Source organism: Pan troglodytes, chromosome 13, assembly GCF_028858775.2.
Source record: "Pan troglodytes isolate AG18354 chromosome 13, NHGRI_mPanTro3-v2.0_pri, whole genome shotgun sequence".
In the NCBI taxonomy this organism is placed as follows: Eukaryota; Metazoa; Chordata; class Mammalia; order Primates; family Hominidae; genus Pan; species Pan troglodytes.
In genome coordinates this window covers 6,962,555-7,034,643 of record NC_072411.2, presented here as the reverse complement: position 1 = coordinate 7,034,643, position 72,089 = coordinate 6,962,555, and positions in this window count along the sequence as shown.

Below are 72,089 nucleotides of genomic sequence, written 5' to 3'. Positions count from 1 at the left end.
TGCCAAGGATCCTCAGTCTATAGAAGCTCAGAGAAGGCTGAAAGGCTACTCTAGGCTATCAGGGCTACCATTCATTGTGACCCATGCTACAGAGAAGATTTGAGCTCAGTGCAAAGGAGTGACCAGCCCTTGAGAATCAGGAAAATTTATTTATTCCTGACCTAGTCCACTGAGGACATACAAGGAATGGGGCAGGAGAGTGTCACCAGCTATGGTTACAAGCTAGTCTGATTCTCTTTCATTAAGAAAACTGGTCCCTGTGAGTTTAGATTGGGAAGCACCAGGTTAAAAAAAATTTTAGGCCAGGAGTGGTGGCCACTGTACTCCAGCCTGGGTGACAGAGTGAGAATCTGTCTTAAAAAAAAAAAAAAAGTTAAGTGATGTCTTCTGTTGAGGACCTCTCAGAACTTTTAATATGAAAGTGTGCATTGTGAAGAATGGGAGTAGAGTGTACAGGAGTTTTAAAAGCTACTTGGTCATGAACCTCTTGCTTTGTGCAGGATTCGAGGGGCACTAACATTCTGAGGAAAATATTTTGGGAAACATTGATCTAATCCAAACTTCTCATTTTACCAGCAAACAACTGTGGGGCCCTCTAAGTTTCCTTTCTCCATCATTGTGACAAATTCATTGGAATTAATTCAATTAAACCTGGGGTCAGCTTTGAAGAGATTTATTTAGCAGGTAAATCTGTTTTGTACATTTTGAGGGAGTTCTGAGTTTCCATAGTCAAAAACCACAGATCAATTTAACCAACCTTTATGGAATATCACCTATGGCCCAAAGACCCTTTAGCTACAGTGATGGTCTACAAAAATATAAACTGTAATTCTTGCAATACAGGAGATTAGTAATAATGGTAAATATAATGATGATGACACCATGAATAGCTAACATTTATTGAATGCCTTTCTATTAGTCAGGCACTTTACTAAGTATTTTAATCCTCCCAACAATTTATGAGGTAGGGATTATAATAATTCCCATCTTATAGTGAGGACACTGAGGTTAGGAAATTATCCTAGCCTAAATGTTAAGTGTAAGCATGAATAGAAAGGTGTTATCAGCCTATAAGACATTCCTTTATGAGTGATACAAAGTCCTATATAAATTCAGAGAAAAGAAAAGTGGTTTTAGAAATCCTTGATCAGTGAGTGTGAAGCATGTGGTGGCCCGGTTACTGTTTGGTTGCCCATCTGTCCTCCCTCTGGGGATCAGCACTCCCTTACTTTGGAAGAATTGTTCTCCTTTTCACTGTAAGGTTCTTTCTGGCTATGCGATGGGGCACATTGCCTCAAACTAGCCCTGCTCCAGTCTTTGAGAACCTTGAAATTGGAACCAAGGGAAGAGGATTGCCTCTTGAATGGTAATTCTCTAAAATCTAGTCTGAGGTGCTGGTGCCTAATCCCTGGCTCTGTGGACGGAGCTGGGCTGTGAGAGGGGAGAATGATGTTGATGTCAAGAGAGAGGCAGGTGCTAGGAGCAGAGAGATGGAGGCCTGGAGGGTTTCTGGGCTTCTCTGAGGCTTAGGGTTTAGATCATTGTCTTCATTACTGGAACAAAGGATTTACCATACCTGCTCTTCTGGGAATGAAACTGTCCTGCTTTGCAAAATAAAGTGTCATTAGAAAGAGATCTTAAAAACCCCACACCATAGACAGGTGCACAGATCCGTAGAAGTGTTAAAGTTCTGTGTGTTGGATGCTAAGCCAAGACTCTTAAGTATGTTCTAAAGAGAAACTGGTGTGTGTAGGCTGTGCACTCCCAGGGAGATAAAAAGTTAGGAACTTCATGGGTTGGGCTTGGTGGCTCCCACCTGTAATCCCAGCACTGTGGGAGGCTAAAGTGGGCAGATTGATTGAGCTGAGGAGTTCGAGACCAGCCTAGGCAACATGGTGAAACCCCATGTCTACAAAAACTACAAAAATTAGCTGGGCGTGGTGGCATGTACCTGTAGGCGGGAGGATCGCTTGAGCCCAAGAGGGAGAGGGTGCAGTGAGCTATGATTGTGCCACTGCACTCCACCTGGGTGACAGGAACTTTATGGGGAATGGGATCTTGGAGACTGAGTAGAGACTAGAGGAAAAAAGAAAAAACTACCTCCCCAACTGGCCACACTATTCTTTTAAAAAAATGTTAATTGACAAATTAAAATTGTATGTATTTACGGAGGTATAATGTGATGTTATGATATATGTATACATTGTGGAATAATTAAATCCAGAGAATTAATAGATTCATCACCTCAAAACCTATCTTTTTTGTGGTGAGAACATTTGAAATTTATTGTCTTAGCAATTTTGAAATACACAATACTTCATTGTTAACTACAGTCACCATGCTGTGCTGTAGATCTCAACAAAATGTATTCTTCCTGTCTCAACTAAAACATTGTACTCTTTGACAACATTTCCCCATTCCTCTCACCCCCTCCAAAACACCCATTCTTTATGTTGAAGAGAATGGCTAAAAAGTCCCAGCAGGTTTCAACTGACGGCTTCTGTGGTTGTCCCATCACACTTCAATGTTATTAATAGAAAGGAGAGGGGCAATACATAATTCGGACAGACGGAATGTACCATTGTAACCACTTTCCTGACTTCACAGAAAAAGTCCTCTTGTTTTCATCTGTAAAATGGGAACTGCGTGAATACCATTCTTCTTTTCTTCAGCCTCCAAAGAAAAAACAGATGCAAAGCCTTTTATCAATTGCAAAACAGTATACAATGTGTGTTATTACTCACAGTTGTCTTACTGTGACCAAACACTTTATAAGCCTGTGGCAAGTCAGCCTTACTCTCAGGAAGTGGACAATATTTGGGGAAGGAGAAGCAGCAGGATCTTTCAGGACAGTAGCCTTGGTGGGTCCAAAAATTCCTTGAGCGAAATGGGAGACAAAACTTTCTTCCTGCTTTGGGGTTTATCCTGTTAGTCTTTTCTCTCTTCACTCCTATTTTCTATGGAGAATTTCCTGGTTTTGGAGTTTGGGTGCGTTTTATGGAGAGGAGGCAGAACATCTTTAGCTCCAGCAGAATGAAAGGATACATGCAAAGGAACCTAGCACAGTATGTGGTACCCAGTTCCCCTTTAACTTGGCTTTATTCATTCACTCCTGGTAGGGCATTAATAAGGGATTTAGCCCCCTCCTATTGAAAACGATTAATTCAGGGAAGAGTTCAGGCAGTGTGGACAGATACAGTGTAGGCCAAGCCTGTTTCTAAGGCAGGAGCTGGGTAGGGAGGGTGAGAAGGGCGAGAAGAATAGGGAAATATGTGTCGTCTGTGTTGCTGCTGTTGCAACCACCACAACAAACAAACAAGTGAAAAAAAAAAAAAAAAAAAAGAATTGTCCATACCGGAAAGTGTGCTGTTTTGGAGGAGGCTGGGGAAAGTGTGGATGGCTCGAGTGGGTCCTGTTGGATTGAAGTCTGACAGTGGTGATTCCCTTCAACAAATGGTCGGGGTGGGAGGGTACACACACACACACACACACACACACCCCACACGCAGCGCCCAGCCTCCGATTTCAGCGCTGGCAGGAGATAACCATTCTTAGCTCGCCTTTCCAGGGTTATTTTTGGCTGAGGCTGTTCGCTGATGGCAAAAGGTTTCAGCCCCCTCCCAAATCCCTCCCCGTGCTTGTTCTAAAGAGAAACTGTTGCGAGTAGGCAGCACACTCCTAGGGAGACAGGGAGACGGGCCTGGCGCCGGAGAGGAACCCGGACTCTGCCCAAAGTCTCGCCACCCGCCGGCTGTTTTCTGGCGGAGGGTGTGCCCCGGAGGGCGGCGATCGCGCGTGAAGGCTGGGGCCAGGCGCGGGTGCAGGCGTCACCGGGGTCGGGCTAGCAGGCCCTGGAATCAGGCTTTTGGGACACCCCGAAAGTGAGTCCAACTTGGGGAGAAACTGAGGGCACCTCGGGCGGTCTGGCAGCAGAGAAGGTGGGAGGGAGAAAACTTTACAGGAAGGCAGAAGCAATCTCCGCCGAGGGAGTCAGCGAGCGGCCGCGCGGAGAGGAGGGGCGGGCGGTCCCCAGGCGTGCGGGCGCAGGGCGCCGACCAGCCGGAGAGGGGGCCCGGGCGTGAGGCGGAGTCCTGGCGTGCGGCCAGGCTGGCGGAGGCCCCTGGCAGCCTGCAGATTCCCTCCGGCCCCGGGAGCCTCAGCAGGACCGGCCAGGAGGCGCCACGGAGGGGGGCCCCATCCCGGTGCTGACAGTGCCCACCGCGCCCTACGAGGACCGGCGGCCGGCCGGCGGCGGGGGTCTGTGGCGACCTACCGGCTTCTTCGAGGGCCAGTGCAACTACCTGCCCAAATTCATCCAGAGCGTGCTGTCGTCCATCGACCTGCGCGACCGTCGGTGCTGCACCACGGTGATGGGCAGCGACGGCAGGTACTTTAGCAGGACGGCCATCGAGATCGTGGTGCAGATGGCCGCGGCCAATGGGGTGAGTGTCCGGATGCCCCTCGCTTCCCACCATGCCGCCGCCATGCCCTCTCCTAGCCCTTGTCCCCATGCTGCCTCCGGGCCCAGCTGGGAGGCCCCTGCCCCGGCTTTGCTTCCTCACTCCCGCGTCCTCACCCTCCTGCGCCCCACTCCCGCCGTGCTCGCAGCCTCCCCGGCGCACCCCGGACACTGGGTTCTATTAGTACCCACCACCCCCAAAAGTCTTGAGTGGTGTCCGTCGTTCCTGGAGCCACTCCGGGCGCCCTGGACTCCTCTCCAACTCTGCACACATCCCGCACCTGCTCATTTTTCTTTCGGACATTCTCTTACCCGGCCCTGTAGATTCCAAGGCAGCTCCCAGTTTTCCATATTGTTCCCAACGCGTTCACTGCCCACAGTCCCCACACAAACTTCTTTCTCAGGCTCACAACATAGTCCCTCTGTCCTGTGCCCTTTTTGCAATAATCTGCCAGTCCCCTAAGTCTTAGCTCTGCCTATTTAACAGTAGTGGTGTCTCAGAACACACACACACACACACACACAAACACACACACACACACACACGATCCCTGACATATATGGCAAGAGTAGGCCCTGCAGGTTTTTAATATTTTGGTTCTTTAACCCAGTGGAATTACTGAATGATTTATTTAATTAGGGTAGGGATGGAGTGGATCCATTTGTTTAATGCTAAACAGCCTGAGCTCGCAGTTCCCAGGGGGCATATCTCTAAATGGTCTGAAACGAGGTTTGCAGTGGTTTTCTTAATGCAATTCCCAACTTCTCTCCAAATGCCTTTTGACATTTGACAACATTTCATGCCTCTTCCCCTTTCGCTTTTCATCCTTGTTTTCTCTCCCTTCTCCCATGACCTCGGTAGTCTTCTGCAATCCAGATTCTCAGACTTCGGGTTTTTCTCCCTCTGCCCCTTTCCTCTCTGTCCTATAACTAGAAGCACCTTTTGGCATAGACCCGTATCCCAGTTTCCTCTTTCCCGGGTCCAGCAGCATCTCAAGGACATCTACAAGAGGGATACCTAACTTCAGGGGTATCTGAATGATATGTGGGAAACATCGTCTAAAAAAGTAATTTTATCCTTATTCATGCAACCAGACCCACACTCATAGAACTTTTCTTTAAGGGGAGTGTCTTGCAGATGTATAAATGAGTGTTAACATCTTTAAAGGCGAAACTGAACAATTCCCTGGCATTTGAATTCCCTCCTTCCTTCCCAACCCTCTCCTTTTCATTTTCTCATTTATTATTAAAAACATTTTTAAAGGATCTCCATGCTTCATATTTATCTACTATAATTCCTCCTTCTCGGTGTTGCAGGGATGGGAAAAGAGGATTTTTTAAAAAACACAATAAAAAGCAATTGGGAGAAACAGGGCCAGTGGTGTTGGGGTGGGTAGTGGAATTGTGATTTTTGACTCCCTTAGACAATGATGCTGGATATATGGGGTTTGATTTCTCTCTGGCTCCTCACTTGAGATTGATGAAGTTTGGCTAGAATCAGGGAGTTGAAGAGAGGTTGACAAATGGTCTTTCACTCTTCTCTGACAGGCTGTTCCTGTGGAGTGATGGAGAATAATGAGCCTTGGGAGAGCTATGGGAGCTCTCACACTCCTTCCCGAGCCAATTTTTTAGGGAGTGAGAGAAACATGGCCTGTCCAATACTTGTTGTGGGTCAGGATATTTTTGAAGCTACGGTTGTTGATTTGCATGGGAAAATTATTATGTCTTATTATTTCTTGTCCCACTTTACCATAAGGGCTCCTCAGCTTCTTACTTCAATGGGTCTTCCATGACAAACACACTTTATTAACTCTAAGAGTGGAATTTATTTTAACAGATAATTAGCATAGGTCAATATATGCTTAAAATAGAGTCAAATTAAACCTACTAGCTGTTATAAAGGACAGATGACAAAATCCACATAGAAGCATCGACTCTTAAATAATCTGAAAGTACTACTTCTAAGAGGGGCGGGCATGGGTGAAGGGAATGGTGGACATGTTTCAGAATTTCAAACGCCAACTTTAACCAATCATTTCCTCATTTTGTTCACCTTCTTGGGGGCTTATGCTAAAGTGAAGTGAATAGCCATAAGGCTGGCTTCAGGAGAAAGGTGGTCTAAAAGAACTGGATAATTATAAGCAAAATTGGTCTCGAATGATTGAAAATTGATGAGAATGTGATTGTCTCCTGATTTGGCATCCTGAGTTAGACTCAGGAATACTGAACATGGATCCCAAAGGCTTTGGTATTTTTTGATATCCTATTGGATATTCATAAGCAGGCTAGAAAAATAGGAAACTAGAATTTATTCTCTTTGAACTGACAAATCTGACCAGTGGGCTGCATTCTCTATATCTGAAAAATCTCGGTTTTGATTGAAAAAGTTAATTTTACAAAGCAATTTTCTTTTTTTAAATTAAATTTCATTTTTTTGAGACAGGGTCTCACTTTGTTGCCCAGGCTGGAGTGCAATGGTACAGTCTTGGCTCACTGTAGCCTTGACCTCCCCAGATTCAGGTGATCTTCCCACCTCAGCCTCCTGAGTAGCTGGGGCTATAGGTGCACAACACTACGCACAGCTGATTTTTGTGTTTTTACTACTCATAGGGTTTCTCTGTGTTGCCCAGTCTAGTCTCAAACTCCTGATCTCAAGAGATCTGCCTGCCTTGGCCTCCTAAAGTGTCATGAACCACCATGCCCAGCCTACAAAGCAATGTTCTAGGAAAAACTACAGTTACTCTTTGATTATGTAATTGCTGGAGAAGAAAAGCATGGCATTTCTAAAATGATGAACTATATTACTTATATTTTAATATCTCATAAAGTTTGAAATAGACATTTCAAAAATAAACATGTGTAAAAATTTTTATAAATTAAAATATATAATCAAAAACATTTTACAATTATTTTATTATAAAATTATTATAGAATCAAAAACATTATAAATTTAAACAACTTTTTTAAAATTTTATTTTGGGATTTCCCATGGAGTGATGGAGAATAATGAGCCTTGGGAGAGCTATGGCAGCTCTCATACTCCTTCCTGGGCCAACTTTTTAGGAAATGGGAGAAATATACCCTGTTCAATGTTTATTGTGGGTCAGTATATTTTTGAAGCTATAGTTGTTGATTTGCTTCAAACTTTAAAAAAATTATTATAAAATTATGGGATGTAAAAAATTTATTATAAAACTTTGAAATGTTCAAACTTTCAGAAAAGCAGAGAGATGAGATTAATGACACTCACAGGCAAGCATAGAACATAGATTGTAAACATTTTGCTATATTTGTGTCATGACTATTTTGTGCTTGTGTTTGAAAGTATATTAAAGAAAATGATATTTTACCCCTAAATTCTTTAGTACAGATTTCTAAAAAAATAAGAACATTTTCCTGTATAGTTACAAAATCATCTTTTCAAACAAAATAAAAAATGGCTTTTTTATATCATTTATTACCCAGTCCACATTCAGATTTCCTCAATTATTATGAAATGTCCTTTTATTTTTTGAGACAAAGTCTTGCTCTTTCACACAGCCTGAAGTGCAGTGAAACAATCATAGCTCATTGCAGCCTCAAACTCCTGGGCTCAAGTGATCTTCCTGCCTCAGCTTCCTGAGTAGCTAGGACTAGAGGTGCACACCACCATGCCCAGCTAATTTATTGTTTTTGTAGAGATGGAGGTCTTACTACGTTGCCCAGGCTGGTCTCAAACTCCTGGCCTCAAGTGATCCTTCCAGCTTGGTCTCCCTGAAATATCTTTTGTGGCTGGTTTGTTCAAATTAGTTTCTTCTAATCAAGGGACACACATTGCATTTGATTATTTAGCTCAAGACTGTTTTAACCTGGAAAATACCCATACTCTTTGTTTATGTATTTATTGAGTGAAATTGACTTGTTGAAAAACTAGTCAGTTGTCCTGTAGAATATTTCCCCTTCTGGAATTTTCTGGTTGCTTTTTATGGTGTCATTTAACTTTTCACTCTGTTTTTTCCTGGTTAACTGGAAGTTAGTTCTAAAGGCTTTTAGGCCTGCTATAACAAAATACCAAAAACTGGATGACTTATAAAGAACAGAAATTTATTTCTCACAGTTCTAGAGACTAGCAAGTTTAAGATCAAGGAGCATGTGGTTTTGATATCTGGTTAGGACCAACTTTCTGGTTCATAGATTGGCCTTCTTGCTGGGCCCTCACATAGTGGGAGAGACTAGCTAGCTCTCTGGGGCCTCTTTTATAAGGGCACTAATTCCAATCATGAAGCCTCTGTCCTTATGATCTAATGACCCCCTAAAGGCCCCACCTTTTAATACCAGCACCTTTGGGGTTAGGATGTCAACATATTAATTTGGGGAAGACATACACGTTCAGCCCATTGCAAGGTTTAGTTAGATTCAGGTTCAACTTCTTTTTTTAAAGACTATTTCATAGGCAATAATGTGTATTCACATCCCATCATTAGTGATGGTGAGATGATCGCAAGGTTAGGGTGATCACTGCCTATCTCCTCTGCTATATTCCCCCTTGGGTCAAGCCAGTAGTCTGTGACGTGAACTTTGTACCATGTGTATATTCAGTTATATTCTGTATCAATAGTTACTTGATTGTTTTAGCATTTATTAATGATCCTTGCTTGAGTTGATTATTTCATTAGGGGTTTCAAAATGGTGAATTTCTAATTCTCTAATTCTGTCTACATGCTTTAGCTGGCATTTTTCTATAAGCAGACCATTTTCTTCACAACTGGGTTATTTGGCTACCCTGAAACATAGTTCCTTCCGGGAAGGCAGAACATATGTTTATTTCTGTCTTTTAAAAATTACTGGTGTTTGGAGTGAAGATTAGGTGAGCTAACTACCTCCACAGGTGACAAATGAATTTTGTTTTGTCTCACTTTTGCTTTTTTGAATATCACTGTGGCTGCTTGGATTTTTATATTTAATTTGAATGGATTAGGGAATAAATGAGAAGATAGGTTTTATCTGTTTCTGTAATTTTTATGTGGCTGTGTGAACTTACTTTTAAAAATTCCCAGAAATATTTTAATTCCCCTTTAAAGATATAAACTATGTCATACTATAAAGCAAAAGAAAAACCAATCATGTGAAGAGTAAATAGTACCGTTTAAACGAATTGTGGTTAAGCTTAGTTTGTAACTAATTCGTTTTTTATTTTCTTTCTACTTTTATCTGCTTCAGAGCCTCTTCAGTGGTTTAGATCTTCTATGTGTCAAATTATTCTAATCTCTTAAAAAGTTTAAGAGCTAGAATACAACACAATGACTACAAGAATGCCTTTGTCCTTTTCTGGGTAGGTACACCTAAGGCAACTTCTTTTTCTCTTCTTTGTTCTCTTCTTCTTTCTTATTCTTAAATCATCTTCAATATTGGACAGATGACAGCACTATGCCTGCCTCAAGATGTTTCTGACTTTCTCTTTTTCTTTTTCTTTTTTTTTTTTTTGAGATGGAGTCTTGCTCTGTCACCCAGGCTAGAGTGCAGTGGCACAATCTTGGCTCACTACAACTTCTGCCTCCTGGGTTCCAGTGATTCTCCCAACTCAGCCTCCTGAGTAGCTGGGGTTACAGGCATGCACCACCACGCCTTGCTAATTTTTTGTATATTTACTAGAGATGGGGTTTCACCATGTCGGCCAGGCTGGTCTTGAACTCCTGACCTCAAGGGATCTGCCTGCCTTGGCCTCCCAAAGTGCTGGGATTACACGTGTGAGCCACTGCACCCGGCCGTTTCTGACTTTTTCTAAAGTCTTCTTTCTCTGGAGATGACATTATATAATAGCACTGTTCAATAGAAGTTTCTTTGATGATGGAACTGTTCTATAATCTGCATTGTCCCAGCCACTAGCCATATGTGACTACTGTAACACTTGAAATGTGGCTAGAGCAACTGAAGAACTGAATTTTGCATTTTACTGAATTTTAATTAATTAAAATAGAAATGCAAATAACCATAAGTGGTTAGTAGCTACCATACTGGACAGCAAAGATCTATAATTCAGCATTTAAAATCGATTTTGTTTTGTTTTCAAAAATGGAGTCAGACTGTTACAACCCAAAAGAACTGTAGGTTAAATTAAGGTAAATCACCAAATACTACATACACATTTGGGAAATCCAAACCAGATTTTTTCATGTGATAACCACACCCTCTTTTGACTTTAGCCTTGGAGGTAATGGAGTATGGCAGGAAAAACCCTGTATCAGCAGCTGGAAGACTCACCTTCTTTTCCTAGCTCTGCCATATATTGACCTAAAGAGTCAAAGTCCATTCAGATTGTTGAGGGGCCTTGCAATTTTGTTTTTGGTTTTCACATACAAGTTGGAGGGCAGATGCGTTAGCCTCTTGAAATACCCTGAAACGACTTGTTTTCTCATCTAAAAATCAGGTATGACAGGATCATTTAATTATCCTGTAAATCAGATGAAGCACTGCATATGGAAGCACTTTGTAACATCGATAGCACTGGGAAATGTAAAGACCTTTTACTGAAATATAAAGGTGTATGGTCAACTGAATATATCTCAGATAGTTATGATTTGACTGTATATATTGAATATAACCTGTAGTGGGCCCCTTGGTAAACAGCTTACAGTTTTGTTGCAAGTTTTAGCCAAGAGAAAATTTATTTGTTGACTAGTCATGCCCTTTATTGGCCACATGATGAGCAGCCAAGATATTAACACACAGTGCACCTTGCAGAATTCAAGAATGTCTCAGTGTCTTGTGAACTAGGAAGCTGAAATGCAGTGGTATGCAGAAGGCTGGCTCAGTAGGAGCCTTGGGAGTGTCCTCCAGATAGATGTTTGTGCAGGTTGTATTTGATTCCAGTTGGCCATGAAAAGCTGGTTGCTCTAAAGAATGAGAATATACTTGGTTTTGCATTTACTAGAACTATCTGGGGAACAAATCTTGGCGTGGAAGAAAGAAGGGAGGGAGGGAAAGCTGTGCTTCAATACCTAGGGCTTCTTTCCTGGAATGGACCTGAGAATCTGGGTTTGGGTGGCTAATAGCTCATCTCTAGAAGGGAGAAAGAACTGGGTGGTGATGGCTTTGTATTTTCTATTGGAGTCCACTACAGAATAGGTGAATGGAATGGGCTGCTATGATCCAGACATTAGGGAGGACAGGTTTGTGATACATTAGAAAACTTGAATGAGCCCTTCTATGATTCTCTCTTCCCTCTTTCTGCTTCCCATTCTTAATCACCATCCGCAGGTTGTGGAATTAGCAAATCTATTATGTGAGCAATAGCAAACTTACAGGAGCCCTTGGCTCCATCTATCTCCCTGTTTGTGTCAGTTCCTTCTGGATGCTTTTAGTCTGTGTTCTTCATTCACTCTTTTTCTGGGGAAGTAAAAGGAGTGGGACAGATTATGAGAACAGCTGGGTCCTCCCAGTTGCTGGGGTGGTTATTTTAAGCTTTGTTTAATGTGTCCAGAGACCCAGATGGCATTTTTAACTAAGCTGCTTTATTAAATCTTGTGATAAAGCATAGTGATGTTTATTGAAAAGGCAGACACGCATCAGCAACATTATGCGTGAAACTTGCTCTAAGAATTTTCTATAAAACATCTGTTCTCTTTGAGCCTTTTGTGAACTCTGGAAGTTTGCTAGTTTCTATACAGACTTGAGGACAAGAAGTTGGAACCCACTTTTGGAGATGTCCAAGCATAGGTATTGGAATCATTAATCCTAACCCTCTCAGTTTTAAGGCCCCGGATACCCTTCTGTTAGACAACAGTAACATGAGCAAGCACTGTAATAAACTTTAAACAAGATTATTTGGAAATAATGGACAAGAAAAATTAGTATACATTGTTTGGGGATTTTAAAATTAAAGATAAAAAGCTAGGGCTTCAATGACCTGTGCCAGCCTATAGCCTTAAGAGTCAATTTGCAAACACTCAAGATTTGGCCAATATGCCTCTACTACTTCTACTTAACACAGTCAAAGGGAAATTTTTAGATTCTTTCATCTGATTTGACTCTCTTAGTTACGAATAAGAGGATATCTAGAATATATATGTGACTTGTTAAAATGAAAATCCACCTTCTCTGAGTCTTCAAATATCTTTCATATCTTACATTTTTTAGTCACATCAACTTTTGAAGTCATGTCCGTAGTTGTATGAAAAGAAAAATTTCAGGAACATTCAACCTCAAAAGTTCTTTTTCTTAGTCTGAAGTCATAGAAGCATTTGACTTTTACTTTCTCTTTTTAAGTTTGTACTAGTAGGTATTTTGTATAAATATAATATTTAATTATTGCCTTTGCATTCTTTTTCTCTAGTAAACATCCTGGTTTTTAGCTATCAATATGTAGTTTTACATTTAGGGATTTCTAATGGAAAGAGAAAGGAATCTGAAATCAGAGGACGAGAGTTTATTCTACTTGACCAAACACATACACAATACTGGAAGGAGAGTTTTACAACAAATATTTAATATCTATGACATGTAAACCGTTTTTTGAAATCAAGAAAATTCAAACATTTCAATACAAATATCATCAATAATAACACATGAACAGGTGGCCAACCTTATTAATAACCAGAGAAATATAAATTAAAACAATCCATCAACTTGTAAAAAAGATGAAATTACCCAGAGTTGGTGTAGGTGATGGAAAATTGTCATGTTTGTATACTGTTCATAGAAGTTAAATTGACATAACTTTTTGGTCAGGCAATTTGGAAGTATCTATCTAAATTAATAGAGTAGTTTTCTAATAACCTGGGAATCTCTTAATCTAAGAATCTTTACTGTAGATTTTTCTAGAACAAATGTACAAACATCTGTGTACAAGGGTACTCACTGCAGCATTTTGCTAAGGAAAAACTCAGAAAAAATCTATATGTTCAACAGAGAACAGGTACATAATTTATGACACAACTGCACAATATACACCACTAAAGTAAAGGATATAAATTTATATGTAGTATGAAAAAGATGTGAATGATAGCTTGTTGGTGAAAAACAGCAATGACTGGAATATTGTGTGTAACGTAATCCTGCTTTTCTGTGTATAATGTAGGCATAGAAAATAGGATTGAAAGGACATACTCTAGTCAACAGTGTATATAGCTTGGGTGGAGGGGGTGTATAATGGGGAAGGAGAGTCCCTTTTCCTATCTATTCCATATACATCTCTGGATTTAAAAGATCATACATGCATATGCATTACCTTCAAAATTAAAATGATAAAGACAAAAGGAGAAGCTTTGGATTTGAATCATGATACTACTGTTTGCAAATTCTATGACCGTGGGGAAGTCGCCTAGCCTCCTGGGGTTTATTTCCTCATTTATAAAAATAGGGAAAGTAATAATACTTGTCTACATATCTTCTAGGGTTGTTGGGAGGATTGAATGTGATAATGGGTTACAGCATTATGAATTATTTATTCATAGAACACAATTATTATAAAAATAGTTTGCTCTGATTAAAATAAAAGAAGGACGAGATCGTGTGTGTTTTTCAGTCCCAGTAGCTTTACTAACCAGAAAGCGCCTGCTGATGTGGTGATCACAGTTGCTTTGGTGCAGCTTCCTCTTGACTTTTGGCATTTCTCCATGCTGCTAGCTAAGGCTGAGGTGGCGACTGTGGAAGGTGTGATCTCCTCCCCCTCCCAGCACACATTTGTGTGCATACTCACACTCAGGCACACACAAACACACACATGCACACTCTATCACAGTACATGAGGTGGCAGCAGCTGCTCCGGCATAGACTTTCACACAACATAAAGGGCTTTTTTGATGTGGTCTGTGCATTATTTCCTGTTAAGCATGAGCTGAGTCAGTGCCATGCTTTTCCATCTGAAACCTTTCTGAGGCTCAGGCTGTGTTAAGAGCAAACCCTCTCCCCTCCATGCCCACCCCATGGCCCTCTACTGAAGCCAGATCATAATCTGCTCATTTCATGAGGATTTTCAAACCGAATGGACTGGGCCATGTGAGAGATCACTGAAAGGAACAGACCAAGCAGAGGCTAAGAGACTCCATGCTAATCTGCTGAGTCATCTGAAAATGCACAGCTGTGGGAGCTCACGGTGCTTTAAAGTACTTTGGCAGGATGTTTGTTCAGGGGGCCTGTTCCTGCAGCCCTGCTGAATGTTTGGTTAGGAGGCATAATCATTTTTTGGACAGGATCTCCCAAATATAAAGTGATAGATGCTAATGTGGAATATGATACAGAAGATCCAGCTTGGATGTCATAAATAACAATAAATTGTTTAATCTTGCTGAGTTGTAAATCTATGATTGCCAGAGGTCTTCAGTTCACTGGAACATAGTATAGGGGCAGGGGCACTTAGCAAATAGGCAGTTATTATTTTCCAACCAGACAGAAACTGGTCTGATGGAATTTATCTAAAAAGGCATACACATGTATTTTAATTAATTGTGACAATTACTCAGAGAAAACACATGGCCCTAAAGAGGCTGAGGGGTTTTTTTGTTCTACCTATAAATGTATATGTATATTCACCTATATTCTACCTATGTATAAGTAAGAGAATGAGTTTTTGTTTTGGGGATATATATTTATACGTATCTACACAGATAGATATACACATACTTAATTTCTGTCTACCTATTAAGGTGCAGTGCCAGATGGAAAGTATTTTTAAACATTTAGATAGCTTATTCTATAGGATATGTGTGCATATAGCCCCCCCATAAAGCTTTGTCTCTTTTCTGGATATATTTAACAAGAGGCTAGAACAGAGTCCAAAATGTCAGAAATGTTTGAACATTCCATAGAAATGAAGGAGGTGTTTCCAAATGACCTATGTTTCTATGGCAATAAATAGAACTTGTGCTGCGTTGGATGGGTCAGGAGTAAGGAACATAAACAGTGTAAGTATGACTATTCCAGGCAGAAATCTACCATGTAAGAACAGCTTTGTGCAGTGAGCTCAACAACATTGATCAGTTAGCAGTCCGGTTCAGTACAACATTGATCAGGTAGCAAGCCGGTTCGGCAGTGCCAGTCGGAGACACAGATGGTGACAATCAAAGAAGATGCAGTTCAGGACAAGGATGCAGACATGTACCTGTCACTACCATGGACTTCAGCAGCTTCTTAGTGAGCAGGTTTATGATCAAAGAAGAAAGACATCGTTGATATGTAAGCATGTTACAATTAATTTGCTGTTTAGTTATTAGCAAACTACATCCAGTTTTTAGTTTTTAGGTTTTTATTCTTTTTTCTTTTTTGAAACAGGTTCTTGTTCTGACATCCAGGATGGAGTGCAGATGTTATCCAAGCTCACTGCAGCCTTAAACTCCTGGGCTCCGTGGATCCATCCACCTCAGCCTCCCAGGTGCACGCCACCATGCCCAGCTAATTTTTCTAATTTTTTTGTAGAGATGAGGTCTTGCTGTATTGCCCAGGCTGCTCTTGAGCTCCTGGCAGTGTAGATATTTCCATGTTTATACAGATGGTGGTGTAGATATTTCCATGATTATACAGATGAGTGTGTACATATTTCCATGTTTTTAAAGATGGCGGTGTAGATATTTCCATGTTTATAGAGATAGCGGTGTAGATATTTGCATGTTTATAGAGATAGCGGTGTAGATATTTCCATGTTTATAGAGATAGCGGTGTAGATATTTCCATGTTTATACAGATCGCGGTGCAGCTATTTCCATCTTTCTACAGATGGCGGTAAAGATATTTCCATGTTTACAGAGATAGCGGTTGATATATTTCCATGTTTATACATATATCGGTGTAGATATTTCCATGTTTATACAGATAGCGGTGTAGATATTTCCATGTTTATACGGATAGCGGTGTAGATATTTACATGTTTATACAGATAGCGGTGCAGATATTTCCATGTTTATACAGATCACGGTGTAGTTATTTCCATGTTCATATGGATAGCGGTGGAGATATTTCCAGGTTTATATTGATAGCGGTGTAGATATTTCCATGTTTATACAGATCACGCTGTAGATATTTCCATCTTTCTGCAGATGGCAGTGTAGATATTTCCATGTTCATACAGATGGCGGTGTAGATATTTCCACATTTATATAGATGGCGGTGTAGATATTTCCTTGTTTATGTAGATGTCGGTGTAGATATATCCATGTTTATAGAGATGGCAGTGTATATATTTCCATGTTTATAGAGATAGCGGTGTAGATTTTTCCATGTTTATACAGATAGCGGTGTAGATATTTCCATGTTTATACAGATAGCACTGTTGGTATTTCCATGTTTATACAGATAGCGGTGTAGATATTTCCATGTTTATACAGCGGGCAGTGTAGATATTTACATCTTAATATAGATGGTAGCTTAGATATTTCCATGTTTATACAAATGGCGGTGTAGATATTTCCATGTTCATAGAGATGGCAGAGTAGATAGTTCCATGTTTAAGGAGATGGCAGTGTAGATGTTTTCATGTTTATACAGATGGCGGTGTAGATAATTCCATGTTTATAGAGATGGCGGTGTAGATATTTCCACGTTTATAGAGATAGCGGTGTAGTTATTTCCCTGTTTATAGAGCCAGCGGTGTAGTTGTTTCCATGTTTATACAAATGGCTGTGTAGATATTTCCATGTTTGTACAGATAGTGGTGTAGATATATCCAAGTTTATAGAGGTAGAGGTGTAGATATTTCCATGTTTGTACAGATAGCGGTATAGATATTTCCGTCTTTAGAGAAGGAGCAGTGTAGATACTTCAATCTTTACAGAGATGGCGGTGTAGATATTTCCATGTTTATAGAGATGGCGGTGTAGTTATTTCCATGTTTAGAGAGACGGCGGCGTAGATATTTCCATGTTTGTAGGGATGACTGTGTAGATATTTCCATGGTTGTAGAGTAGCGATGTAGAGATTTCAATGTTTATACAGATGGTGGAGTAGATATTTCCATGTTTATATAGATGGCGGTGTAGATATTTCCATGTTTATAAAGATGGCGGTGTAGATATTTCCTGTTTATGTAGATCGTGGTGCAGATATTTCCATGTTTAAAGAGGTGGCGGTGTATATAATTCCATATTTATATAGATAGAAGTGCAGATATTTCCATGTTTATAGAGGTAGCGGTGTAGACATTTCCATGTTTATACAGATGGCGGGGTAGATATTTCCATGTTTATAGAGATGGCGGTGTAAATATTTCCGTGTTTATAGACATAGCGGTGTAGATATTTCCATGTTTATACAGATAGCGGTGCAGATATTTCCATGTTTATACAGATAGCGGTGTAGATATTTCAATGTTTATACAAATAGCGGTGTAGATACTATCTTGTTTATACAGATAGCGGTGTAGATATTTCCATGTTTATAGAGGTACCAGTGTAGATATTTCCATGTTTATATAGATAGCGGTGTAGATATTTCCATGTATATACAGATAGCAGTGTTGATATTTCCATGTTTATACAGATAGCGGTGTAGATATTTCCATGTTTATAGAGCGTGCGGTGTAGATATTTACATCTTCATACAGATGGCAATGTAGATATTTCCATGTTTATATAGATGGCTGTGTAGATATTTCCATGTTTATACAGATAATGGCGTAGATATTTACATGTTTATACAGATAGCGGTGTAGGTATTTCCATGTTTATACTGATTGCGGTGGAGATATTTCCATGTTTATTGAAATGGCTGTGTATGTATTTCCATGTTTATGCAGATGGCAGTGTAGATATTTCCACGTTTAGACAGATAGTGGTGTAGGTATTTCCTTGTTTATACAGATGACTGTGTAGGTATTTCCATGTTTATAGAGATGAAGCTGTAGATATTTCCATGTTTATAAATATAGCCATGTAGATATTTCCATGTTTATACAGATAGCAGTGTAGATATTTCCATGTTTATAGAGATAGCGTTGTAGGTATTTTCATATTTATACAGATAGTCGTGTAGATATTTCCATGTTTATTTAGATTCCGGTGAAGAGATTTCCATGTTTGCAGAGATAGCGGTGTGGCTATTTCCATGTTTATACAGATAGCAGTGTAGATATTTCCATGTTAATACAGATAGCGATGTAGATATTTCCATGATTATACAGATAGCCGTGTAGATATTTCCATCTTTATACAGATAGCGGTGTGGCTATTTCCATGCTTATACAGATAGCGATGTAGATATTTCCATGTTTATAGAGATGGCTGTGTAGATATTTCCATGTTTGTAAAGATGGCGGTGTAGATATTTCCATATATATAGAGATCGCGGTTTAGATATTTCCATATATATACTGATAACGGTGTAGGTATTTCCATGATTATATAGATAGCGGTGTAGATATTTCCATGTTTATACAGATAGCGGTGTAGTTATTTCCATGTTTGTACAGATGCCTGTGTATATATATCCATGTTTATACAGATGACGGTGGAGATATTTCCATGTTAATAGTGATTGCAGTGTAGATATTTCCATGTTTATAACGATAGATGTGTAGATATTTCCATATTTAACGCGATAGCGGTGGAGATATTTCCTTGTTTATATAGATAGCAGTCGAGATATTTCCATGCTTATACATATAACGATGTAGATATTTCCATGTTTATACAGATAGAGGTGTAGATATTTCCATGTTTATACAGATAGCGGTGGAGATATTTCCATGTTTATACAGATGGCGGTGTAGTTCTTTCCAGGTTTATGCAGATAGCGGTGTAGATATTTCTAAGTTTATTCAGATAGCAGTGTAGATATTTGCATGCTTATACAGATAGCTGTGTAGGCATTTCCATGTTTATAGAGATAGCGGTGTAGATATTTCCATGTCTACTCAGATAGTGGTGTAGATATCTCCATGTTTATAGAGATGACTGTGTGGGTATTTCCATGTTTATACAGATGGCAGTGTAGATATTTCTATGTTTGTACAGATGGCGGTGTAGATATTTCCATGTTTATACAGATGGCGGTGTAGATGTTTCCATGTTTATACACATAGCGGTGTAGGTGTTTCCATGTTTATACAGATGGCGGTGAAAATATTTCCATGTTTATACAGATGGCGGTGTAGATATTTCCATGTTTATGCAGATGGCGGTGTAGCTATTTCCATGTTTATACAGATGACTGTGTAGGTATTTCCATGTATATACAGATGGCGGAGTAGATATTTCCATGTTTATAGAGATAGCGGTGTAGATATTTCCATGTTTATAAAGATACTGGTGTTGGTATTTCCATATTTAAACAGATAGCAGTGTAGATATTTCCATGTTTATTCAGATGATGGTGTAGATATTTCCATGTTTATACAGATCGTGGTGTAGATATTTCCATGTTTATACAGATAGCGATGTAGATATTTCCATGTTTATACAGATAGCGGTGTGGCTATTTCCATTTTTATACAGATGGCAGTGTAGATATTTCCATGTTTAAACAGATAGCGGTAGAGACATTTCCACATTTATAGAGATAGCGGTGTAGATATTTCCATATTGATAAAGATAGCGTTGTAGATATTTCCATGTTTATACAAATAGCGTTGTAGATTTTTCCATGTTTATACAGAGAGTGGTGAAGATATTTCCATGTTTATACAGATCGCGGTGTAGATATTTCCATGTTTATACAGATGGCGGTGTAGATATTTCCATCTTTATGCAGATGCCGGTGAAGATATTTCCATGTTTATACAGATGGCGGTGTAGATATTTCCATCTTTATGCAGATGCCGGTGTAGCTATTTCCATGTTTATGCAGACGGTGGTGTAGATATTTCCATGTGTATACAGATAGCGGCGTGGCTATTTCCATGTTTATACTGATGGCAGTGTAGATATTTCCATGTTTATACAGATAGCGGTGTAGACATTTCCATGTTTATAACGATAGCGGTGTAGTTATTTCCATGTTTATAGAGATAGCGGTGGAGATATTTCCTTGTTTAAAGAGATAGCGGTGGAAGTATTTCCATGTGTATAGAGATAACGATGTACATATTTCCATGTTTATGCAGATAGCGGTGTAGATATTTCCATGTTTATACAAATAGCGGTGTAGATGTTTCCATGTTTATACAGATGGCGGTGAAAATATTTCCATGTTTATAGAGATAGCGGTCTAGATATTTCCATGTTTATACACATAGCGGTGTAAATATTTCCATGTTTATACAGATCGTGCTGTAGGTATTTCCAAGTTTTTACAGATACCGGTGTAGAAATTTCCATGTTTATACAGACCGCAGTGCAGGTATTTCCATGTTTATATAGATAGCGGTGTAGATATTTCCATGTTTGTACAGATGGCGGTTTTGATGTTTCCATCTATACACAGATTGCCGTGTAGGTATTTCCATGTGTATACAGATGGCATTGTAGATATTTCCATGTTTATACAGATGGTGGTGTAGATATTTCCATGTTTATATATATGACTGTACAGGTATATCCATGTTTTTACAGATGGCATTGTAGATATTTCCATGTTTATAGCTGTAGCAGTGTAGATATTTCCATGTTTATACAGATGGCGGTGTAGATATTTCCATGTTTATTGAGATAGCGGTGTAGATATTTCCATATTTATACAGATAACGGTGTAGATATTTCCATGATTATACAGATAACGGTGTAAATATTTCCATGTTTATACAGATCATGGTGTAGTTGTTTCCATGTTTATATAGATAGCGGTGTAGATATTTCCATGTATATACACATGGCTGTGTAGATATTTCCATGTTTATTGAGATAGCGGTGTAGATATTTCCATGTTTATACAGATGGCGGTGTGGACATTTCCATGTTTATACCGATAACATTGTAATTATTTCCATGTTTATACAGATGGCGGTGTAGATATTTCGATGTTTATAGAGATAGCAGTGGAAATATTTAGATGTTTATAGAGATAGCGGTGTAGATATTTCCACGTTTATACTGATCGCAGTGTAGATACTTCCATGTTTATAGACATGGCGGTGTAGATATTTCCATGTTCATAGAGATAGCGGTGTTGATTTTTCCATGTTCATAGAGATAGCGGTGTTGAGTTTTCCATGTTTATAGAGATAGCGGTGTGGATATTTCCATGTTTATACAGATAGGGGTGTAGATATTTCCATGTTTATAGAGATGGCGGTGTAGATATTTCCATGTTTATACAGATCACGGTGTAGATATTTCCAAGTTTATACAGATCGCGGTGTAGATATTTCCATGTTTATACAGATCATGGTGTAGATATTTCCATGTTTGTACAGATCGCGGTGTTGATATTACCAAGTTTATAGGAATAGCGGTGCAAATATTTCCACATTTATGCAGATAGCGGTGTAGTTATTAGCATGTTTATACAGATAGCGGTGTAGATATTTCCATGTATAAACAGATGTCTGTGTATATATTTCCATGTTTACAGAGATAGCATTATAGATATTTCCATGTTTATACAGATTGCGGTGTAGTTATTTCCATGTTGATACAGATAGCGGTGTAGATATTTCCTTGTTTATACAGGTAGTGGTGTAGACATTCCCATGTTTATTTAGATCGCTTTGTAGACATTTCCATCTTTCTACAGATGTCAGTGTAGATATTTCCAAGTTTATACAGATGGCAGTGTAGATATTTCCATGTTTATACAGATGTCTGTGTAGATATTTCCATGTTTATGCAGATGGCGGTGTAGATATTTCCATGTTTATACAGATCGCGGTGTAGATATTTCCATGTTTATACAGATGGCAGTGAATATATTTCCATATTTATACAGATAGTGGTATAGATATTTCCATGTTTATACAGATGGGGGTGTAGATACATCCATGTTTCTGAATATGGCGGTGTAGATATTTTCATGTTTATAGAGATGGCGGTGTAGATATTTCCATGTTTATACCGATAACATTGTAATTATTTCCATGTTTATACAGATGGCGGTGTAGGTATTTCGATGTTTATAGAGATAGCAGTGGAAATATTTAGATGTTTATAGAGATGGCGGTGTAGATATTTCCATGTTTATAGAGGTAGCGCTGTAGGTATTTCCATCTTTGCACAGATTGCGGTGAAGTTATTGCCAGACTTACACAGAGAGCGGTGTAGATATTTCCAAGTTTACACAGATAGCTGTGTAGATATTTCGATGTTTACAGAGATAGCATTGTAGATATTTCCATGTTTATACAGATTGTGGTGTAGTTATTTGCATGTTGATACAGATAGCGGTGTAGGTATTTTCTTGTTTATACATGTAGCGGTGTAGAAATTCCCATGTTTATACAGATCGCTTTGTAGACATATCCATCTTTCTGTAGATGTCAGTTTAGATATTTCCAAGTTTAAACAGATGGCAGTGTAGATATTTCCATGTTTATACAGATGTCTGTGTAGATATATCCATGTTTACACAGATGTCTGTGTAGATATTTCCATGTTAACGCAGATGGCGGTGCAGGTATTTCCATGTTTATAGAGATGGTGGCGTAATTTCTATGTTTATATAGATGGCGGTGTAAATATCTCCATGTTTATAGAGACGGTGGTGTAAGTATTTTCATGTTTATAGAGATAGCGCTGTAGATATTTCCATGTTTATACAGATAGCGGTGTAGATATTTCCATGTTTATACAGCTCACGGTGTAGATATTTCCATCTTTATACAGATGGCAGTGTAGATATTTCCATGTGTATACAGATAGCTGTGTAGATATTTCCATGTCTATAGAGATAGCGGTGTAGGTATTTCCATATTTATACAGATTGCAGTGTAGATATTTCCATCTTTATACAGATGGCGGTGTAGATATTTCCATGTTTATACAGATAGTGATGTAGATATTTCCATGTTTATACAGATAGTGGTGTAGATATTTCCATGTTTACAGAGATAGCGGTGTAGGTATTTCCATGTTTATAGACTTAGCGGTGTAGATATTTCCATGTTTATATAGATGGCGTTGTAGATATTTCCATGTTTATACCGATAGCGGTGTTGGTATTTCCACGTTTATACAGATAGCGAAGTAGATATTTCCATGTTTATACAGCTCGCGGTGCAGATATTTATATCTTTATACAGATGGCATTGTAGATATTTCCTTATTCACACAGATGGCGGTGTAGATGTTTCCATGTTTATACAGATGGCGGAGTAGTTAGTTCCATGTTTATGGAGATGGCAGTGTAGATATTTTCATGTGTATAGAGATGGCGGTGTAGTTGTTTCCATGTTTATAGAGATAGCAGTGTATATATTTTCATGTTTATACAGATGGCTGTGTAGATATTTCCTTGTGTATACAGACAGCATTGTAGATATTTCCATGTTTATACAGATGACTGTATAGGTATTTCCATGTTTTTACAGATGGCAGTGCAGATATTTCCATGTGTATAGAGATAGCGGTGTAGATAGTTCCATGTTTCTACAGATGGCGGTGTTGATATTTCCATCTATGCACAGATGGCCGTTTAGATATTTCCATGTTTATACAGATGGCGGCCTAGATATTTCCATGGACATGCAGATGGCGGTGTAGATATTTCCATGTTTATACAGACAGCGGTGTAGTTATTTCCATGTTTACACAGATGGTGGTGTAGATATTTCCGTGTTTATACACATGGCGGAGTAGATACTTCCATCTTTATGGAGATGGCAGTGTAGATATTTTCATGTTTATACAGATGGCGGTGTAGATATTTCCATATTTATAGAGAGAGTGGTGTAGATATTTCCATCTTTCTACAGATGGCAGTGTAGATATTTCCATGTTTATACAGATGGCGGTGTAGATATTTCCATGTTTATTCAGATGACTGTGTAGATATTTCCATGTTTTTACAGATGGCAGTGTAGATATTTCAATGTTTATAGAGATGGCGCTGTAGATATTTCCATGTTTATACAGATCGCGGTGTAGATATTTCCATGTTTATACAGATAGCGGTGTAGATATTTCCATGTTTTTACAGATATCGGTGTAGATATTTCCATGTTTACACAGATTGCGGTGTAGATATTTCCATCTTTCTACAGAAGGCATTGTAGATATTTCCATGTTTATACAGATGGCGGTGTAGATATTTCCATGTTTATATAGATGGTGGTGTAGATATTACCATGTTTATACAGCTAGCGGTGTAGATATTTCCATGTTTATACAGATCGTGGTGAAGACATTTCCATGTTTATACAGATCGCGGTGTAGATATTTCCCTGTTTATACAGATCGCGGTGTAGATATTTCCATGTTTATACAGATGGCTGTGTAGATATTTCCATGTTTATACAGATAGCGGTGTAGATATTTCCCTGTTTATAGAGATAGCGGTGTAGGTATTTCCATGTTTATAGACATAGCGGTGTAGATATTTCCATGTTTATATAGATGGCGTTGTAGATATTTCCATGTTTATACCGATAGCGGTGTTGGTATTTCCATGTTTATACATATAGCGATGTAGATATTTCCATGTTTATACAGCTCGCGGTGCAGATATTTATATCTTTATACAGATGGCATTGTAGATATTTCCTTATTCACACAGATGGCGCTGTAGATGTTTCCATGTTTATGCAGATGGCGGAGTAGTTAGTTCCATGTTTATGGAGATGGCAGTGTAGATATTTTCATGTGTATAGAGATGGCGGTGTAGTTATTTCCATGTTTATAGAGATAGCAGTGTATATATTTTCATGTTTATACAGATGGCTGTGTAGATGTTTCCATGTGTATACAGACGGCATTGTAGATATTTCCATGTTTATACAGATGACTGTATAGGTATTTCCATGTTTTTACAGATGGCAGTGCAGATATTTCCATGTTTATAGAGATAGCGGTGTAGATAGTTCCATGTTTGTACAGATGGCGGTGTTGACATTTCCATCTATACACAGATGGCCGTGTAGATATTTCCATGTTTATACAGATGGCAGCCTAGATATTTCCATGGACATGCAGATGGCGGTGTAGATATTTCCATGTTTATACAGACAGCGGTGTAGATATTTCCATGTTTACACAGATGTTGGTGTAGATATTTCCGTGTTTATACACATGGCGGAGTAGATACTTCCATCTTTATGGAGATGGCAGTGTAGACATTTTCCTGTTTATAGAGATGGCGGTGTAGATATTTCCATATTTATAGAGATAGCGGTGTAGATATTTCCATCTTTCTACAGATGGCAGTGTAGATATTTCCATGTTTATACAGATGGTGGTGTAGATATTTCCATATTTATACAGATGTCTGTGTAGATATTTCCATGTGTATACAGATGGTATTGTAGGTATTTCCATGTTTATACAGATGGTGGTGTAGATATTTCCATGTTTATTCAGATGACTGTGTAGATATTTCCATGTTTTTACAGATGGCAGTGTAGATATTTCAATGTTTATAGAGATGGCGCTGTAGATATTTCCATGTTTATACAGATCGCGGTGTAGATATTTCCATGTTTATACAGATAGCGGTGTAGAGATTTCCATGTTTTTACAGATATCGGTGTAGATATTTCCATGTTTACACAGATTGCGGTGTAGATATTTCCATCTTTCTACAGATGGCATTGTAGATATTTCCATGTTTATACAGATGGCAGTGTAGATATTTCCATGTTTATATAGATGGTGGTGTAGATGTTTCCATGTCTATACAGATAGCGGTGTACATATTTCCATGTTTATAGAGATAGCGTTGTAGGTATTTCCATGTTTATAGACTTAGCGGTGTAGATATTTCCATGTTTATATAGATGGCGTTTTAGATATTTCCATGTTTATACCGATAGCGGTGTTGGTATTTCCACGTTTATACAGATAGCGATGTAGATATTTCCATGTTTATACAGCTCGCGGTGCAGATATTTATATCTTTATACAGATGGCATTGTAGATATTTCCTTATTCACACAGATGGCGGTGTAGATGTTTCCATGTTTATACAGATGGCGGAGTAGTTAGTTCCATGTTTATGGAGATGGCAGTGTAGATATTTTCATGTGTATAGAGATGGCGGTGTAGTTGTTTCCATGTTTATAGAGATAGCAGTGTATATATTTTCATGTTTATACAGATGGCTGTGTAGATATTTCCTTGTGTATACAGACAGCATTGTAGATATTTCCATGTTTATACAGATGACTGTATAGGTATTTCCATGTTTTTACAGATGGCAGTGCAGATATTTCCATGTGTATAGAGATAGCAGTGTAGATAGTTCCATGTTTCTACAGATGGCGGTGTTGATATTTCCATCTATGCACAGATGGCCGTTTAGATATTTCCATGTTTATACAGATGGCCTAGATATTTCCATGGACATGCAGATGGTGGTGTAGATATTACCATGTTTATACAGATAGCGGTGTAGACATTTCCATGTTCATACAGATCGTGGTGAAGACATTTCCATGTTTATACAGATCGCGGTGTAGATATTTCTCTGTTTATACAGATCGCGGTGTAGATATTTCCATGTTTATACAGATAGCATTGTAGATATTTCCATGTTTATAGAGATAGCGGTGTAGATATTTCCATGTTTATAGAGATAGCGGTGTAGGTATTTCCATGTTTATAGACATAGCGGTGTAGATATTTCCATGTTTATATAGATGGCGTTTTAGATATTTCCATGTTTATACCGATAGCGGTGTTGGTATTTCCACGTTTATACAGATAGCGATGTAGATATTTCCATGTTTATACAGCTCGCGATGCAGATATTTATATGTTTATACAGATGGCATTGTTGATATTTCCTTATTCACACAGATGGCGTTGTAGATGTTTCCATGTTTATACAGATGGCGGAGTAGTTAGTTCCATGTTTATGGAGATGGCAGTGTAGATATTTTCATGTGTATAGAGATGGCGGTGTAGATATTTCCATGTTTATAGAGATAGCAGTGTATATATTTACATGTTTATACAGATGGCTGTGTGGATATTTCCATGTGTATACAGATGGCATTGTAGATATTTCCATGTTTATACAGATGACTGTATAGGTATTTCCATGATTTTACAGATGGCAGTGCAGATATTTCCATGTTTATAGAGATAGCGGTGTAGATAGTTCCATGTTTGTACAGATGGCGGTGTTGATATTTCCGTATGTACACAGATGGCCGTGTAGGTATTTCCATGTTTATACAGATGGCGGCCTAGATATTTCCATGGACATGCAGATGGCAGTGTAGATATTTCCATGTTTATACAGACAGCGGTGTAGATATTTCCATGTTTACACAGATGGTGGTGTAGATATATCCGTGTTTATACACATGGCGGAGTAGATACTTCCATCTTTATGGAGATGGCAGTGTAGATATTTTCATGTTTATAGAGATGGCGGTGTAGATATTTCCATATTTATAGAGATAGCGGTGTAGATATTTCCATCTTTCTACAGATGGCAGTGTAGATATTTCCATGTTTATACAGATGGCGGTGTAGATATTTCCATATTTATACAGATGTCTGTGAAGATATTTCCATGTGTATACAGATGGTATTGTAGGTATTTCCATGTTTATACAGATGGTGGTGTAGATATTTCCATGTTTATTCAGATGACTGTGTAGATATTTCCATGTTTTTAGAGATGGCAGTGTAGATATTTCAATGTTTATAGAGATGGCGCTGTAGATATTTCCATGTTTATACAGATCGCGGTGTAGATATTTCCATCTATACACAGATGGCCGTGTAGATATTTCCATGTTATACAGATTGCGGCCTAGATATTTCCATGGACATGCAGATGGCGGTGTAGATATTTCCATGTTTATAGAGACAGCGGTGTAGTTATTTCCATGTTTACACAGATGGTGGTGTAGATATTTCCATGTTTATACACATGGCGGAGTAGATACTTCCATCTTTATGGAGATGGCAGTGTAGATATTTTCATGTTTATAGAGATGGCGGTGTAGATATTTCCATATTTATAGAGATAGCGGTGTAGATATTTCCATCTTTCTACAGATGGCAGTGTACATATTTCCATGTTTATACAGATGGCGGTGTAGATATTTCCATATTTATACAGATGTCTGTGTAAATATTTCCATGTGTATACAGATGGCATTGTAGATATTTCCATGTTTATACAGATGGCGGTGTAGATATTTCCATGTTTATATAGATGGTGGTGTAGATATTATCATGTTTATACAGATAGCGGTGTAGATATTTCCATGTTTATACAGATCGTGGTGAAGACATTTCCATGTTTATACAGATCGCGTTGTAGATATTTCCCTGTTTATACAGATCACGGTGAAGATATTTCCATGTTTATACAGATAGCGGTGTAGATATTTCCATGTTTATACAGATAGCGGTGTAGATATTTCCATGTTTTTACAGATGGCGGCCTAGATATTTCCATGGACATGCAGATGGCGGTGTAGATATTTCCATGTTTATACAGACAGCGGTGTAGTTATTTCCATGTTTACACAGATGGTGGTGTAGATATTTCCGTGTTTATACACATGGCGGTGTAGATATTTCCATCTTTATGGAGATGGCAGTGTAGATATTTTCATGTTTATAGAGATGGCGGTGTAGATATTTCCATATTTATAGAGATAGCGGTGTAGATATTTCCATCTTTCTACAGATGGCAGTGTAGATATTTCCATGTTTATACAGATGGCGGTGTAGATATTTCCATATTTATACAGATGTCTGTGTAGATATTTCCATGTGTATACAGATGGTATTGTAGGTATTTCCATGTTTATACAGATGGTGGTGTAGATATTTCCATGTTTATTCAGATGACTGTGTAGATATTTCCATGTTTTTACAGATGGCAGTGTAGATATTTCAATGTTTATAGATTATGGCGCTGTAGATATTTCCATGTTTATACAGATCGTGGTGTATATATTTCCATGTTTATACAGATAGCAGTGTAGATATTTCCATGTTTTTACAGATATCGGTGTAGATATTTCCATGTTTACACAGATTGCGGTGTAGATATTTCCATCTTTCTACAGGTGGCGTTGTAGATATTTCCCTGTTTATATGGATGGCGGTGTAGATATTTCCATGTTTATATAGATGGTGGTGTAGATATTACCATGTTTATACAGATAGCGGTGTAGATATTTCCATGTTTATACAGATCGTGGTGAAGACATTTCCATGTTTATACAGATCACGGTGTAGTAATTTCCCTGTTTAAACAGATCGCGGTGTAGATATTTCCATGTTTATACAGATAGCGGTGTTGGTATTTCCACGTTTATACAGATAGCGATGTAGATATTTCCATGTTTATACAGCTCGCGGTGCAGATATTTATATCTTTATACAGATGGCATTGTAGATATTTCCTTATTCACACTGATGGCGTTGTAGATGTTTCCATGTTTATACAGATGGCGGAGTAGTTAGTTCCATGTTTATGGAGATGGCAGTGTAGATATTTTCATGTGTATAGAGATGGCGGTGTAGATATTTCCATGTTTATAGAGATAGCAGTGTATATATTTACATGTTTATACAGATGGCTGTGTAGATATTTCCATGTGTATACACATGGCAATGTAGATATTTCCATGTTTATACAGATGACTGTATAGGTATTTCCATGTTTTTACAGATGGCAGTGCAGATATTTCCATGTTTATAGAGATAGAGGTGTAGATAGTTCCATGTTTGTACAGATGGCGGTGTTGATATTTCCATCTATACACAGATGGCCGTGTAGATATTTCCATGTTTATACAGATGGCGGCTTAGATATTTCCATGGACATGCAGATGGCGGTGTAGATATTTCCATGTTTATACAGACAGCGGTGTAGATATTTCCATGTTTACACTGATGTTGGTGTAGATATTTCCGTGTTTATACACATGGCGGAGTAGATACTTCCATGTTTATGGAGATGGCAGTGTAGATATTTTCATGTTTATACAGATGGCGGTGTAGGTATTTCCATATTTATAGAGATAGCGGTGTAGGTATTTCCATCTTTCTACAGATGGCAGTGTAGATATTTCCATGTTTATACAGATGGCGGTGTAGATATTTCCATATTTATACAGATGTCTGTGTAGATATTTCCATGTGTATACAGATGGTATCGTAGGTATTTCCATGTTTATACAGATGGTGGTGTAGATATTTCCATGTTTATTCAGATGACTGTGTAGATATTTCCATGTTTTTACAGATGGCAGTGTAGATATTTCAATGTTTATAGAGATGGCGCTGTAGATATTTCCATGTTTATACAGATCGCGGTGTAGATATTTCCATGTTTATACAGATAACGGTGTAGATATTTCCATGTTTTTACAGATATCGGTGTAGATATTTCCATGTTTACACAGATTGCGGTGTAGATATTTCCATCTTTCTACAGATGGCATTGTAGATATTTCCATGTTTATACAGATAGCGGTGTAGATATTTCCATGTTTATAGAGATAGCGGTGTAGGTATTTCCATGTTTATAGACATAGCGCTGTAGATATTTCCATGTTTATATAGATGGCGTTGTAGATATTTCCATGTTTATACCGATAGCGGTGTTGGTATTTCCACGTTTATACAGATAGCGATGTAGATATTTCCATGTTTATACAGCTCGCGGTGCAGATATTTATATCTTTATACAGATGGCATTGTAGATATTTCCTTACTCACACAGATGGCGGTGTAGATGTTTCCATGTTTATACAGATGGCGGAGTAGTTAGTTCCATGTTTATGGAGATGGCAGTGTAGATATTTTCATGTGTATAGAGATGGTGGTGTAGATATTTCCATGTTTATAGAGACAGCAGTGTATATATTTACATGTTTATACAGATGGCTGTGTAGATATTTCCATGTGTATACAGATGGCATTGTAGATATTTCCATGATTATACAGATGACTGTATAGGTATTTCCATGTTTTTACAGATGGCAGTGCAGATATTTCCATGTTTATAGAGATAGCGGTGTAGATAGTTCCATGTTTGTACAGATGGCGGTGTTGATATTTCCATCTATACACAGATGGCCGTGTAGATATTTCCATGTTTATACAGATGGCGGGTTAGATATTTCCATGGACATGCAGATGGCGGTGTAGATATTTCCATGTTTATACAGACAGCGGTGTAGATATTTCCATGTTTACACTGATGTTGGTGTAGATATTTCCGTGTTTATACACATGGCGGAGTAGATACTTCCATCTTTATGGAGATGGCAGTGTAGATATTTTCATGTTTATAGAGATGGCGGTGTAGATATTTCCATATTTATAGAGATAGCGGTGTAGATATTTCCATCTTTCTACAGATGGCAGTGTAGATATTTCCATCTTTCTACAGATGGCGGTGTAGATATTTCCATATTTATACAGATGTCTGTGTAGATATTTCCATGTGTATATAGATGGTATTGTAGGTATTTCCATGTTTATACAGATGGTGGTGTAGATATTTCCATGTTTATTCAGATGACTGTGTAGATATTTCCATGTTTTTACAGATGGCAGTGTAGATATTTCAATGTTTATAGAGATGGCGCTGTAGATATTTCCATGTTTATACAGATCGCGGTGTAGATATTTCCATGTTTATACAGATAGTGGTGTAGATATTTCCATGTTTTTACAGATATCGGTGTAGATATTTCCATGTTTACAAAGATTGCGGTGTAGATATTTCCATCTTTCTACAGATGGCATTGTAGATATTTCCATGTTTATACAGATAGCGGTGTAGATATTTCCATGTTTATAGAGATAGCGGTGTAGGTATTTCCATGTTTATAGACATAGCGGTGTAGATATTTCCATGTTTATATAGATGGCGTTGTAGATATTTCCATGTTTATACCGATAGCGGTGTTGGTATTTCCACGTTTATACAGATAGCGATGTAGATATTTCCATGTTTATACAGCTCGCGGTGCAGATATTTATATCTTTATAGAGATGGCATTGTAGATATTTCCTTATTCACACAGATGGCGGTGTAGATGTTTCCATGTTTATACAGATGGCGGAGTAGTTAGTTCCATGTTTATGGAGATGGCAGTGTAGATATTTTCATGTGTATAGAGATGGCGGTGTAGATATTTCCATGTTTATGGAGATAGCAGTGTATATATTTACATGTTTATACAGATGGCTGTGTAGATATTTCCATGTGTATACAGATGGCATTGTAGATATTTCCATGTTTATACAGATGACTGTATAGGTATTTCCATGTTTTTACAGATGGCAGTGCAGATATTTCCATGTTTATAGAGATAGCGGTGTAGATAGTTCCATGTTTGTACAGATGGCGGTGTTGACATTTCCATCTATACACAGATGGCCGTGTAGATATTTCCATGTTTATACAGATGGCGGCCTAGATATTTCCATGGACATGCAGATGGCGGTGTAGATATTTCCATGTTTATACAGACAGCGGTGTAGACATTTCCATGTTTACACAGATGTTGGTGTAGATATTTCCGTGTTTATACACATGGCGGAGTAGATACTTCCATCTTTATGGAGATGGCAGTGTAGATATTTTCATGTTTATAGAGATGGCGGTGTAGGTATTTCCATATTTATAGAGATAGCGGTGTAGATATTTCCATCTTTCTACAGATGGCAGTGTAGATATTTCCATGTTTATACAGATGGCGGTGTAGATATTTCCATATTTATACAGATGTCTGTGTAGATATTTCCATGTGTATACAGATGGTCTTGTAGGTATTTCCATGTTTATACAGATGGTGGTGTAGATATTTCCATGTTTATTCAGATGACTGTGTAGATATTTCCATGTTTTTACAGATGGCAGTGTAGATATTTCAATGTTTATAGAGATGGCGCTGTAGATATTTCCATGTTTATACAGATCGCGGTGTAGATATTTCCATGTTTATACAGATAACGGTGGAGATATTTCCATGTTTTTACAGATATCGGTGTAGATATTTCCATGTTTACACAGATTGCGATGTAGATATTTCCATCTTTCTACAGATGGCATTGTAGATATTTCCATGTTTATACAGATAGCGGTGTAGATATTTCCATGTTTATAGAGATAGCGGTGTAGGTATTTCCATGTTTATAGACATAGCGGTGTAGATATTTCCATGTTTATATAGATGGCGTTGTAGATATTTCCATGTTTATACCGATAGCGGTGTTGGTATTTTCACGTTTATACAGATAGCGATGTAGATATTTCCATGTTTATACAGCTCGTGGTGCAGATATTTATATCTTTATAGAGATGGCATTGTAGATATTTCCTTATTCACACAGATGGCGGTGTAGATGTTTCCATGTTTATACAGATGGCGGAGTAGTTAGTTCCATGTTTATGGAGATGGCAGTGTAGATATTTTCATGTGTATAGAGATGGCGGTGTAGATACTTCCATGTTTATAGAGATAGCAGTGTATATATTTACATGTTTATACAGATGGCTGTGTAGATATTTCCATGTGTATACAGACGGCATTGTAGATATTTCCATGTTTATACAGATGACTGTATAGGTATTTCCATGTTTTTACAGATGGCAGTGCAGATATTTCCATGTTTATAGAGATAGCGGTGTAGATAGTTCCATGATTCTACAGATGGCGGTGTTGATATTTCCATCTATACACAGATGGCCGTGTAGATATTTCCATGTTTTTACAGATGGTGGCCTAGATATTTCCATGGACATGCAGATGGCGGTGTAGATATTTCCATGTTTATACAGACAGCGGTGTAGTTATTTCCATGTTTACACAGATGGTGGTGTAGATATTTCCGTGTTTATATACATGGCGGTGTAGATATTTCCATCTTTATGGAGATGGCAGTGTAGATATTTTCATGTTTATAGAGATGGCGGTGTAGATATTTCCATATTTATAGAGATAGCGGTGTAGATATTTCCATCTTTCTACAGATGGCAGTGTAGATATTTCCATGTTTATACAGATGGCGGTGTAGATATTTCCATATTTATACAGATGTCTGTGTAGATATTTCCATGTGTATACAGATGGTATTGTAGGTATTTCCATGTTTATACAGATGGTGGTGTAGATATTTCCATGTTTATTCAGATGACTGTGTAGATATTTCCATGTTTTTACAGATGGCAGTGTAGATATTTCCATGTTTATAGAGATGGCGCTGTAGATATTTCCATGTTTATACAGATCACGGTGTAGATATTTCCATGTTTATACAGATAGCGGTGTAGATATTTCCATGTTTTTACAGATATCGGTGTAGATATTTCCATGTTTACACAGATTGCGGTGTAGATATTTCCATCTTTCTACAGATGGCATTGTAGATATTTCCATGTTTATACAGATAGCGGTGTAGATATTTCCATGTTTATAGAGATAGCGGTGTAGGTATTTCCATGTTTATAGACATAGCGCTGTAGATATTTCCATGTTTATATAGATGGCGTTGTAGATATTTCCATGTTTATACCGATAGCGGTGTTGGTATTTCCACGTTTATACAGATAGCGATGTAGATATTTCCATGTTTATACAGCTCGCGGTGCAGATATTTATATCTTTATACAGATGGCATTGTAGATATTTCCTTACTCACACAGATGGCGGTGTAGATGTTTCCATGTTTATACAGGTGGCGGAGTAGTTAGTTCCATGTTTATGGAGATGGCAGTGTAGATATTTTCATGTGTATAGAGATGGTGGTGTAGATATTTCCATGTTTATAGAGACAGCAGTGTATATATTTACATGTTTATACAGATGGCTGTGTAGATATTTCCATGTGTATACAGATGGCATTGTAGATATTTCCATGATTATACAGATGACTGTATAGGTATTTCCATGTTTTTACAGATGGCAGTGCAGATATTTCCATGTTTATAGAGATAGCGGTGTAGATAGTTCCATGTTTGTACAGATGGCGGTGTTGATATTTCCATCTATACACAGATGGCCGTGTAGATATTTCCATGTTTATACAGATGGCGGGTTAGATATTTCCATGGACATGCAGATGGCGGTGTAGATATTTCCATGTTTATACAGACAGCGGTGTAGATATTTCCATGTTTACACTGATGTTGGTGTAGATATTTCCGTGTTTATACACATGGCGGAGTAGATACTTCCATCTTTATGGAGATGGCAGTGTAGATATTTTCATGTTTATAGAGATGGCGGTGTAGATATTTCCATATTTATAGAGATAGCGGTGTAGATATTTCCATCTTTCTACAGATGGCAGTGTAGATATTTCCATCTTTCTACAGATGGCGGTGTAGATATTTCCATATTTATACAGATGTCTGTGTAGATATTTCCATGTGTATATAGATGGTATTGTAGGTATTTCCATGTTTATACAGATGGTGGTGTAGATATTTCCATGTTTATTCAGATGACTGTGTAGATATTTCCATGTTTTTACAGATGGCAGTGTAGATATTTCAATGTTTATAGAGATGGCGCTGTAGATATTTCCATGTTTATACAGATCGCGGTGTAGATATTTCCATGTTTATACAGATAGTGGTGTAGATATTTCCATGTTTTTACAGATATCGGTGTAGATATTTCCATGTTTACAAAGATTGCGGTGTAGATATTTCCATCTTTCTACAGATGGCATTGTAGATATTTCCATGTTTATACAGATAGCGGTGTAGATATTTCCATGTTTATAGAGATAGCGGTGTAGGTATTTCCATGTTTATAGACATAGCGGTGTAGATATTTCCATGTTTATATAGATGGCGTTGTAGATATTTCCATGTTTATACCGATAGCGGTGTTGGTATTTCCACGTTTATACAGATAGCGATGTAGATATTTCCATGTTTATACAGCTCGCGGTGCAGATATTTATATCTTTATAGAGATGGCATTGTAGATATTTCCTTATTCACACAGATGGCGGTGTAGATGTTTCCATGTTTATACAGATGGCGGAGTAGTTAGTTCCATGTTTATGGAGATGGCAGTGTAGATATTTTCATGTGTATAGAGATGGCGGTGTAGATATTTCCATGTTTATGGAGATAGCAGTGTATATATTTACATGTTTATACAGATGGCTGTGTAGATATTTCCATGTGTATACAGATGGCATTGTAGATATTTCCATGTTTATACAGATGACTGTATAGGTATTTCCATGTTTTTACAGATGGCAGTGCAGATATTTCCATGTTTATAGAGATAGCGGTGTAGATAGTTCCATGTTTGTACAGATGGCGGTGTTGACATTTCCATCTATACACAGATGGCCGTGTAGATATTTCCATGTTTATACAGATGGCGGCCTAGATATTTCCATGGACATGCAGATGGCGGTGTAGATATTTCCATGTTTATACAGACAGCGGTGTAGACATTTCCATGTTTACACAGATGTTGGTGTAGATATTTCCGTGTTTATACACATGGCGGAGTAGATACTTCCATCTTTATGGAGATGGCAGTGTAGATATTTTCATGTTTATAGAGATGGCGGTGTAGGTATTTCCATATTTATAGAGATAGCGGTGTAGATATTTCCATCTTTCTACAGATGGCAGTGTAGATATTTCCATGTTTATACAGATGGCGGTGTAGATATTTCCATATTTATACAGATGTCTGTGTAGATATTTCCATGTGTATACAGATGGTCTTGTAGGTATTTCCATGTTTATACAGATGGTGGTGTAGATATTTCCATGTTTATTCAGATGACTGTGTAGATATTTCCATGTTTTTACAGATGGCAGTGTAGATATTTCAATGTTTATAGAGATGGCGCTGTAGATATTTCCATGTTTATACAGATCGCGGTGTAGATATTTCCATGTTTATACAGATAACGGTGGAGATATTTCCATGTTTTTACAGATATCGGTGTAGATATTTCCATGTTTACACAGATTGCGATGTAGATATTTCCATCTTTCTACAGATGGCATTGTAGATATTTCCATGTTTATACAGATAGCGGTGTAGATATTTCCATGTTTATAGAGATAGCGGTGTAGGTATTTCCATGTTTATAGACATAGCGGTGTAGATATTTCCATGTTTATATAGATGGCGTTGTAGATATTTCCATGTTTATACCGATAGCGGTGTTGGTATTTTCACGTTTATACAGATAGCGATGTAGATATTTCCATGTTTATACAGCTCGTGGTGCAGATATTTATATCTTTATAGAGATGGCATTGTAGATATTTCCTTATTCACACAGATGGCGGTGTAGATGTTTCCATGTTTATACAGATGGCGGAGTAGTTAGTTCCATGTTTATGGAGATGGCAGTGTAGATATTTTCATGTGTATAGAGATGGCGGTGTAGATACTTCCATGTTTATAGAGATAGCAGTGTATATATTTACATGTTTATACAGATGGCTGTGTAGATATTTCCATGTGTATACAGACGGCATTGTAGATATTTCCATGTTTATACAGATGACTGTATAGGTATTTCCATGTTTTTACAGATGGCAGTGCAGATATTTCCATGTTTATAGAGATAGCGGTGTAGATAGTTCCATGATTCTACAGATGGCGGTGTTGATATTTCCATCTATACACAGATGGCCGTGTAGATATTTCCATGTTTTTACAGATGGTGGCCTAGATATTTCCATGGACATGCAGATGGCGGTGTAGATATTTCCATGTTTATACAGACAGCGGTGTAGTTATTTCCATGTTTACACAGATGGTGGTGTAGATATTTCCGTGTTTATATACATGGCGGTGTAGATATTTCCATCTTTATGGAGATGGCAGTGTAGATATTTTCATGTTTATAGAGATGGCGGTGTAGATATTTCCATATTTATAGAGATAGCGGTGTAGATATTTCCATCTTTCTACAGATGGCAGTGTAGATATTTCCATGTTTATACAGATGGCGGTGTAGATATTTCCATATTTATACAGATGTCTGTGTAGATATTTCCATGTGTATACAGATGGTATTGTAGGTATTTCCATGTTTATACAGATGGTGGTGTAGATATTTCCATGTTTATTCAGATGACTGTGTAGATATTTCCATGTTTTTACAGATGGCAGTGTAGATATTTCCATGTTTATAGAGATGGCGCTGTAGATATTTCCATGTTTATACAGATCACGGTGTAGATATTTCCATGTTTATACAGATAGCGGTGTAGATATTTCCATGTTTTTACAGATATCGGTGTAGATATTTCCATGTTTACACAGATTGCGGTGTAGATATTTCCATCTTTCTACAGATGGCATTGTAGATATTTCCATGTTTATACAGATGGCGGTGTAGATATTTCCATGTTTATATAGATGGTGGTGTAGATATTACCATGTTTATACAGATAGCGGTGTAGGTATTTCCATGTTTATACAGGTCGAGGTGAAGACATTTCCATGTTTATACAGATCGCGGTGTAGATATTTCCCTGTTTATACAGATCGCGGTGTAGATATTTCCATGTTTATACAGATAGCGGTGTAGATATTTCCATGTTTATACAGATAGCGGTGTAGATATTTCCATGTTTATACAGATAGCGGTGTAGGTATTTCCATGTTTATAGACATAGCGGTGTAGATATTTCCATGTTTATATAGATGGCGTTGTAGATATTTCCATGTTTATACCGATAGCGGTGTTGGTATTTCCACGTTTATACAGATAGCGATGTAGATATTTCCATGTTTCTACAGCTCGCGGTGCAGATATTTATATCTTTATACAGATGGCATTGTAGATATTTCCTTACTCACACAGATGGCGTTGTAGATGTTTCCATGTTTATACAGGTGGCGGAGTAGTTAGTTCCATGTTTATGGAGATGGCAGTGTAGATATTTTCATGTGTATAGAGATGGTGGTGTAGATATTTCCATGTTTATAGAGATAGCAGTGTATATATTTACATGTTTATACAGATGGCTGTGTAGATATTTCCATGTGTATACAGATGGCATTGTAGATATTTCCATGATTATACAGATGACTGTATAGGTATTTCCATGTTTTTACAGATGGCAGTGCAGATATTTCCATGTTTATAGAGATAGCGGTGTAGATAGTTCCATGTTTGTACAGATGGCGGTGTTGATATTTCCATCTATACACAGATGGCCGTGTAGATATTTCCATGTTTATACAGATGGCGGCTTAGATATTTCCATGGACATGCAGATGGCGGTGTAGATATTTCCATGTTTATACAGACAGCGGTGTAGATATTTCCATGTTTACACTGATGTTGGTGTAGATATTTCCGTGTTTATACACATGGCGGAGTAGATACTTCCATCTTTATGGAGATGGCAGTGTAGATATTTTCATGTTTATAGAGATGGCGGTGTAGATATTTCCATATTTATAGAGATAGCGGTGTAGATATTTCCATCTTTCTACAGATGGCAGTGTAGATATTTCCATCTTTCTACAGATGGCGGTGTAGATATTTCCATATTTATACAGATGTCTGTGTAGATATTTCCATGTGTATATAGATGGTATTGTAGGTATTTCCATGTTTATACAGATGTTGGTGTAGATATTTCCATGTTTATTCAGATGACTGTGTAGATATTTCCATGTTTTTACAGATGGCAGTGTAGATATTTCAATGTTTATAGAGATGGCGCTGAAGATATTTCCATGTTTATACAGATCGCGGTGTAGATATTTCCATGTTTATACAGATAGTGGTGTAGATATTTCCATGTTTTTACAGATATCGGTGTAGATATTTCCATGTTTACACAGATTGCGGTGTAGATATTTCCATCTTTCTAAAGATGGCATTGTAGATATTTCCATGTTTATACAGATAGCGGTGTAGATATTTCCATGTTTATAGAGATAGCGGTGTAGGTATTTCCATGTTTATAGACATAGCGGTGTAGATATTTCCATGTTTATATAGATGGCGTTGTAGATATTTCCATGTTTATACCGATAGCGGTGTTGGTATTTCCACTTTTATACAGATAGCGATGTAGATATTTCCATGTTTATACAGCTCGCGGTGCAGATATTTATATCTTTATAGAGATGGCATTGTAGATATTTCCTTATTCACACAGATGGCGGTGTAGATGTTTCCATGTTTATACAGATGGCGGAGTAGTTAGTTCCATGTTTGTGGAGATGGCAGTGTAGATATTTTCATGTGTATAGAGATGGCGGTGTAGATATTTCCATGTTTATAGAGATAGCAGTGTATATATTTACATGTTTATACAGATGGCTGTGTAGATATTTCCATGTGTATACAGATGGCATTGTAGATATTTCCATGTTTATACAGATGACTGTATAGGTATTTCCATGTTTTTACAGATGGCAGTGCAGATATTTCCATGTTTATAGAGATAGCGGTGTAGATAGTTCCATGTTTGTACAGATGGCGGTGTTGACATTTCCATCTATACACAGATGGCCGTGTAGATATTTCCATGTTTATACAGATGGCGGCATAGATATTTCCATGGACATGCAGATGGCGGTGTAGATATTTCCATGTTTATACAGACAGCGGTGTAGACATTTCCATGTTTACACAGATGTTGGTGTAGATATTTCCGTGTTTATACACATGGCGGAGTAGATACTTCCATCTTTATGGAGATGGCAGTGTAGATATTTTCATGTTTATAGAGATGGCGGTGTAGATATTTCCATATTTATAGAGATAGCGGTGTAGATATTTCCATCTTTCTACAGATGGCAGTGTAGATATTTCCATGTTTATACAGATGGCGGTGTAGATATTTCCATATTTATAGAGATGTCTGTGGAGATATTTCCATGTGTATACAGATGGTATTGTAGGTATTTCCATGTTTATACAGATGGTGGTGTAGATATTTCCATGTTTATTCAGATGACTGTGTAGATATTTCCATGTTTTTACAGATGGCAGTGTAGATATTTCAATGTTTATAGAGATGGCGCTGTAGATATTTCCATGTTTACACAGATCGCGGTGTAGATATTTCCATGTTTATACAGATAGCGGTGTAGATATTTCCATGTTTTTACAGATATCGGTGTAGATATTTCCATGTTTACACAGATTGCGGTGTAGATATTTACATCTTTCTACAGATGGCATTGTAGATATTTCCATGTTTATACAGATCGCGGTGTAGATATTTCCCTGTTTATACAGATCGCGGTGTAGATATTTCCATGTTTATACAGATAGCGGTGTAGATATTTCCATGTTTATACAGATAGCGGTGTAGGTATTTCCATGTTTATAGACATAGCGGTGTAGATATTTCCATGTTTATATAGATGGCGTTGTAGATATTTCCATGTTTATACCGATAGCGGTGTTGGTATTTCCACGTTTATACAGATAGCGATGTAGATATTTCCATGTTTATACAGCTCACGGTGCAGATATTTATATCTTTATACAGATGGCATTGTAGATATTTCCTTACTCACACAGATGGCGGTGTAGATGTTTCCATGTTTATACAGGTGGCGGAGTAGTTAGTTCCATGTTTATGGAGATGGCAGTGTAGATATTTTCATGTGTATAGAGATGGTGGTGTAGATATTTCCATGTTTATAGAGATAGCAGTGTATATATTTACATGTTTATACAGATGGCTGTGTAGATATTTCCATGTGTATACAGATGGCATTGTAGATATTTCCATGATTATACAGATGACTGTATAGGTATTTCCATGTTTTTACAGATGGCAGTGCAGATATTTCCATGTTTATAGAGATAGCGGTGTAGATAGTTCCATGTTTGTACAGATGGCGGTGTTGATATTTCCATCTATACACAGATGGCCGTGTAGATATTTCCATGTTTATACAGATGGCGGCTTAGATATTTCCATGGACATGCAGATGGCGGTGTAGATATTTCCATGTTTATACAGACAGCGGTGTAGATATTTCCATGTTTACACTGATATTGGTGTAGATATTTCCGTGTTTATACACATGGCGGAGTAGATACTTCCATCTTTACGGAGATGGCAGTGTAGATATTTTCATGTTTATAGAGATGGCGGTGTAGATATTTCCATATTTATAGAGATAGCGGTGTAGATATTTCCATCTTTCTACAGATGGCAGTGTAGATATTTCCATCTTTCTACAGATGGCGGTGTAGATATTTCCATATTTATACTGATGTCTGTGTAGATATTTCCATGTGTATATAGATGGTATTGTAGGTATTTCCATGTTTATACAGATGGTGGTGTAGATATTTCCATGTTTATTCAGATGACTGTGTAGATATTTCCATGTTTTTACAGATGGCAGTGTAGATATTTCAATGTTTATAGAGATGGCGCTGTAGATATTTCCATGTTTATACAGATCGCGGTGTAGATATTTCCATGTTTATACAGCTCGCGGTGCAGATATTTATATCTTTATAGAGATGGCATTGTAGATATTTCCTTATTCACACAGATGGCGGTGTAGATGTTTCCATGTTTATACAGATGGCGGAGTAGTTAATTCCATGTTTATGGAGATGGCAGTGTAGATATTTTCATGTGTATAGAGATGGCGGTGTAGATATTTCCATGTTTATAGAGATAGCAGTGTATATATTTACATGTTTATACAGATGGCTGTGTAGATATTTCCATGTGTATACAGATGGCATTGTAGATATTTCCATGTTTATACAGATGACTGTATAGGTATTTCCATGTTTTTACAGATGGCAGTGCAGATATTTCCATGTTTATAGAGATAGCGGTGTAGATAGTTCCATGTTTGTACAGATGGCGGTGTTGACATTTCCATCTATACACAGATGGCCGTGTAGATATTTCCATGTTTATACAGATGGCGGCCTAGATATTTCCATGGACATGCAGATGACGGTGTAGATATTTCCATGTTTATACACACAGCAGTGTAGACATTTCCATGTTTACACAGATGTTGGTGTAGATATTTCCGTGTTTATACACATGGCGGAGTAGATACTTCCATCTTTATGGAGATGGCAGTGTAGATATTTTCATGTTTATAGAGATGGCGGTGTAGATATTTCCATATTTATAGAGATAGCGGTGTAGATATTTCCATCTTTCTACAGATGGCAGTGTAGATATTTCCATGTTTATACAGATGGCGGTGTAGATATTTCCATATTTATAGAGATGTCTGTGGAGATATTTCCATGTGTATACAGATGGTATTGTAGGTATTTCCATGTTTATACAGATGGTGGTGTAAATATTTCCATGTTTATTCAGATGACTGTGTAGATATTTCCATGTTTTTAGAGATGGCAGTGTAGATATTTCCATGTTTATAGAGATGGCGCTGTAGATATTTCCATGTTTATACAGATCGCGGTGTAGATATTTCCATGTTTATACAGATAGCGGTGTAGATATTTCCATGTTTTTACAGATATCGGTGTAGATATTTCCATGTTTACACAGATTGCGGTGTAGGTATTTCCATCTTTCTACAGATGGCATTGTAGATATTTCCATGTTTATACAGATGGCAGTGTAGATATTTCCATGTTTATATAGATGGTGGTGTAGATATTACCATGTTTATACAGATAGCGGTGTAGATATTTCCATGTTTATACAGATCGTGGTGAAGACATTTCCATGTTTATACAGATCGCGGTGTAGATATTTCCCTGTTTATACAGATCGCGGTGTAGATATTTCCATGTTTATACAAATAGCGGTGTAGATATTTCCATGTTTATACAGGTCGAGGTGAAGACATTTCCATGTTTATACAGATCGCGGTGTAGATATTTCCCTGTTTATACAGATCGCGGTGTAGATATTTCCATGTTTATACAGATAGCGGTGTAGATATTTCCATGTTTATACAGATAGCGGTGTAGGTATTTCCATGTTTATAGACATAGCGGTGTAGATATTTCCATGTTTATATAGATGGCGTTGTAGATATTTCCATGTTTATACCGATAGCGGTGTGGTATTTCCACGTTTATACAGATAGCGATGTAGATATTTCCATGTTTTTACAGCTCACGGTGCAGATATTTATATCTTTATACAGATGGCATTGTAGATATTTCCTTACTCACACAGATGGCGGTGTAGATGTTTCCATGTTTATACAGGTGGCGGAGTAGTTAGTTCCATGTTTATGGAGATGGCAGTGTAGATATTTTCATGTGTATAGAGATGGTGGTGTAGATATTTCCATGTTTATAGAGATAGCTGTGTATATATTTACATGTTTATACAGATGGCTGTGTAGATATTTCCATGTGTATACAGATGGAATTGTAGATATTTCCATGATTATACAGATGGCTGTATAGGTATTTCCATGTTTTTACAGATGGCAGTGCAGATATTTCCATGTTTATAGAGATAGCGGTGTAGATAGTTCCATGTTTGTACAGATGGCGGTGTTGATATTTCCATCTATACACAGATGGCCGTGTAGATATTTCCATGTTTATACAGATGGCGGGTTAGATATTTCCATGGACATGCAGATGGCGGTGTAGATATTTCCATGTTTATACAGACAGCGGTGTAGATATTTCCATGTTTACACTGATGTTGGTGTAGATATTTCCGTGTTTATACACATGGCGGAGTAGATACTTCCATCTTTATGGAGATGGCCGTGTAGATATTTTCATGTTTATAGAGATGGCGGTGTAGATATTTCCATATTTATAGAGATAGCGGTGTAGATATTTCCATCTTTCTACAGATGGCAGTGTAGATATTTCCATCTTTCTACAGATGGCGGTGTAGATATTTCCATATTTATACAGATGTCTGTGTAGATATTTCCATGTGTATATAGATGGTATTGTAGGTATTTCCATGTTTATACAGATGGTGGTGTAGATATTTCCATGTTTATTCAGATGACTGTGTAGATATTTCCATGTTTTTACAGATGGCAGTGTAGATATTTCAATGTTTATAGAGATGGCGCTGTAGATATTTCCATGTTTATACAGATCGCGGTGTAGATATTTCCATGTTTATACAGATAGTGGTGTAGATATTTCCATGTTTTTACAGATATCGGTGTAGATATTTCCATGTTTACAAAGATTGCGGTGTAGATATTTCCATCTTTCTACAGATGGCATTGTAGATATTTCCATGTTTATACAGATAGCGGTGTAGATATTTCCATGTTTATAGAGATAGCGGTGTAGGTATTTCCATGTTTATAGACATAGCGGTGTAGATATTTCCATGTTTATATAGATGGCGTTGTAGATATTTCCATGTTTATACCGATAGCGGTGTTGGTATTTCCACGTTTATACAGATAGCGATGTAGATATTTCCATGTTTATACAGCTCGCGGTGCAGATATTTATATCTTTATAGAGATGGCATTGTAGATATTTCCTTATTCACACAGATGGCGGTGTAGATGTTTCCATGTTTTTACAGATGGCGGAGTAGTTAGTTCCATGTTTATGGAGATGGCAGTGTAGATATTTTCATGTGTATAGAGATGGCGGTGTAGATATTTCCATGTTTATAGAGATAGCAGTGTATATATTTACATGTTTATACAGATGGCTGTGTAGATATTTCCATGTGTATACAGATGGCATTGTAGATATTTCCATGTTTATACAGATGACTGTATAGGTATTTCCATGTTTTTACAGATGGCAGTGCAGATATTTCCATGTTTATAGAGATAGCGGTGTAGATAGTTCCATGTTTGTACAGATGGCGGTGTTGACATTTCCATCTATACACTGATGGCCGTGTAGATATTTCCATGTTTATACAGATGGCGGCCTAGATATTTCCATGGGCATGCAGATGGCGGTGTAGATATTTCCATGTTTATACAGACAGCGGTGTAGACATTTCCATGTTTACACAGATGTTGGTGTAGATATTTCCGTGTTTATACACATGGCGGAGTAGATACTTCCATCTTTATGGAGATGGCAGTGTAGATATTTTCATGTTTATAGAGATGGCAGTGTAGACATTTCCATGTTTATAGAGATAGCGGTGTAGATATTTCCATGTTTATACAGATAGCGGTGGAGATATTTCCATGATTAGACAGATAGCGGTGGAGATATTTCAATGTTTATACAGATGACTGTGTAGATATTTCCATTTGTATACAGATGGTAGTGTAGATATTTCCATGTTTATACAGATGGCAGTGTAGATATTTCCATGTTTATACAGATTGCTGTGTGGCTATTTTCATGTTTATAGAAATAGCGGTGTAGGTATTTCCATGTTTATAGAGATGGCTGTGTAGATATTTCCATGTTTACACAGATGACTGTGTAGGTATTTCCATGTATATCCAGAAGTCAGTGTTGATATTTCAATGTTTATAGAGATAGCAGTTTAGTTATTTCCATGTTTATACAGATGGCAGTGTAGATATTTCCATGTTTATACAGAAGGCGGTGAAGATATTTCCATGTTTTTAGGGACAGCCATGTAGATATTTCAATGTTTATACAGATAGCGGTGTTGACATTTCCATGTTTATAGAGATAGCGGTGTAGATATTAACATGTTTATACAGATAGCGGTGTAGATATATCCATGTTTATACAGATCGTGGTTTATATATTTCCATGTTTATACAGATAGCGGTGTAGATATTTCCATGTTTATACAGAGAGCGGTGTAGATATTTCCATATTTACAGAGATAGAGTAATAGATATTTCCATATTTGCACCGATTGCGGTTTACCTATTTCCACGTTTATACAGATAGTGGTGTAGATATTTCCATGTTTATACAGATAGCGGTGGAGATATTTCCATGTTTAGACAGATAGCGGTGGAGATATTTCAATGTTTATACAGATGACTGTGTAGATATTTCCATTTGTATACAGATGGCAGTGTAGATATTTCCATGTTTATACAGATTGCTGTGTGGCTATTTTCATGTTTATAGAAATAGCGGTGTAGGTATTTCCATGTTTATACAGATGGCTGTGTAGATATTTCCATGTTTACGCAGATGACTGTGTAGGTATTTCCATGTATATCCAGAAGGCTGTGTTGATATTTCAATGTTTACAGAGATAGCAGTTTAGTTATTTCCATGTTTATACAGATGGCAGTGTAGATATTTCCATGTTTATACAGAAGGCGGTGAAGATATTTCCATGTTTTTAGGGATAGCCATGTAGATATTTCCAAGTTTATACAGATAGCGGTGTTGACATTTCCATGTTTATAGAGATAGCGGTGTAGATATTTCCATGTTTATACAGATAGCGGTGTAGATATATCCATGTTTATACAGATCGTGGTGTATATATTTCCATGTTTATACAGATAGCGGTGTAGATATTTCCATGTTTATACAGATAGCGGAGTAGATATTTCCATATTTACAGTGATAGAGGAATAGATATTTCCATATTTGCACCGACTGCGGTTTACATATTTCCACGTTTACACAGATAGTGGGGTAGATATTTCCATGTTTATACAGATGACTGTGTAGGTATTTCCATGTTTATACATATGGCGATGTAGATATTTCCATGTTTAGAGAGATAGTCATGAAGATATTTCCATGTTTATACAGACAGTGGTGTAGACATTTCCATGTTTATAGAGATAGCGGTGTAGATATTTCCATAGTTATACAGATAGCGGTGTAGATATTTCCATGTTTATACAGATAGCGTTGTAGATGTTTCCATGTTTATACAGATAGCGGTGTAGATATATCCATGTTTATACAGATCGTGGTGTATATATTTCCATGTTTATACAGACAGCGGTGTAGATATTTCCATGTTTATACAGATAGCGGTGTAGATATTTCCATATTTACAGAGATAGAGGTGTAGATATTTCCATATTTGCACCGATTTTGGTTTACATATTTCCACGTTTAGACAGATAGTGGTGTAGATATTTCCATGTTTATACAGATAGCGGTGTAGATATTTCCATGTTTATACAGATAGCGGTGTAGATATTTCCATGTTTACACAGATAGCGGTGTAGATATATCCATGTATATACAGATTGCGGTGTAGATATTTCCATGTTTACACAGATAGCGGTGTAGATATTTCGATGTTTATAAAGACAGCGGTGTAGATATTTCTATGTTTACACAGATTGCGGTGGAAATATTTCCATGTTTATACAGATAGCGATGTAAATATTTCCATGTTTATACAGATAGCGGAGAAGATAGATCCATGTTTATACAGATAGCAGTGTAGACATTTCCATGTTTATACAGATAGCGGTGTAGATATTTCCATGTTTATACAGATAGCGGTGGAGATATTTCCATGATTAGACATATAGCGGTGGAGATATTTCAATGTTTATACAGATGACTGTGTAGATATTTCCATTTTTATACAGATGGCAGTGTAGATATTTCCATGTTTATACAGATGGCAGTGTAGATATTTCCATGTTTATACAGATTGCTGTGTGGCTATTTTCATGTTTATAGAAATAGCGGTGTAGGTATTTCCATGTTTATAGAGATGTCTGTGTAGATATTTCCATGTTTACACAGATGACTGTGTAGGTATTTCCATGTATATCCAGAAGGCAGTGTTGATATTTCAATGTTTATAGAGATAGCAGTTTAGTTATTTCCATGTTTATACAGAATGGCAGTGTAGATATTTCCATGTTTATACAGAAGGTGGTGAAGATATTTCCATGTTTTTAGGGATAGCCATGTAGATATTTCCATGTTTATACAGATAGCAGTGTTGACATTTCCATGTTTATAGACATAGCGGTGTAGATATTTCCATATTTATGCAGATAGCGGAGTAGATATTTCCATGTTTATACCGATAGCAGTGTAGATATTAACATGTTCATACAGATATCGGTGTAGATATATCCATGTTTATACAGATTGTGGTGTAGATATTTCCATGTTTATACAGATAGCGGTGTAGATATTTCCAGGTTTATACAGATAGTGGTGTAGATATTTCCATGTTCACAGAGATAGAGGTGTAGATATTTCCATATTCACACAGATTGCTGTGTACATATTTCCATATTTAAACCGACAGCTCTGAAGATATTCCCATGTTTACACAGATACTGTTGTAGATGTTTCCATGTTTATAGAGATTGCAGTGTAGATATTTCCATGTTTATAAAGATAGCGGTGTAGATATTTCCATGTTTATGCAGATAGCGGTGGAGATATTTCCATGTTTATATAGATAGCGCTGTAGATATTTGCTTGTTTATACAGATAGCGGTGTAGATATTTCCATGTTTATACAGATAGCGGTGTAGATATTTCCATGTTTGTAGAGATAGCGGAGGAGATATTTCCATGTTTTTACAGATAGCAATGTAAATATTTGAATGTTTATACAGATAGCGGTCTAGATATTTCCATGTTTATATAGATAACGGTGTAGGTATTTCCATTTTTATACACACAGCGGTGTAGTTATTTCCATGTTTATACAGATGACTGTGTACATATTTCCATGTTTATACAGATGGCGGTGTAGATATTTCCATGTTTATACAGATAGCGGTCTAGATATTTCCATGTTTATACAGATAGCGGTGTAGATATTTCCATGTTTCTACAGATAGCGGTGTAGATATTTCCATGTTTATACAGATAGCGGTGGACATATTCTCAAGTTTATACAGATAGCGGTGGGCATATTTTCATGTTTATAGAGATGGCAGTGTAGATATTTCCAAATTTATAAAGATAGCGGTGTCGATATTTCCGTGTTTATACAGATAGCGGTGCAGGTATTTCCATGTTTGTAGAGACAGCGGTGTAGATATTTCCATGTTTTTACAGATGGGGGTGTAACTATTTCCATGTTACGCAGATAGCGGTGTGGATATTTCCATGTTTATACAGACAGCGATGTAGATATTTCCATGTTTATAGATGGCTGTGTAGTTATTTCCATGTTTATACAGATTGCAGTGTAGATATTTCCATGCTTATACAGATAGTGGGGTAGATATTTCCATGTTTATACAGATGACTGTGTAGGTATTTCCATGTTTATACATATGGCGGTGTAGATATTTCCATGTTTACAGACATAGCCATGAAGATATTTCCATGTTTATACAGACAGTGGTGTAGACATTTCCATGTTTATAGAGATAGCGGTGTAGATATTTCCATAGTTATACAGATAGCGGTGTAGATATTTCCATGTTTATACAGATAGCGGTGTAGATGTTTCCATGTTTATACAGATAGCGGTGTAGATATATCCATGTTTATACAGATCGTGGTGTATATATTTCCATGTTTATACAGATAGCGGTGTAGATATTTCCATGTTTATACAGATAGCGGTGGAGATATTTCCATATTTACAGAGGTAGAGGTGTAGATATTTCCATATTTGCACCGATTGCGGTTTACATATTTCCACGTTTATACAGATAGCGGTGTAGATATTTCCATGTTTATACAGATAGCGGTGTAGATATTTCCATGTTTATACAGATAGCGGTGTAGATATTTCCATGTTTATACAGATAGCGGTGTAGATATATCCATGTATATACAGATTGCGGTGTAGATATTTCCATGTTTACACAGATAGCGGTGTAGATATTTCCATGTTTATAAAGACAGCGGTGTAGATATTTCTATGTTTACACAGATTGCGGTGGAAATATTTCCATGTTTATACAGATAGCGGAGAAGACATATCCATGTTTATACAGATAGAAGTGTAGACATTTCCATGTTTATACAGATAGCGGTGTAGATATTTCCATGTTTATACAGATAGCGGTGGAGATATTTCCATGATTAGACAGATAGCGGTGGAGATATTTCAATGTTTATACAGATGACTGTGTAGATATTTCCATTTGTATACAGATGGCAGTGTAGATATTTCCATGTTTATACAGATGACAGTGTAGATATTTCCATGTTTATACAGATTGCTGTGTGGCTATTTTCATGTTTATAGAAATAGCGGTGTAGGTATTTCCATGTTTATAGAGTTGGCTGTGTAGATATTTCCATGTTTACACAGATGACTGTGTAGGTATTTCCATGTATATCCAGAAGGCAGTGTTGATATTTCAATGTTCATAGAGATAGTAGTTTAGTTATTTCCATGTTTATACAGATGGCAGTGTAGATATTTCCATGTTTATACAGAAGGCGGTGAAGATATTTCCATGTTTTTAGGGATAGCCATGTAGATATTTCCATGTTTATACAGATAGCGGTGTTGACATTTCCATGTTTATAGAGATAGCGGTGTAGATATTTCCATATTTATGCAGATAGCGGAGTAGATATTTCCAAGTTTATACAGATAGCAGTGTAGATATTAACATGTTCATACAGATAGCGGTGTAGATATATCCATGTTTATACAGATTGTGGTGTAGATATTTCCATGTTTATACAGATAGCGGTGTAGATATTTCCAGGTTTATACAGATAGTGGTGTAGATATTTCCATGTTTACAGAGACAGAGGTGTAGATATTTCCATATTCACACAGATTGCTGTGTACATATTTCCATATTTAAACCGACAGCTCTGAAGATATTCTCATGTTTACACAGATACTGTTGTAGATGTTTCCATGTTTATAGAGATTGCAGTGTAGATATTTCCATGTTTATAAAGATAGCGGTGTGGATATTTCCATGTTTATACAGACAGCGATGTAGATATTTCCATGTTGATAGATGGCTGTGTAGTTATTTCCATGTTTATACAGATTGCAGTGTAGATATTTCCATGTTTATACAGATAGTGGGGTATATATTTCCGTGTTTATACAGATAGTGGGGTAGATATTTACATGTTTATACAGATGACTTTGTAGGTATTTCCATGTTTATACATATGGCGGTGTAGATATTTCCATGTTTAGAGAGATAGCCATGAAGATATTTCCATGTTTATACAGACAGTGGTGTAGACATTTCCATGTTTATAGAGATAGCGGTGTAGATATTTCCATAGTTATAGAGATAGCGGTGTAGATATTTCCATGTTTATACAGATAGCGGTGTAGATGTTTCCATGTTTATACAGATAGCGGTGTAGATATATCCATGTTTATACAGATCGTGGTGAATATATTTCCATGTTTATACAGATAGCGGTGTAGATATTTCCATGTTTATACAGATAGCGGTGAAGATATTTCCATATTTACAGAGATAGAGGTATAGATATTTCCATATTTGCACCGATTGCGGTTTACATATTTCCACGTTTAGACAGATAGTGGTGTAGATATTTCCATGTTTATACAGATATCGGTGTAGATATTTCCATGTTTATACAAATAGCGGTGTAGATATTTCCATGTTTATACAGATAGCGGTGTAGATATATCCATGTATATACAGATTGAGGTGTAGATATTTCCATGTTTACACAGATAGCGGTGTAGATATTTCCATGTTTATAAAGATAGCGGTGTAGATATTTCTATGATTACACAGATTGCGGTGGAAATATTTCCATGTTTATACAGATAGCGATGTAAATATTTCCATGTTTATACAGATAGCGGAGAAGATATATCCATGTTTATACAGATAGCAGTGTAGACATTTCCATGTTTATACAGATAGCGGTGTAGATATTTCCATGTTTATACAGATAGCTGTGGAGATATTTCCATGATTAGACAGATAGCGGTGGAGATATTTCAATGTTTGTACAGATGACTGTGTAGATTTTCCATTTATATACAGATGGCAGTGTAGATATTTCCATGTTTATACAGATGGCAGTGTAGATATTTCCATGTTTATGCAGATAGCGGTGGAGATATTTCCATGTTTATATAGATAGCGCTGTAGATATTTGCTTGTTTATACAGATAGCGGTGTAGATATTTCCATGTTTATACAGATAGCGGTGTAGATATTTCCATGTTTGTAGAGATAGCGGAGGAGATATTTCCATGTTTTTACAGATAGCAATGTAAATATTTGAATGTTTATACAGATAGCGGTCTAGATATTTCCATGTTTATATAGATAACGGTGTAGATATTTCCATTTTTATACACATAGCGGTGTAGTTATTTCCATGTTTATACAGATGACTGTGTACATATTTCCATGTTTATACAGATGGCGGTGTAGATATTGCCATGTTTATACAGATAGCGGTCTAGATATTTCCATGTTTATACAGATAGCGGTGTAGATATATCCATGTTTATACAGATAGTGGTGTAGATATTTCCATGTTTATACAGAAGTCGGTGAAGATATTTCCATGTTTTTAGGGATACCATGTAGATATTTCCATGTTTATACAGATAGCGGTGTTGACATTTCCATGTTTATAGAGATAGCGGTGTAGATATTTCCATGTTTATACAGATAGCGGTGTAGATATATCCATGTTTATACAGATCGTGGTGTATATATTTCCATGTTTATACAGATAGCGGTGTAGATATTTCCATGTTTATACAGATAGCGGTGTAGATATTTCCATATTTACAGAGATAGAGGTGTAGATATTTCCATATTTGCACAGATTGCGGTGTACATATTTCCATGTTTATACAGATAGTGGTGTAGATATTTCCATGTTTATACAGATAGCGGTGTAGATATTTCCATGTTTATACAGATAGCGGTGTAGATATTTCCATGTTTATACAGACAGCGGTGGAGATATTTCCATGATTAGACAGATAGCGGTGGAGGTATTTCAATGTTTATACAGATGACTGTGTAGATATTTCCATTTGTATACAGATGGCAGTGTAGATATTTCCAGGTTTATACAGATGGCAGTGTAGATATTTCCATGTTTATACAGATTGCTGTGTGGCTATTTTCATGTTTATAGAAATAGCGTTGTAGGTATTTCCATGTTTATAGAGATGGCTGTGTAGATATTTCCATGTTTACACAGATGACTGTGTAGGTATTTCCATGTATATCCAGAAGGCAGTGTTGATATTTCAATGTTTATAGAGATAGCAGTTTAGTTATTTCCATGTTTATACAGATGGCAGTGTAGATATTTCCATGTTTATACAGAAGGCGGTGAAGATATTTCCATGTTTTTAGGGATAGCCATGTAGATATTTCCATGTTTATACAGATAGCGGTGTTGACATTTCCGTGTTTATAGAGATAGCGGTGTAGATATTTCCATATTTGTGCAGATGGCGGAGAAGATATTTCCATGTTTATACAGATAGCAGTGTAGATATTAACATGTTTATACAGATAGCGGTGTAGATATATCCATGTTTATACAGATTGTGGTGTAGATATTTCCATGTTTATACAGATAGCGGTGTAGATATTTCCAGGTTTATTCAGATAGTGGTGTAGATATTTCCATGTTTACAGAGACAGAGGTGTAGATATTTCCATATTCACACAGATTGCTGTGTACATATTTCCATATTTAAACCGACAGCTCTGAAGATATTTCCATGTTTACACAGATACTGTTGTAGATGTTTCCGTGTTTATAGAGATTGCAGTGTAGATATTTCCATGTTTATAAAGATAGCGGTGTAGATATTTCCATGTTTATGCAGATAGCAGTGGAGATATTTCCATGTTTATATAGATAGCGCTGTAGATATTTGCTTGTTTATACAGATAGCGGTGTAGATATTTCCATGTTTATACAGATAGCGGTGTAGATATTTCCATGTTTATACAGATAGCGGTGTAGATATTTCCATGTTTATAGAGATAGCGGAGGAGATATTTCCATGTTTTTACAGGTAGCAATGTAAATATTTGAATGTTTATACAGATAGCGGTCTAGATATTTCCATGTTTATGTAGATAACGGTGTAGATATTTCCATTTTTATACACATAGCGGTGTAGTTATTTCCATGTTTATACAGATGACTGTGCACATATTTCCATGTTTATACAGATGGCGGAGTAGATATTTCCATGTTTATACAGATAGCGGTCTAGATATATCCATGTTTATAAAGATAGCGTTGTAGATATTTCCAAGTTTATACAGATAGCGGTATAGATATTTCCATGTTTATACAGATAGCGATGGACATATTTTCAAGTTTATACAGATAGCGGTGGACATATTTTCATATTTATAGAGATGGCAGTGTAGATATTTCCAAGTTTATAAAGATAGCGGTGTCGATATTTCCGTGTTTATACGGATAGCGGTGCAGGTATTTCCATGTTTGTAGAGACAGAGGTGTAGATATTTCCATGTTTTTACAGATGACTGTGTAGATATTTCCATGTTTTTTACAGATGGCAGTGTAAATATTTCCATGTTACGCAGATAGCGGTGTGGATATTTCCATGTTTATACAGACAGCGATGTAGATATTTCCATGTTTATAGAGATGGCTGTGTAGTTAATTCCATGTTTATACAGATTGCAGTGTAGATATTTACATGTTTATAAAGATAGTGGGGTAGATATGTCCATGTTTATACAGATGACTGTGTAGGTATTTCCATGTTTATACATATGGCGGTGTAGATATTTCCATGTTTAGAGAGATAGCCATGAAGATATTTCCATGTTTATACAGACAGTGGTGTAGACATTTCCATGTTTATAGAGATAGCGGTGTAGATATCTCCATAGTTATACAGATAGCGGTGTAGATATTTCCATGTTTATACAGATGGCGGTGTAGATATTTCCATGTTTGTACAAATATCTTTGTAAGTATTTCCATGTTTATACAGATGGCGGTGTAGATATTTCGATGTTTATAGAGACAGCAGTGGAGATATTTCCATGTTTATACAGATAGCGGTGTAGATATTTCCATGTTTATACTAATCGTGGTGTAGATATTTCCATGTTTAAAGAGATGGCGGTGTAGGTATTTCCATGTTTATAGACATAGCGGTGTAGATATTTCCATGTTTATATAGATGGCGTTGTAGTTATTTCCATGTTTATACCGATAGCGGTGTTGGTATTTCCACGTTTATACAGATAGCGATGTAGATATTTCCGTGTTTATACACATGGCGGAGTAGATACTTCCATCTTTATGGAGATGGCAGTGAAGATATTTTCATGTTTATAGAGATGGCGGTGTAGATATTTCCATATTTATAGAGATAGCGGTGTAGATATTTCCATCTTTCCACAGATGGCAGTGTAGATATTTCCATGTTTATACAGATGGTTGTGTAGATATTTCCATGTTTATTCAGATGACTGTGTAGATATTTCCATGTTTTTACAGATGGCAGTGTAGATATTTCAATGTTTATAGAGATGGCGCTGTAGATATTTCCATGTTTATACAGATAACGGTGGAGATATTTCCATGTTTATACAGACAGCAATGGAGATATTTCCATGTTTATACACATAGCAGTGAACATATTTCCATGTTTATACAGATAGCGGCTGAGGTATTTCCATGTTTATACAGATAGCGGTGTAAATATTTCCAAGTTTATACAGATCACGGTGTAGATATTTCCATGTTTATAGAGATAGCGGTGTAGATATTTCCATGTTTATACAGATAGCGGTGTAGATATTTCCATGTTTATACAGACCGTGGTGTAGATATTTCAATGTTTATACAGATAGCGGTGCAGATATTTCCATGTTTGTACAGATGGCGGTGTTGATATTTCCATCTATACACAGATGACCGTGTAGATATTTCCATGTTTATACAGATGGCGGCACAGATATTTCCATGGATATGTAGATGGCGGTGTAGATATTTCCATGTTTATTCAGATAGCGGTGTAGTTATTTCCATGTTTATATAGATAGCGGTGTAGATATTTCCATGTTTTCACAGATGGTGGTGTAGATATTTCCGTGTTTATACACATGGCGGAGTAGATACTTCCATCTTTATGGAGATGGCAGTGAAGATATTTTCATGTTTATAGAGATGGCGGTGTAGATATTTCCATATTTATAGAGATAGCGGTGTAGATATTTCCATCTTTCCACAGATGGCAGTGTAGATATTTCCATGTTTATACAGATGGTTGTGTAGATATTTCCATGTTTATTCAGATGACTGTGTAGATATTTCCATGTTTTTACAGATGGCAGTGTAGATATTTCAATGTTTATATAGGTGGCGCTGTAGATATTTCCATGTTTATACAGATAACGGTGGAGATATTTCCATGTTTATACAGACAGCAGTGGAGATATTTCCATGTTTATACACATAGCAGTGAACATATTTCCATGTTTATACAGACAGCGGTGCAGATATTTCCATGTTTATACAGATGCCTATGCAGATATCTCCATATTTATACAGAGGGCTGGGTAGATATTTCTATGTTTATACAGATGGCTGTGTAGATATTTCCATGTTCCTACACATGACTGTGTAGGTATTTCCATGTTTATACAGATGGCTTTGTAGATATTTCCATGTCTGTAGAGATAGCGGTGCAGATATTTCCATGTTTATGCAGATAGCGGTGTATATATTTCCATGTTTATACAGATCGTGGTGTAGTTACTTCCATGTTTATTCAGATACCGGTGTAGATATTTCCATGTTTCTACAGACCGCAGTTTAGATATTTCCATGTTTATAGAGATAGAAGTGTAGATATTTCCAAGTTTGTACAGATGGCGGTGTTGATGTTTCCATCTATACACAGATTGCCGTGTAGGTATTTCGATGTGTATACAGATGGCATTGCAGATTTTTCCATGTTTATACAGATGGTGGTGTAGGTATCTCCATGTTTACACAGATGACTGTATAGGTATTTCCATGTTTATACAGATGGCGGTGTAGATATTTCCATGTTTATAGAGGTAGCGGTGAAGATATTTCCATATTTATACAGATAACGGTGTAGATATTTCCATGTTTATAGAGATAGCGGTGTAGGTAGTTCCATGTTAATACAGATAGTGGTGTAGATATTTCCATGTTTATACAGACCGTGGTGTAGATATTTCCATGTTTTTACAGATAGCGGTGCAGATATTTCCATGTTTGTACAGATGGCGGTGTTGATATTTCCATCTATACACAGATGACCGTGTAGATATTTCCATGTTTATACAGATGGCGACGCAGATATTTCCATGGATATGTAGATGGCGGTGTAGATATTTCCATGTTTATACAGATAGCGGTGTAGTTATTTCCATGTTTATATAGATAGCGGTGTAGATATTTCCATGTATATACACATGGCTGTGTAGATATTTCCATGTTTATACAGATGGCGGTGTAGATATTTCCATGTTAATACAAATAACTTGTAAGTATTTCCATGTTTATACAGATGGCGGTGTAGATATTTCCATGTTTATAGAGACAGCAGTGGAGTTATATCCATGTTTATACAGATAGCGGTGAAGATATTTCCATGTTTATACAGACCGCAGTGTAGATATTTCCATGTTTATAGAGATAGCAGTGTAGATATTTCCATGTGTATACAGATGGCATTGTAGATATTTCCATGTTTATACATATGACTGTATAGGTATTTCCATGTTTTTACAGATGGCAGTGCAGATATTTCCATGTATATAGAGATAGCGGTGTAGATATTTCCATGTTTGTACAGATGGCGGTGTGATATTTCCATCTATACACAGATGGCCGTGTAGATATTGCCATGTTTATACAGATGGCGGCGTAGATATTTCCATGGTCATGAAGATGGCGGCGTAGATATTTCCATGTTTATACAGATAGCCATGTAGATATTTCCATGTTTATAGAGCTGGTGGTGTAGATACTTCCATGTTTATACAGATCACGGTGTAGATATCGGCTTGTTTATACAAATAGCGGTGTAGTTATTTCCATGTTTATACAGATAGCGTTGTAGTTATTTCCATGAATATACAGATGGCTGTGTAGATATTTCCATGTCTATACAGATGGCTGTGTAGATATTTCCATGTTTGTACAGATGACTTTGTAGGTATTACCATGTTTATACAGATGGTGGTGTGAATATTTCCATGTTTATACAGATCACGGTGCAGATATTTCCATGTTTATAGAGATAGCGTTGTAGACATTTCCATGTTTATACAGATAGCGGTGTAGATATTTCCATGTTTATACAGATAGCGGTGTGGTTATTTCCATGTTTATATAGATAGCGGTGTAGATATTTCCATGTATGTACACATGGCTGTGTAGATATTTCCATGTTTATAGAGATGGCGGTGTAGATATTTCCATGTGTATACAGATAACTTTGTAAGTATTTCGATGTTTCTACAGATGGCGGTGTAGCTATTTCGATGTTTATAGAGATAGCAGTGGAGACATTTCCATGTTTATACAGATAGCGGTGTAGATATTTCCATGTTTATACTGATCGTGGTGTAGCTATTTCCATGTTTATAGAGATGGCTGTGCAGATATTTCCATGTTCATAGAGATAGCGGTGTTGATTTTTCCATGTTTACAGAGATAACGGTGTGGATATTTCCATGATTATACAGATAGGGGTGTAGATATTTCCATGTTTATAGAGATGGCTGTGTAGATATTTCCATGTTTATACAGAACACGGTGTAGATATTTCCTTGTTTATACAAATAGCGGTGTAGATATTTCCATGTTTATACAGATAGCGGTGTAGTTATTTCCATGTATATACAGATGGCTGTGTAGATATTTCCATGTTTATACAGATGGCTTTGTAGATATTTCCATGTTTGTACAGATGACTTTGTAGTTATTTCCATGTTTATACAGATTGCGGTGTAGATATTTCCATGTTTATACAGATCGCGGTGTAGACATATCCATGTTTATACAGATCGCGGTGTAGATATTTCCATGTTTATAGAGATAGCGGTGTAGATATTTCCATGTTTTTACAGATATCGGTGTAGATATTTCCATGTTTATACAGATTGCGGTGTAGATATTTCTATCTTTCTAAACATGTCATTGTAGATATTTCCAAGTTTATACAGATGGCGGTGTAGATATTTCCATGTTTATATAGATCGTGGTGTAGATATTACCATGTTTATACAGATAGCGGTGTAGATATTTCCACGTTTATAGAGATCGTGGTGAAGATATTTCCATGCTTATACAGATCGAGGTGTAGATATTTCCATGTTTATACAGATCGCAGTGTAGATATTTCCATGTTTATACAGATAGCGGTGTAGATATTTCCATGTTTAAACAGATAGCGGTGTAGATATTTCCATGTTTATAGAGATAGCGGTGTACGTATATCCATGTTTATAGTCACAGCGGTGTAGATATTTCCATGTTTATATAGATGGCGTTGTAGATATTTCCATGTTCATACCGATAGCAGTGTTGGTATTTCCACGTTTATGCAGATAGAGATGTAGATATTTCCATGTTTATACAGCTCGCGGTGCAGATATTTATATCTTTATACAGATGGCATTGTAGACATTTCCTTATTCACACAGATGGCGGTGTAGATGTTTCCATGTTTATACAGATGGTGGAGTATTTAGTTCCATGTTTATGGAGATGGCAGTGTAGATATTTTCATGTTTATATAGATGGCAGTTTAGATATTTCCATGTTTATAGAGATAGCAGTGTAGATATTCCCATGTTTGTACAGATGGCGGTGTTGATGTTTCCATCTATACACAGATTGCCTTGTAGGTATTTCCATGTGTATACAGATGGCATTGTAGAAATTTCCATGTTTATACAGATAGCGGTGTAAATATTTCCATGTTTATAGAGATACCGGTGTAGATATTTCCATGTTTATACAGATCGCAGTGTAGATATTTCCATGTTTATACAGACAGCAGTGAAGCTATTTCCATGTTTACACTGATCGTGGTGTAGATATTTCCATGTTTATAGAGATGGTGGTGTAGATATTTCCATGTTCATAGAGATAGCGGTGTTGATTTTTCCATGTTTATAGAGATAGCGGTGTGGATATTTCCACGTTTATACAGATAGTGGTGTAGATATTTCCATGTTTTTACAGATATCTGTTAAGATATTTCCATGTTTACACAGATTGCGATGTAGATATTTCCATCTTTCTACAGATGGCACTGCAGATATTTCCATGTTTATACAGATGTCGGTGTAGATATTTCCATGTTTATATAGATGGTGGTGTAGATATTACCATGTTTATACAGATAGCGGTGTAGATATTTCCATGTTTATACAGATCGTGGTGAAGATATTTCCATGTTTATACAGATCACGGTGTAGATATTTCCATGTTTATACAGATAGCCGTGCAGATATTTCCATGTTTATACAGATAGCGGTGTAGATATTTCCATGTTTTTACAGATATCTGTTAAGATATTTCCATGTTTACACAGATTGCGATGTAGATATTTCCATCTTTCTACAGATGGCATTGCAGATATTTCCATGTTTATACAGATGTCGGTGTAGATATTTCCATGTTTATATAGATGGTGGTGTAGATATTACCATGTTTATACAGATAGCGGTGTAGATATTTCCATGTTTATACAGATCGTGGTGAAGATATTTCCATGTTTATACAGATCACGGTGTAGATATTTCCATGTTTATACAGATAGCCGTGCAGATATTTCCATGTTTATACAGATAGCGGTGTAGATATTTCCATGTTTATAGAGATAGCGATGTAGGTATTTCCATGTTTATAGACATAGCGGTGTAGATATTTCCATGTTTATATAGATGGCGTTGTAGACATTTCCATGTTTATACCGATAGCGGTGTTGGTATTACCACGTTTATACAGATAGCGTTGTAGATATTTCCAAGTTTATACAGCTTGCGGTGCAGATATTTATATCTTTATACAGATGGCATTGTAGATATTTCCTTGTTCACACAGATGGCGGTTTAGATGGTTCCATGTTTATACAGATGGCAGAGTCGTTAGTTCCATGTTTATGGAGATGGCAGTGTAGATATTTTCATGTTTATAGAGATGGCGGTGTAGCTATTTCCATGTTTATAGAGATAGCAGTGTAGATATTTACATGTTTATACAGATGGTTGTGTAGATATTACCATGTGTATACAGATGGCATTGTAGATATTTCCATGTTTATAAAGATAACGGTGTAGATATTTCCATGTTTATACAGACCGCAATGTAGATATTTCCATGTTTATAGAGATAGCAGGGTAGATATTTCCATGTTTTTACAGATGGTGGTGTTGATGTTTCCATCTATACACAGATTGCCGTGTTGGTATTTCCATGTGTATACAGATGGCATTGCAGATATTTCCATGTGTATAAAGATGGTATTGTAGGTATTTCCATGTTTATACAGATAGTGGTGTAGATATTTCCATGTTTACACAGATGACTGTATAGGTATTTCCATGTTTATACAGATGGCGGTGTAGATATTTCCATATTTATACAGATAACGGTGTAGAAATTTCCATGTTTATACAGATAGAGCTGTAAATATTTCCATGTTTATACAGATCACGGTGTAGATGTTTCCATGTTTATAGAGATAGCGGTGTAGATATGTCCATGTTTATACAGATAGCAGAGTAGATATATCCATGTTTATTCAGACCGCGGCGTAGATATTTCCATGTTTAAACAGATAGCGGTGCAGATATTTCCATGTTTGTACAGATGGCGGTGTTGTTATTTCCATCTATACACAGATGACCGTGAAGATATTTCCATGTTTATACAGATGGCGGCGCAGATATTTCTATGGATATGTAGATGGTGGTGTAGATATTTCCATGTATATACAGATAGCGCTGTACTTATTTCCATGTTTATATAGAGAGCCGTGTAGATATTTACATGTATGTACACATGTCTGTGTACATATTTCCATGATTATACAGATGGCGGTGTAGATATTTCCATGTTTATTCAGATAACTTTGTAAGTATTTCCATGTTTATGCAGATTGCGGTGTAGATATTTCGATGTTTATAGAGATAGCAGTGGAGATATTTCCATGTTTATACAGATAGCGGTGTAGTTATTTGAATGTTAATATAGATAGCGGTGTAGATATTTCCATGTATATACACATGGCTGTGTAGATATTTCCATGTTTATACAGAACGCTGTGTAGATATTTCCATGTTTATACAGATGCCGGTGTAGATATTTCCATGTTTATACAGATCGCGGTGTTGATGTTACCATGTTTATAGGGATAGCGCTGCAAATATTTCCACATTTATACAGATAGCGGTGTAGTTATTAGCATGTTTATACAGATAGCGGTGTAGATTTTTCCATGTATAAAAAGATGTCTGTGTATATATTTCCACGTTTAAACAGATGGTGGTGTAGATATTTCCTTGTTTATACAAATAGCGGTGTAGTTATTTCCATGTTTATACAGATAGCGGTGTAGATATTTCCATGTATATACAGGTGGCTGTGTAGATATTTCCATGTCTATACAGATGGCTGTGTAGATATTTCCATTTTTATACAGATAGCGGTGTAGATATTTCCATGTTTATACAGATCGCGGTGTAGGTATTTCCATGTTTATACAGACAGCAGTGTATATATTTCCATGTTTATACACATAGCGGTGTACATATTTCCATGTTTATAGAGACAGCGGTGTAGGTATTTCCATGTTTATACAGATAGCGGTGCAGAAAATTCATCTTTATACAGATGCCTATGCAGATATTTCCATATTTATACAGAGGGCTGTGTAGATATTTCCATGTTTATACAGATGGCAGTGTAGATATTTCCATGTTCCTACACATGACTGTGTAGGTATTTCCATGTTTATACAGATGGCTTTGTAGATATTTCCATTTTTATAGAGATAGCGGTGTAGATATTTCCATGTTTATACAGATAGCGGTGTAGATATTTCCATGTTTATACAGACCGTGGTGTAGATATTTCCATGTTTATACAGATAGCGGTGCAGATATTTCCATGTTTATACTGATCGCCGTGTAAATATTTCCATGTATAAACACATGGCTGTGTAGATATTTCCATGTTTATACAGATGGCGGTGTAGATATTTCCATGTTTATACAGATAAGTTTGTAAGTATTTCCATGTTTATACAGATGGCGGTGTTGATATTTCGATGTTTATAGAGATCGCAGTGGAGATATTTCCATGTTTATACAGATAGCAGTGTAGATATTTCCATGTTTATACTGATCGCGGTGTAGATATTTCCATGTTTATAGAGATGGCGGTGTAGATATTTCCATGTTCATAGAGATAGCGGTGTTGATTTTTCCATGTTTATAGAGATAGCTGTGTGGATATATCCATGTTTATACAGATAGGGGTGTAGATATTTCCATGTTTATAGAGATGGCGGTGTAGATATTTCCATGTTTATACAGATCACGGTGTAGATATTTCCATGTTTATACAGATCGCGGTCTAGATTTTTCCATGTTTATAAAGATCATGGTGTAGATATTTCCATGTTTATACAGATCGTGGTTTTGATATTACCATTTTTATAGGGATAGCGGTGCAAATATTTCCACATTTCTACAGATAACGGTGTAGTTATTAGCATGTTTATACAGATAGTGTTGTAGATATTTCCATGTATAAACATATGTCTCTGTGTATATTTCCATGTTTAAACAGATGGCGGTGTAGATATTTCCTTGTTTATACAAATAGCGGTGTAGATATTTCCATGTTTATACAGATAGCGGTGTAGATATTTCCATGAATATACAGATGGCTGTGTAGATATTTCCATGTTTATACGGATGGCTGTGTAGGTATTTCCATATTTATAAAGATGACTTTGAAGATATTTCCATGTTTATACAGATGGCGGTGTAGATATTTCCATGTTTATAGAGATAGCTGTTTTGTTATTTCCATGTTTACACAGATAGCGGTCTAGATATTTCCATGTTTTTACAGATCGCGGTGTAGATATTTCCATGTTTATACAGATCGCGGTGTAGATATTTCCATGTTTATACAGCTCGCGGTGCAGATATTTATATCTTTATACAGATGGCATTGTAGATATTTCCTTATTCACACAGATGGCGGTGCAGGTATTTCCATGTGTATACAGATGACTGTGTAGATATTTCCATGTGTATACAGATGGTATTGTAGGTATTTCCATGTTTATACAGATGGTGGTGTAGATATTTCCATGTTTATTCAGATGACTGTGTAGATATTTCCATGTTTTTACAGATGGCAGTGTAGATATTTCAATGTTTATAGAGATGGCGCTGTAGTTATTTCCATGTTTATACAGATAACCTTGTAGTTATTTCCATCTTTATACAAAAAGGTGGTGTAGATATTTCCATGTTCCTACACATGACTGTGTAGTTATTTCCATGTTTATTCAGATGGCGGTGTAGATATTTCCATATTTATAGAGATACCAGTGTAGATATTTCCAGGTTTATACAGATAGCGGTGTAAATATTTCCATGTTTATACAGATCGTGGTGTAGCTATTTCCATGTTTATACAGATACCGGTGTAGATATTTCCATGTTTATACAGACTGCAGTGTAGTTATTTCTATGTTTATACAGATAGCGGTGTAGATATTTCCATGTTTCTACAGATGACGGTGTTGATATTTCCATTTGTACACAGATTGCCGTGTAGATATTTCCATCTTTATACAGATGGCGTTGTGGATATTTCCATGGATATGCAGAATGCGGTGTGGATATTTCCATGTTGATAGAGATAGCGGTGTAGGTATTTCCATGTTTTTAGACATATCGGTGTAGATATTTCCATGTTTATATAGATGGCGTTCTAGATATTTCTATGTTTATACCGATAGCGGTGTTGGTATTTCCACGTTTACACAGATAGCTATGTAGATATTTCCATGTTTATACAGCTCGCGGTGCAGATATTTGTATCTTTATACAGATGGCATTGTAGATATTTCCTATTCACACAGATGGCGGTGTAGAAGTTTCCATGTTTATACAGATGGCGGAGTAGTTAGTTCCATGTTTATGGAGATGGCAGTGTAGATATTTTCGTGTTTATGGAGCTGGCGGTGTAGATATTTCCATGTTTATAGAGATAGCAGTGTAGATATTTACATGTTTAAACAGATGGCTCTGTAGATATTTCCATGTGTATACAGATGGCATTGTAGATATTTCCATGTTTATACAGAAGACAGTTTAGGTATTTCCATGTTTTTACAGATGGCAGTGCAGATATTTGCATGTTTATATAGATAGCTGTGTAGATATTTCCATGTTTGTACAGATGGCGGTGTTGATATTTCCAACTATACAGAGATGGCCGTGTAGATATTTCCATGTTTATACAGATGGCGGCGTAGATATTTCCATGGACATGCAGATGGTGGTGTTGTTATTTCCATGTTTATACAGATAGCGGTGTCGATATTTCCATGTTTACACAGATGGTGGTGTAGATATTTCCGTGTTTATACACATGGCGGAGTAAATATTTCCATCTTTATGGAGATGGCAGTGTAGACATTTTAATGTTTATAGAGATAGCGGTGTAAATATTTCCATCTTTCTACAGATGGCAGTGTAGATATTTCCATGTTTATACAGATGGCGGTGTAGATATTTCCATATTTATACAGATGTCTGTGTAGATATTTCCATGTGTATACAGATGGTATTGTAGCTATTTCAATGTTTATACAGATGGTGGTGTAGATATTTCCATGTTTATTCAGATGACTGTGTAGATATTTCCATGTTTTTACAGAGGGCAGTGTAGGTATTTCAATGTTTATAGAGATGGCGCTGTAGATATTTCCATGTTTATACAGATAACGGTGGAGATATTTCCATGTTTATACAGACAGCGGTGTAGGTATTTCCATGTTTATACTGATAGCCGTGCAGATATTTCCATGTTTATACAGATGCCTATGCAGATAACTCCATATTTATGCAGAGGGCTGTGTAGATATTTCTATGTTCATACAGATGGCAGTGAAGATATTTCCATGTTCCTACACATGACACTGTAGGTATTTCCATGTTTATACAGATGTCTTTGTAGATATTTCCATGTCTATAGAGATAGCAGAGCTGATATTTCCATGTTTATACAGATAGCGGTGTATATATTTCCATGTTTATACAGATCGTGGTGTAGTTGTTTCCATGTTTATTCAGATACTGGTGTAGATATTTCCATGTTTATACAGACCACAGTTTAGATATTTCCATGTTTATAGAGATAGCAGTGTAGATATTTCCAAGTTTGTACAGATGGCGGTGTTGATGTTTCCATCTATACACAGATTGCCGTGTAGGTATTTCCATGTGTATACAGATGGCATTGTATATATTTCCATGTTGATACAGATGGTAGTGTAGATAATTCCATGTTTACACAGATGACTGTATAGGTATTTCCATGTTTATACAGATGGCGGTGTAGATGTTTCCATGTTTATAGAGATAGCGGTGAAGATATTTCCATATTTATACAGATAACGGTGTAGAAATTTCCATGATTATACAGATAGCGGTGTAAATATTTCCATGTTTATACAGATCACGGTGTAGATATTTCCATGTTTATAGAGACAGCGGTGTAGATATTTCCATGTTTATACAGATAGCGGTGTAGATATTTCCATGTTTATACAGATAGCGGTGTATATATTTCCATGTTTATACAGATCATGTTGTAGATATTTCCATGTTTATACAGATACCGGTGTAGATATTTCCATGTTTATACAGACCGCAGGGTAGATATTTCCATGTTAATAGAGATAGCAGTGTAGATATGTCCAGGTTTGTACAGATGGCGGTGTTGATCTTTCCATCTATACACAGATAGCCATGTAGGTATTTCCATGTGTATACAGATGGCATTGTAGGTATTTCCATGTTTATACAGATGGCGGTGTAGATATTTCCATGTTTATAGAGATAGCGGTGAAGATATTTCCATATTTATACAGATAACGGTGTAGAAATTTCCATGTATATACAGATAGCTGTGTAAATATTTCCATGTTTATACAGATCACGGTGTAGATATTTCCATGTTTATAGAGATAGCGGTGTAGTTATTTCCATGTTTATACAGATAGCGGTGTAGATATTTCCATGTTTATAAAGATGGCTGTGCCGATATTTCCATGTTTATGCAGAGATCTCTGTAGATATTTCCATGTTTATATAGATGACAGTGTAGATATTTCCAGGTTTATACAGATGACTGTGTAGTTATTTCCATGTTTATACAGATAGCGGTGCAGATATTTCCATGTTTATTCAGATGCCAATGCAGATCTTTCCATATTTATACAGAGGGCTGTGTAGATATTTCTATGTTTATACAGATGGCAGTGTAGATATTTCCATGTTCCTACACATGAATCTGAAGGTATTTCCATGTTTATGCAGATGGCTTTGTAGATATTTCCATGTTTATAGGGATAGCGGTGCAGATATTTCCATGTTTATACAGATAGTGGTGTATATATTTCCATGTTTATACAGATCGTGGTGTAGATATTTCCATGTTTATACAGATAACGGTGTAGATATTTCCATGTTTATACAGACCGCAGTGTAGATATTTCCATGTTTATAGAGATAGCAGTGTAGATATTTCCATGTTTGTACAGATGGCGGCGCAGATATTTCTATGGATATGTAGATGGCGGTGTACATATTTCCATGTTTATACAGAAAGCGGTGTAGTTATTTCCATGTTTATACTTATCGCGGTGTAGATATTTCCATGTTTATAGAGATGGCGGTGTAGATATTTCCATGTTCATAGAGATAGCGGGGTTGACTTTTCCATGTTTATAGAGATAGCGGTGTGGATATTTCCATGTTTATACAGATAGGGGTGTAGATATTTCCATGTTTATAGAGATGGCGGTGTAGATATTTCCATGTGTATACAGATCACGGTGCAGATGTTTCCATGTTTATACAGATCATGGTGTAGATATTTCCATGTTTATACTGAACGCGGTGTTGATATTACCATGTTTAAAGAGATAGTGGTGCAAATATTTCCACGTTTATACAGATAGCGGCGTAGTTATTATCATGTTAATACAGATCGCGGTGTAGATATTTCCCAGTTTATACAGATAGCGGTGTGGATATTTCCATGTTTATACCGATAGCGCTGTAGATATTTCCATGTTTATGCAGATGGCGGTGTAGTTATTTCCATGTTTATAGAGATGGCGGTGTAGATATTTCCATGTTTATAGAGATAGCGGTGTAGTTATTTCCATGTTTATAGAGATAGCGGTGTAGATATTTCCATATTTCTACAGATGACTGTGTAGATATTTCCATGTTTGTACAGATGGCAGTGCAGATATTTCCATGTTTATAGAGATAGCGGTGTAGATATTCTCATGTTTATACAGATTGCGGTGGAGATATGTGCATGTTTATACAGATAGCAATGGAGGTATTTCCACGTTTATACAGATAGCGGTCTAGATATTTCCATTTTTATACCGAAAGCGGTGTAGATATTTCCATGTTTATAAAGATGGCTGTGCCGATATTTCCATGTTTACGCAGAGATCTCTGTAGATATTTCCATGTTTGTATAGATGACAGTGTAGATATTTCCAGGTTTATACAGATGACTGTGTAGGTATTTCCATGTTTATACAGATAGCAGTGCAGATATTTCCATGTTTATTCAGATGCCTATGCAGATATTTCCATATTTATACAGAGGGCTGTGTAGATATTTCTATGTTTAAACAGATGGCAGTGTAGATATTTCCATGTTCCTACACATGACTCTGAAGGTATTTCCATGTTTATGCAGATGGCTTTGTAGATATTTCCATGTTTATAGGGATAGCGGTGCAGATATTTCCATGTTTATACAGATAGCGGTGTATATATTTCCATGTTTATACAGATCGTGGTGTAGATATTTCCATGTTTATACAGATAGCCGTGCAGATATTTCCATGTTTTTACAGATAGCGGTGTAGATATTTCCATGTTTTTACAGATATCTGTTAAGATATTTCCATGTTTACACAGATTGCGATGTAGATATTTCCATCTTTCTACAGATGGCATTGCAGATATTTCCATGTTTATACAGATGTCGGTGTAGATATTTCCATGTTTATATAGATGGTGGTGTAGATATTACCATGTTTATACAGATAGCGGTGTAGATATTTCCATGTTTATACAGATCGTGGTGAAGATATTTCCATGTTTATACAGATCACGGTGTAGATATTTCCATGTTTATACAGATAGCCGTGCAGATATTTCCATGTTTATACAGATAGCGGTGTAGATATTTCCATGTTTATAGAGATAGCGATGTAGGTATTTCCATGTTTATAGACATAGCGGTGTAGATATTTCCATGTTTATATAGATGGCGTTGTAGACATTTCCATGTTTATACCGATAGCGGTGTTGGTATTACCACGTTTATACAGATAGCGTTGTAGATATTTCCAAGTTTATACAGCTTGCGGTGCAGATATTTATATCTTTATACAGATGGCATTGTAGATATTTCCTTGTTCACACAGATGGCGGTTTAGATGGTTCCATGTTTATACAGATGGCAGAGTCGTTAGTTCCATGTTTATGGAGATGGCAGTGTAGATATTTTCATGTTTATAGAGATGGCGGTGTAGCTATTTCCATGTTTATACAGATAGCAGTGTAGATATTTACATGTTTATACAGATGGTTGTGTAGATATTACCATGTGTATACAGATGGCATTGTAGATATTTCCATGTTTATAAAGATAACGGTGTAGATATTTCCATGTTTATACAGACCGCAATGTAGATATTTCCATGTTTATAGAGATAGCAGGGTAGATATTTCCATGTTTTTACAGATGGTGGTGTTGATGTTTCCATCTATACACAGATTGCCGTGTTGGTATTTCCATGTGTATACAGATGGCATTGCAGATATTTCCATGTGTATAAAGATGGTATTGTAGGTATTTCCATGTTTATACAGATAGTGGTGTAGATATTTCCATGTTTACACAGATGACTGTATAGGTATTTCCATGTTTATACAGATGGCGGTGTAGATATTTCCATATTTATACAGATAACGGTGTAGAAATTTCCATGTTTATACAGATAGAGCTGTAAATATTTCCATGTTTATACAGATCACGGTGTAGATGTTTCCATGTTTATAGAGATAGCGGTGTAGATATGTCCATGTTTATACAGATAGCAGAGTAGATATATCCATGTTTATTCAGACCGCGGCGTAGATATTTCCATGTTTAAACAGATAGCGGTGCAGATATTTCCATGTTTGTACAGATGGCGGTGTTGTTATTTCCATCTATACACAGATGACCGTGAAGATATTTCCATGTTTATACAGATGGCGGCGCAGATATTTCTATGGATATGTAGATGGTGGTGTAGATATTTCCATGTATATACAGATAGCGCTGTACTTATTTCCATGTTTATATAGAGAGCCGTGTAGATATTTACATGTATGTACACATGTCTGTGTACATATTTCCATGATTATACAGATGGCGGTGTAGATATTTCCATGTTTATTCAGATAACTTTGTAAGTATTTCCATGTTTATGCAGATTGCGGTGTAGATATTTCGATGTTTATAGAGATAGCAGTGGAGATATTTCCATGTTTATACAGATAGCGGTGTAGTTATTTGAATGT